This window comes from Scomber japonicus, chromosome 19 (genome assembly GCF_027409825.1).
Source record: "Scomber japonicus isolate fScoJap1 chromosome 19, fScoJap1.pri, whole genome shotgun sequence".
NCBI lineage: Eukaryota > Metazoa > Chordata > Actinopteri > Scombriformes > Scombridae > Scomber > Scomber japonicus.
Window position 1 is genome coordinate 28277392 of NC_070596.1, and position 71251 is coordinate 28348642.

Below are 71251 nucleotides of genomic sequence, written 5' to 3' on the forward strand. Positions count from 1 at the left end.
CCTTCCTTCCTTTCCTTCCTTCATCCCTCCCTCCTTTCTCTCTTTCTTATCTCCCCCCTACCTTCCTTCTTTCCTCTGTCCTTCTTTCCTTCCTTCCTCCCTTCCTTTCTCCCTCCCTCCCTCCTCCCTTCTTTCCTCCCTCCCTTCCTTCTTTCCTTTCTGCCCTTTTTCCTTCCCTTCTTCCTTCCCCCTTCCTTCCTTCCTTCCTTCCTTCCTCCCTCCCTCCCTCCCTTCCTTCTTCCTCCCGTCCTTCCTTCTTCCTCCTCCTCTCTTTCTTTCCTCCCCCTACCTTCCTTCTTTCCTCTGTCCTTCTTTCCTTCCTTCCTCCCTTCCTTCCTCCCTCCCTCCCTCCCTCCCTTCCTTCTTCCTCCCTTCCTTCTTTCTCCCTTCCTTCCTTCCTTCTTCCCTTCCTTCCTTCATTCCTTCCATCCTCCCCTTTTTCCTTCCCTCCTTCCTCCCTCCCTTCCTTCCTTCCTTCTTCCTCTCTTCCTTGACTCGAGGACAACAGGAGGGTTAAGCCAATATTCCATTTTACCATTTTATATCTAGATGAGTTTTTTTTTTTTTTGGCGATCCCATTTCTGCATCAGTTTCCCACACATGAATTCACCAGGGAAACCAAACAGGAAGTCGCCTTTTTAAAACATGACATTAAAGAGTGGTGTTGTGACCTCGGCTCTGTTTGTGCTCACAGGAAGATCTGCGACCCGGGGCTGACTTCGTTTGAGCCGGAGGGGCTCGGTAATCTGGTGGAGGGGATGGACTTCCACAGATTTTACTTTGACAACCGTAAGACGACAATTTAAACGATTTTATTGATTGACTTTCAATTTTAACCCTCCTGTTGTCCTCGAGTCAAGGAAGGAAGGACAGGAGGAAGGAAGGATGGGAGAAAGGAAGGAAGGAAGAAAGCGGGACGGAGGAAAGAAAAGGGAGAGAGGAAAGAAGGAAGGAAGAAGGAAGGAAAGGAGGGAGGACGGAAGGAAGGAAGGAGGAAGGGAAGAAAGAAAGAGAGAAGCGGGAGGGAGGAAAGAAGGAAGGGAGGAAGAGAGGAAGGAAAGGAGGGAGGAAGGAAGGACAGGAGGGAGGAAAGAAGGGAGGAAAGGAAATAAGGAAGGGAGGAAGAAAAGGAAGGAATGAAGGACAGAGGAAAGAAGGAATGGAGGAAGGTAGGGGAAGGAAAGAAAGGGAGAAGGGGGAAGGAAAGGAAGGAAGGAAGAAAGGGGGATGGAGGAAGGAAAGAAGGAAGGGAAGAAGGAAGGAAGGAGGGAGGGACAATTCAATCTACTTTTTAAACTTGTATTCTCTCTCTCTCCCTCTCTCCCTCTCTCTCTCTCTCTCTCTCTCTCTCTCCTCTCTCTCCTCCCTCTCTCTCTCTCTCTCTCTCCCTCTCTCCCTCTCCTCTCTCTCTCTCTCTCTCTCCTCCCTCTCTCCCTCTCTCCCCTCTCTCTCTCTCTCTCTCCCTCCGTCAGTCCCTCTCTAAGAACAGTAAGCCCATCCACACCACCATCCTCAACCCTCACGTGCACATGATCGGAGACGACGCTGCGTGCATCGCCTACATCCGCCTGACGCAGTTCGTGGACGGACAGGGACGCCCTCGCTCCAGCCAATCAGAAGAGACCCGGGTCTGGCACCGCAGGGAGAGCCGGGTGGCAAAACGTTCACTTCCACTGCTCAGGAGCTCCCGCCGCCCCGCTGCAGGGATGAGGTACTAAAGAAACTCCTTATATACTTCTCAGGGTCTAATTTTGACCCAGTTTTATATTTAAGAGAAGAAAAAACACCTTAACCCTCCTCGAGTCAAGGAAGGAAGGGAGGAAGGAAGGAAAGATGGACGGAAGGGAGGAAGGAAGGAAGAGAGGAAGGAAGGAGGGAGGATGGAAGAAGGAAGGAAAGGAGGGAGGAAAGAGGAAGGAAGGACAGGATAGAGGAGAGAAGGGAGGGAGAGAAGGGAGGGAGGAAAGGAAGGAATGAAGGAAGGACAGCAGGGAGGAAAGAAGGGAGGAAGCAAGGGAAGGAGGAAGGAGGGAAAGGAGGATGGAAGGAGGGAAGGAAGGAAGGACAGGAGAGTGTGAGGGAGGGAGGAAGGAAGGAAGGAAGAAGGAAGGAAAGGAGGGAGGAAGGAAGGAAGGAAGGAAGGGAAGGACAGAAGGGAGGAAGGAAAGGAAAGAAGGAAATGGGGAAGGAAAGGAAGGAATGAAGGACAGAGGAAAGAAGGAATGAAGGAAGGAGGGAGAAAGGAAAGAAGGACAGAGAAAAAGAAGGAAGGAGGGAAGGAAAGAAGGAGGGAAGGAAGGAACAGTCAAAACAGACGGGGTCAATTTGACCTGGCGAAGATGACACGAAGATGTCACACTATTATTAGTGGACACAATTAATCAGATTATTAGAGTTGATTGAAAACGTATTAACCAATAATGAAAATGAATATTTGCATTAACTCAGAACACAACACACTCTTACTTTTATTCATATCATTAAAACATCTGTAATCATCTCTTCTTCCTCTCGGCTCCTCCTCTGAGCATCTTTAGCATCTTTAGCACTTTAGCATCTTTAGCATCTTCCAGCTCATTATATATTTGGTTCAGTCTTTAGCATCTTTAGCATCTTTAGCATCTTCCAGCTCATTATATATTTGGTTCAGTCTTTAGCATCTTTAGCATCTTTAGCATCTTTAGCATCTTCCAGCTCATTATATATTTGGTTGAGTCTTTAGCAGCAGCATCATTTCCAGCAGCAGCTCGTTTCAGCTCCCATAATCCCACCGTACACTTCTAATCCAAACTTACATCTCAGCCGGCCGGGTCCATTAACCGACCTGATGTTCTGTTCCTACTTACACAACGTTATATAACACACCGCCACACACACACACACACACACACACACACACACACACACACACACACACACACACACACACACTCACACACACACACACACACACACACACACACACACACACACACACTCACACACACACACACACACACACACACACACTCACACACACACACACACACACACACACACACACACACTGTATTAAACTTATTTAAATATTATTAGGATTAAATATTACATGTCATAACTACATGAACAATTTACTGGATACACGTTGCTCAGTTAATCCTCCTGTTGTCCTCGTGTCAAGGAAGGAAGGAAGGTAGGAAGAAGGAAGGAAAGGAGGGAGGAAGGAAGGGAGGGAAGGAAAGGAGGGAGGAAGATGGAAGGAAGGAAAGGAGGGAAGAAAGAAGGAAAGCAGGTAGGAAAGGAAGCAGGGAGGAAGGAAGGAAGGGGGATGGAGGAAGGAAATGAGGAAAGAAGGAAGGAAGGAAAGCAGGGAGTAAGGAAGGAGGGAGGGAGGGAGGGAGGGAGGGAGGAAGGAAAAAGGAGGGAGGGAGGTAGGAGAGGAAAAAGGAAGGAAAAGGGGAGGAAGGAAGGAAGGAAGGAAGGGAGAAAAGGAAAGAAGGAAGGGAAGTAGGAGAGGAAGGAGGAAGGAAAGGAGGGAGGAAAGAAGGAAGGAAAGAAGGGAAAGAAGGAAGGGAGGAAGGGAGGAAGGAAGGGAGGAAGAAGGAAGGAAAAGAGGGAGGAAGGAACATTTTTGCGGGAGTATCAAACAGGAGTGGGGAGGGAAAATTGACCATGTCTGTTTTGACTGTTCCTTCCTTCCTCCCTCCTTTCCTTCTTTTTCCTTCCTCCCTTCCATCCTTCCTTCTTACCTTCCTTCCTTACTTCGGTCCTCCATCCTTCCTTCCTTCCTTCCCTTCCTCCCTCCTTTCCTTTCCTTCCCTTCCTTCCTTCCTTAACACTTAAAATATCCTTAAATCTGCTTCCAAATGCCTTGTAGTGTTATAAACCATCTTTCCTCTCTTCAGGTCGGTGAGGCTGACGAGGAAGCAGACGAGGAGGCTGACGAGGAAGCAGACGAGGAGGCAGACGAGGAGGCAGACGAGGAAGCAGACAAGGAGGCAGACGAGGAGCGGAGACGGAACAAGCCAATAATCTAAAAGAGAGTAAATGAGCAGTGGGAGAGAGGTACAGGTGGACGGAGCGAAGGGGCGGAGATGATGTGAAGATATTTTGGGATCCCGATGATCGTCCTCCTGCAATCTACACACACACACACACACACACACACACACACACACACACACACACACACACACACACACACACACACACACACACACACACACACACACCTCGCTCTCCTCTCTCTTCTTCTTCTGTGTGTCTCTCTCCAACCTGAACGACAGACGATGAACTCCCGACGCTCCCAACACAGCAAAGAGGGGCTTATTATTATCAGTTATTATTATTAGTATTTTATTTTGAAAAAAAAAAAAGGAAACTGGACTAACTTCCTTTTGCCCCTCGTCACACCTGGACTGCACCTGTCCGCCTTCACCTCCACCTTTACTTCCTGTTTCTTCTTCTTATGGCTGCAGTCTGTCGTTGTGCTCTTTCACCTTTGTACAGTATATTTATTAGTCATTTTAAAAACCCCTCTTTTCTTGCTTCTTTTCTTTTTTTCTTTCTTCTTTCTTCTTGCTTCTTTTCTTTTCTTTTTTTTATGATGAGCATGACTCCTCCTCCTCCTCTTCCTCCTATAACTGTATTCTTATTATTAGCGAGTGGCTTGTTTCTGCACGACCGATTAAAATTTTAATTTAAATTTAAAAAAAAGGCTGAAACATAAAGTTAACCTTTGTGTCGTCCTCCAGGGTCAAATTGACCCGTCCTGTCCTTCCTTCCTTCCTTCCTTTCTTTCCTTCCTCCCTCCTTTCCTTCCTTCCTTCCTTCTTCCCTTTCTTAATTTCTTCTGTCCTTCCTTCCTTCCTTTCCTTACTTCTTCCTCCTTCCTTCCTTCCTGCCTTCTTTCTTCCCTCCCTTCCTTCCCTCCTTCCTTCCTCCCTCCCTCCTTCCCTCCTTTCCTTCCTTCTTCCTTCCTTCCGTTCCTTCCTCCATCCTTTCCTTCTTCCTCCCTACCTCCTTTCCTTCCTTCCTTCCTTCCTCCCTCCCTCCTTCCCTGCCTCCCTTCCTCCTTTCCTTCCTTCCTTCCTCCGTCCTTCCTTCCTTCTTCCTCACTTCCTCCCTTCCTCCATCCTTCCTTCCACACTCCGTTCCTTCCTTTCCTTCCTTCCACACTCGTTTCCTTCCTTCTTCCTCCCTCCTTTCCTTCCTTTCTTGACTCGAGGACAACAGGAAGGTTAAAAGCACCACGTCTCTCTACAGAAAGACAGCGATAGAGAGGAGAGAGAGAGAGAGAGAGAGAGAGAGAGAGAGAGAGAGAGAGAGAGAGAGAGAGAGAGAGAGAGAGAGACTAGTGGGTGTTTATGTAATTATCAGTTTTTCGTCATCCAGTGTTTGTTTTATGTTTTTGTTTGGAGTGTAGTTGAACTTGAACTCTTCCCCCCCGATGAACCGACGCCTCCGTGTTTCCCTCCGGATCCTCTTGAGCCGTGCAAAAAGACAAAAAGACAAAAAAAAAAAAAAAAACCCAACCCCCCCCCGATGCAGCATGCTATAAAAAGACCTTTACTGTTGTTCTTAATTGATTCTCCTTCTGTGTTACTGAACATTGCAAGTTAACTACTGACAATTATAATTATGACAATGGTTTGATTGCATCATACTATCATGCTGTTAATGTAAAAAAAAAAAAAAAAATGTCCAGTTTCATCGTGGTGACTACAATTATGCTGTAGATGGTATTTAATTGCATGATATTCCGAGTTAATACATTTGGTACGTTGGGTGTTATCGTGCGTTTTTATTGATTTTTTGATTTATTGATTTTTCTCTTATTTTTTTGGGACTGAGCTGCTGGTGAAATATAATCTATTGCCTCTTTTTTCCAGGCTTTGTAAGTGCATAATTTTTTTTTTTTTTTTGTGTTAATAATTAATATGATAGTGTAGTATAATGAGGATGCTGTTGAGGATAATGACAGAATATGCCTTTTTTTTTTTTGGGATCCAGATCAGAAAAAAATCCAAAATCCTAATCAATCAGTTTTTATGGGCTTAATTTAGATTATCATTATTTCAAAAGTGCAGCTTTTTTACTTCACACTTCTGAAGGAAAGATACAAAAATGCAATGCTATTTTTTATTTCCCGAAAATAAAAAGTTAATTCAAGGATGTAAGCCAGGTCGTAGATACATTTACATTTTATTTATTCAGTTAATGGTTTCACTTATTCTTTTTACATTTTATCCCCAAATATGAAAGTCTCAGCTTTTCATGAGCTAAAGTCAAATTTGTGCTTTTTCATAATATAATTCAACATCTTTCTTAACCCTCCTGTTGTCCTAGAGTCAAGGAAGGAAGGGAGGAAGATGGAAGGAAGAAGGAAGGAAGGAAAGGAGGGAGGGAGGAAGTAAAGGAGTCAGAAGGAAGGAAAGGAGGAGAGAAGGAAGGAAAGAAAGGGGGAAGGAAGTAAAGGAGGAAAAAGGAAGGAAAGGAGGAGGGAAGGAAGGAAGGAAGAAGGAAGAAAAGGAGGGAGGGAAGAAGGAAGAAAAGGAGGGAGGGAGGAAGGAAGGAAGGAAGGAAGGAAGGAAGGAAGGAAGGAAAGAAGGAAGGAAGTAAAGGAGGAAAAGGAAGGAAAGGAGGAGAGAAGGAAGGAAAGAAAGGGGGAAGGAAGTAAAGGAGGAAAAAGGAAGGAAAGGAGGGAATGAAGGAAGGAAGGAAAGGAGGGAGGGAAGGAAGGAAAGGAGGAAAGGAAAGAAGGATGGAAGGAAAGCAGGAGTGAGGGGGAAGGAAGGACAGAAGGAAGGAAGAAAGGGTCAATTTGACCTGGGAGGACGATGCGAGGGTTAATTGTGTATTTAGCCTAATTAATGAATGAGAGGTATTTCTAAATCCATAAAGGGCTAATCCTTAAATTTATCTGAAAAATGTTAAAATCACCAAATCTGGAAAATCATGGTTTTAATTCTGCATCCAGCTACAAATACAACTCTGGTGTCTGAATAATACAAACATGTTTTATTTATTTAATTATTTATTCATGTAGTTATTTATTGAATGTAAACTCCCTCCTTTCCCCTTAAACCCTTAAACCCTCAGATAGATTCTTAGAAATAACAAATATAGATATTTATTATATAGATTGATATAAAAGATATAACCTCAGTGTCTATGATAATTGGTGTTAAACATCAGGTCAGTAACAATCTGTGCAGTACCACAATCTGTCCTCAAGGGGGCGCCAACATCCAACAACAGAGTCAGTTAAAGGGTTCAAAATGCAAACAATGATCAGTGCTGGTTTCTGCATGGGTGGAGGGGGGGGGGGTATAGGAGGGTGGGGGTGGGGGGAGGAGGAGAGGGAGGGGGAGGTTTTGGGTGGGGGTGAGGGTGGGACCTCCTCAACATGATAAGCAGAGTGTAAGAGGAGACAGATAAAGACAAACCAGGCCTTTGCAGTTACTTCATTTCAATCCACTTTTGCAGTATTTCACTTTTGCTTTGGTTCAGTTTGCAGAACTCTTCAACACAAAATGCTTCACAATGCCTCAAAACATCTGAATTAAATTATATCATAATTATGAATTCAAGTATTGTGCATGTTTATCCATAATGGTACAGTCATTTCTTAACCCTTATGTACTGTCCAGGGTCAAATTTTCTTTTCTTTTTTGTACATTTAAGAGCAGTAAAACCACCTTAACCCTTAAACAGACAACGTGCACCAGGAGATACAGACTCTTTAACCTTCCTGTTGTCCTCCCGGGTCCTTCCTCTGTCCTTCCTTCCTTCCTTCCTTCCTTCCTTCCTTCCTTCCTCTGTCCTTCCTTCCTTCCTCTCTCCTTCCTTCCTTCCTTTCTTCCTTCCTTTATCTGTCCTTCCATCCTTTCCTTCCTTCTTCCCTCCTTTCCTTCCTACTTTCCTTCCTTCCTCTTCTTCCTTATTCCTCCCTTCCTTCCCTTCCTCCCTCCTTTCCTTCCTTATTCCCTCCTTTCCTTCCTTCCTTCCTCCTTCTTCCCTCCTTTCCTTCCTTATTCCCTCCTTTCCTTCCTACCTTCCTTCCTTCCTCCCTCCTTTCATTCCTTCCTTACTTGAGGTGCAAATGACATAACTAGTAAGGTCTGTTTAAGGGTTAAATACTTTTTTCCATTTAGCCTAAAATGATGTAGCATAAAATAATGATTTGATTTGCTTTAAAATCATTATGCAGCTTATGCAGGCTACATATTTTTTTAAATAAATATATATATAAATAATATATATAATATAAATTAACAACTAAGTAATTCCAATACTAAGAGTGCATATAGACAAATACAGAAACCAGCCTGCTGTTACTGATTATTGAGTAATATGAGCGGTCTGTACTCTGTTGTCTGATTCAGTGTTTTGCATTTTGTGATTTAATTATTAAATATCAAGAGTTCTGCTCATTAACCCTTAAACAGACAACGTGCACCAGGAGATACAGACTCTTTAACCTTGTTGTCCTCCCGGGTCCTTCCTCTGTCCTTCCTTCCTTCCTTCCTTCCTTCCTTCCTTCATCTGTCCTTCCTTCCTTCCTTCATCTGTCCTTCCTTCCTTCCTCAGATCTAAGTTCAGCTGTTAGGGTAAATGTTCCCTCCTTCTGTCCTTTCTTCCTTCCTTTCTTCCTTCCTTCCTTCCTTTCTCCCTCCCTCCCTCCCTCCCTCCCTCCCTCCCTCCCTCCTTCCCTCCCTCCCTCATTTCCTTCCTTCTTCCTCCCTCCTTCCTTTCCTTCCTTCTTCCTCCCTTCCTTCCCTTCCTCCCTCCTTTCCTTCCTTCTTCCCTCCTTTCCTTCCTACCTTCCTTCCCTCCTTCCTTCCCTTCCTCCCTCCTTTCCTTCCTTCTTCCCTCCTTTCCTTCCTACCTTCCTTCCCTCCTTCCTTCCCTTCCTTCTTCCTCCCTTGCTTCCCTTCCTTCCTCCTTTCCTTCCTTCTTCCCTCCTTTCCTTCCTTCCTTCTTTCCTTCCTTCCTTCCTTACTTTAGGTGCAAATGACATAACTAGTAAGGTCTGTTTAAGGGTTAAAACTGAACCAAAGCAGTCGTCAAATATCACAAGTCACCTGTTTTTCTTCTATAAAAGGAACCGGTTCTTTGGTCACATCCATAAACATGAGCAAATGGATTATTATCAGACTCACACTCTGCAGGTTGTGTTTGGTGTTTTCTTTTCTTTTCTTTTTTTTTAATACCTTACATGCCATGACTGAATCTCCTGTATGGGCATGAAGCCAGCAGTGCTCCTTCCTGTCCTCATTCAAACACTAAAAGAAGTATCAGTACTTTAAATAGGATTACTGATACTAATAGAGTCATTGTCCCATTTGGCAACCGCTCCACGTCTAGTTAATATTAGCATGTGGCAGAATAAGTGTGTAAGGACGTAGGCTGCAACTCCTTTTAACTGCGATTAGAAGATTAGAAGAGCCTCTTTTTCCCTCAGTTTGATCAGGAGATGACAGACGATGATGCTACTGCGTGTGAAACAATGCATTTCTCATTCTGATTTCTTTTATATTAATATTATACTGACGATGATGATGACGATGATGATGATTTCTCTGGTGTGCATTCCAAGTCTTATCAATATAAAAAAAAAAAAAAAAAAGATGTGATCAGATGTAATCAGTGTGTGAACCAATAAAATGAGCAATGCAGAGAGCACTTTACTCCTCCCTCACTCTCTCTTATCTTGGCTGATGTCCACACACAGAACGTAGTGTGAGTTATTTGTTTTCGTGGTTGGGTATCAGTCTCTGCGTGTAATGATTTTATTGGTTATTTAATGCACATGTTGATCCTCGTCGAGCTGCAATCAGGCTGTAAGAATTAACCAAAGGGCAGAGTTTAACCCTTAAACAGACCTTACTAGTTATGTCATTTGCACCTAAAGTAAGGAAGGAAGGAAGGAAAGAAGGGAGGAAGGAAAGGAGGGAAGAAGGAAGGAAAGGAGGAAGGAAGGGAAGCAAGGGAGGAAGAAGGAAGGGAAGGAAGGAGGGAAGGAAGGTAGGAAGGAAAGGAGGGAAGAAGGAAGGAAAGGAAGGAAGGAGGAAGGGAAGGAAGGGAGGAAGAAGGAAGGAAAGGAAGGAGGGAGGAAGAAGGAAGGAAATGAGGGAGGGAGGGAGGGAGGGAGGGAGGGAGGGAGGAAGGAAGGAAGGAAGGAAGGAAGGAAGAAAGAAAGGAAGGACAGATGAAGGAAGGAAGAAAGGACAGAAGGAGGGAACATTTACCCTAACAGCTGAACTTAGATCTGAGGAAGGAAGGAAGGACAGATGAAGGAAGGAAGGAAGGAAGGAAGGAAGGACAGAGGAAGGACCCGGGAGGACAACAAGGTTAAAGAGTCTGTATCTCCTGGTGCACGTTGTCTGTTTAAGGGTTAACCAGAGGGAGTAGAAACAGCTGAAGCAAGCTCAGAAACAAGGAGCGGGGGAGGAGCACAGGAATCGATATAATTCTGGGTTTTAGATCCCAGTGCTGGTAAAACTGGTTATCGACTGAAGCGAAGGAGCCACACAGCTGTTTGATCACCTGGAAAAAAAACACTTGAAAAAGGTTTGATAGTGATGAAAGAGGAAGTTTGTTCATTTACTCTTTACATAAGCAGTCACAGGGCAAAGGTCGATATATATATTGCTTTGTTTGAAGTGGTGCATGAAGTACATCTGGCACTGAACCAGAGTGTATAAATGTACCTGTTGTATAAGTGCACAAATCCTTCTTTGACTGCATGTGTGTGTTAGCATTTTTAAAGACAAGGGGCAGCTAGAAAAACTTTATTAGAATTAGAAGGCCTTAAACCAGAGGAGTCAAACTCATTTTCATTCAAGGGCCACATACAGACCAATTTGATCTCATGTGGGCCGGATCATTAAAAAGATGGAGGGAAAGAAGGAAGGAAGGAAGGAAGGAAATAAGAAGGAAGAAAGGGAGGAAGGACAGATGGAAGGAAGGACAGAAGGAAGAAAGGTAGGAAGGAGAGATGGAAGGAAGGACAGAAGGAAGAAAGGTAGGAAGGACAGATGGAAGGAAGGGAGGGAGGAAGGAAGGGCAGAAGGAAGAAAGGGAGGAAGGACAGATGGATGGTAGTACAGAAGGAAGAAAGGTAGGAAGGACAGATGGATGGTAGTACAGAAGGAAGAAAGGTAGGAAGGAGAGATGGATGGAAGGACAGAAGGAAGAAAGGTAGGAAGGACAGATGGAAGGAAGGGAGGGAGGAAGGACAGATGGAAGGAAGGACAGAAGGAAGAAAGGGAGGAAGGACAGATGGAAAGAAGGACAGAAGGAAGAAAGGGAGGAAAGACAGAAGGAAGGAAGGAAAGATAGGCAAAAGGAAGGAGGGAAGAAAGGTAGGAAGGACAGAAGGAAGAAAGGGAGGAAGGACAGATGGAAGGAAGGAAGGAAGGAAGGACAGATGGAAGGAAGGACAGAAGGAAGAAAGGGAGGAAGGACAGAAGGAAGAAAGGGAGGAAGGACAGATGGAAGGAAGGAAGGAAGGGACGAAGGAAAGACAGAAGGAAGAAAGGGAGGAAGGACAGATGGAAGGAAGGACAGAAGGAAGAAAGGGAGGAAAGACAGAAGGAAGGAAGGACAGAAGGAAGAAAGGGAGGAAGGACAGATGGAAGGAAGGACAGAAGGAAGAAAGGAAGGAAGGAAGGAAGGAAGGTAGGAAGGACAGATGGAAGAAAGGTAGGAAGGACAGATGGAAGGAAGGACAGAAGGAAGAAAGGTAGGAAGGACAGATGGAAGGAAGGACAGAAGGAAGAAAGGTAAGAAGGAGAAATGGATAGAAGGACAGATGGAAGGAAGGAAGGAAGGAAGGGAGGGAGGAAGGACAGAATGAAGAAAGGGAGGAAGGATAGATGGAGGGAAGGACAGAAGGAAGAAAGGAAGGAAGGATAGATGGATGGAAGGACAGAAGGAAGAAAGGGAGGAAGGAAGGACAGAAGGAAGAAAGGGAGGAAGGACAGATGGAAGGAAGGACATAAGGAAAAAAGGGAGGAAGGACAGGTGGAAGGAAGGAAGGAACGAAGAAAAGAAAATAGTAAAGATAAGAAGGACAGATGGAAGCAAGAAAAAGAACACAGGAGGGAAAGTGGGCCGGAGTGCACCCCTCGGCGGGCCGGTTCTGGCCCACGGGCCGCATGTTTGACACCCCTGCCTTAAACAGTAGCCTATAAACACTACAGTGGTTAGCTAAACTGACTTAATAGGTAGTGTCATATGGATGCCAAGGCAGCAGTCTAACCAGTATCACTGTTTAACTGGTTTAACTAGGCTTCACAAGAGGGGAAGGAGAGGAGGGAGAGGAAGGAGAGGAGAGAGGAAGGGGAGGAGAGAGGAAGGAGAGGAGAGAGAGAGGAAGAGGAGGAGAGAGGATAGAGAGGAAGGAGAGGAGAGAGAGAGAGGAAGGAGAGGAAGGAGAGGAGAGAGAGGAAGAGGAGGAGAGAGGAAGGAGAGGAGAGAGAGGAAGGAGAGGAGAGAGAGGGAGGAGAGGAGAGAGAGGAAGGAGAGGAGAGAGAGGAAGAGGAGGAGAGAGGAAGGAGAGGAGAGAGAGGAAGGAGAAGAGAGAGGAAGGAGAGGAGAGAGAGGGAGGAGAGGAGAGAGAGAGGAAGGAGAGGAGAGAGAGGAAGAGGAGGAGAGAGAGAGGAAAGAGAGGAGAGAGAGGAAGGAGAGGAGAGAGAGAGAGGAAGGAGAGGAGAGAGAGGAAGAGAAGGAGAGGAGAGAGAGGAAGGAGAGGAGAGAGAGGAAGAGGGGGAGAGAGAGGAAGGAGAGGAGAGAGGAAGAGGAGAGAGAGGAAGGAGAGGAGAGAGAGGAAGGAGAGGAGAGAGGAAGGAGAGGAGAGAGAGAGAGAGGAAGGAGAGGAGAGAGAGAGAGAGGAAGAGGAGGAGAGAGGATAGAGAGGAAGGATTGAGAGAGAGAGGAAGAGGAGGAGAGAGGATAAAGAGGAAGGAGAGGAGAGAGAGAGAGGAAGGAGAGGAAGAGGAGGAGAGAGAGGAGAGAGGAAGGAGAGGAGAGAGGAAGGAGAGGAGAGAGGAAGGAAAGGAGAGAGGAAGGAGAGGGGAGAGGAAGGAGAGGAGAGAGAGGAAGAGGAGGAGAGAGAGAGGAAAGAGAGGAGAGAGAGGAAGAGGAGGAGAGAGAGAGGAAGGAGAGGAGAGAGAGAGGAAGGAGAGGAGAGAGAGAGGAAGGAGAGGAGAGAGAGAGAGGAAGGAGAGGAGAGAGAGGAAGGAGAGGAGAGAGAGGAAGGAGAGGAGAGAGAGAGAGGAAGAGAAGGAGAGAGAGAGAGGAAGGAGAGGAGAGAGAGGAAGGAGAGGAGAGAGAGGAAGAGGAGGAGAGAGGATAGAGAGGAAGGATTGAGAGAGAGAGGAAGAGGAGGATAGAGGATAGAGAGGAAGGAGAGGAGAGAGAGAGAGGAAGAGGAGGAGAGAGGATAGAGAGGAAGGATTGAGAGAGAGAGAGGAAGAGGAGGAGAGAGGATAGAGAGGAAGGAGAGGAGAGAGAGAGAGGAAGGAGAGGAGAGAGAGAGAGGAAGGAGAGGAAGAGGAGGAGAGAGAGGAGAGAGGAAGGAGAGGAGAGAGAGGAGAGGGAGGAGAGAGGAAGGAGAGGAGAGAGGAAGGAGAGAGAGAGAGAGAGGAAGAGGAGGAGAGAGAGGAAGGAGAGGAAGAGGAGGAGAGAGGAAGGAGAGGAGAGAGAGGAAGGAGAGGATACTTAATTGTATCCTGATAATACAGTTCCTTTACTTTTAACAGTATGTTTTACAATGTTGTTTTGCTGCCTTCCTCCCCACAGATCTAACTTAACAGGTTTACAGGTCAACGAGGACACAGTGAATGTAAGTAGCTGCCTAAACTGGTGTAAGTGTAAATGTCTTCTTTTTTTTTTATGGCTGTCTTTAGCATCAGAAAGAATTCATTAGCATCACCAACAAAGCTCTGCTGCCAAAAGACAAACTACATTAACACACATCAACATGAAAATAAGTGCCAGCAGGATGTGGGCTTACAGAGTCTAACCTCATCGGGAACAAAGGAATCTAAATGAGCTGCACTCAAGATATAAAAGCAGTCGTCACAGTTACTGAGAGGGAGCACGAAATAAGTACAATTAGGAATGATTTTGAAGTGCTTTTGTTGAGACATGAGAAGAAATTCTACAGCTATATTTTAATCTAGCTGATTTAAATGTAATAAATGTATAAATCTAAAAATATTTCATTATGTGACACATTAATGTATAATTCCAGCAGGGGGCGTTGGTTTTTACTTCTTTATTACAGGTAAAAGTGTAGTATTTATAAGCAGTAGATAAACAGTAGTTGTGAGTAGATATATATAATATGAAGCATGCATACATATATACAATTAATGTTTGATTTCACGGTATAACACAGCTGTAATCATATTTAATTATATATATGATTGATTGATCGGCTGATTGATTGATGAGAGTTATAATTGTTGTTGTTGACAAGTATATTACATAATACTTCAATATAAACTTTTTCTTAATCTTTAATCAATCAATCCATTAATCAAACTTTATTTAAAGAGCACCTTTAATACAGGTTAATGTAGTTCAAAGTTGATTGACAAGCTGATAATGAGACAGAACAAGTGACAACATAAAGAAAAGGAATAAAAACCAAAGAATAAATTAAAAGACTAAAATTGAGACCAATGAGAAAATAAGTATGATAAACAAATCAATATCCCTGAGTGACTGCTTTGACCTGATCTATTAAAATCAGAAAGAAAAGAGAAAGGGTTTATTAAAAGTTAGAGTAAAAACTAGCTTAAATTCAATTAAAACTACTTTACTATGTGTTAAACCTTAAATTAGTTGTTTAAACATGACTTATAAACAGTGAATTAGGACAGTGGTTTAGGGGTAAAGAGCTCTGAGTTCAGGTTTGCAGAGTTTTGCTGATGCAACTGCGCTGACGTCATCCCCGGCGTGACGCAGATCAGCACCAGAGGTGATTAGACAGTGACCGGGCGCGCGACTCAGCTGCTGCTGCCGCTGCCGCTGCTGCTGCACGCGCTGACTTACCACATACACACACACACACATACACACACAAACACACTCACACAGAACACAACGCATCCTGCTCGCGCTCAGGACAGGACGGTCTGCTCCTCGGTGAAGGTTTACCGGAGAGAAAAACCGCAGAAAAGGTAACAACCGGAAAACTAAAGGAAAAGTTTTACTCAGTTAACTTTTAAGAGAAGGATACATGTTTTATCTTTTTTAGTGACCGAAGCACGCGACACTGTTCAGTTTATAACAGTTTGTTGTGCTCGAGCGTGTTGGTATGTGTGTGTGTGTATGTGTGTACGTGTGTTACGGATCATGTGGGGACCTTATGTCATTGTGGGGACTCCTTTTTGGGGGGCTCGGTCCCTATAATGTAACATAAACAAGTTTACAGTTAATTCTTTAAAGTTTAAGGTTAGAAAAAAAAGGTTAAATGTGTGTGTAGTGGTTGTTGTTAAGCTTAACAGGGAATTAATGCAACGTCCCCTTAAGTGTACATTGTGGGGACTCATTTTTATTGTCAATACTTTAAAGTTTAAGGTTAGAAAAGGGTTTAGGATTGGGGGTCACGTGCAGTGGATGTTGTTAAATTTAACAGAGAATGAATGCAAGTCAATGCCACGTTCCCTTAAGTGATAGTGAAGTGTGTGTGTGTTTGTTTTTATGAAGGGTTTGGGTTACTGTACCCAAATTTTATAGATGTTGTGGGGATGTTATAATAACACAGGTACATTATGGGGACTCCTTTTTGGGGGCTCGGTCCTTACAATGTATGTATACATGTTTACAGGTAATACTTTAAGGTTTAAGGTTAGAAATGAAGGGGAATACATGTGTAGTGGTTATTAAGCTTAACATGGAATTAATGCAATGTCCCCTTAAGTTTACATAGTGGGGACTCCTTTTGGGGCTTGGTCCCTACAATGTATGTATACATGTTTACAGTTAATACTTTAAAGTTTAAGGTTAGAAATAAAGGGGAATACATGTATAGTGGTGGTTGTTAAGCTTAACAGAGAATGAATGCAACTCCCCTTGCATGATAGTGATAGTGGAGTGTGTGTGTGTGTGTGTGTGTGTGTGTGTGTGTGTGTGTGTGTGTGTGTGTGTGTGTGAGTGTTTATGGGGGGCGTGGGTTTGGGTTACTCTACCCAAATTTTATGGACCTTCCTTGACTCACTACATGCTATATTTAGGATGTACAGGACTTACTGTACTGAGTTTTATCATCTGACCTGGACATACTGGTAGCAAAGATAAAGTGACAATACAAACTGTGTTCATATCATTTAAGATAAGGTTGTGTTTTATATTTTTATATCTAGTACACATCACAAAATTCAACAACAAATTAATCCAACTAACAAGCATTGTCTGTGTAGCGAACGCTGGCTTATTCCTCTATGCCACAAAGCTTCATTGTGTTCCAAAAACACATCAATGAGTGCACTGGGTGATATGTTTACCATCTTTCATTACTACTATCATAGCCACTGTTATTTATTTAGATTTTATCTGCTGCTGAAAGTACTCCCATAGAGTTAGTCTTTTTTAGAAAGTGAAAGAAGATGAGTTAGTAGGAACCAGCTGAAACAATTATTGAATTAGTTGATTGATAGATAATACATTGTTTTAATAATGGATTAATTGTTTAAAATAGTTTTGGAAAGAGTGCATTCTTGACTTTCTTTTTGTCGATGGAGAAAAAACATCACAATCACATTATATATTGGTCCAGTGTCAAATAATTTCAATTAAATGTGGATAAAGAGTATTTTTGTAAGGTAGTTTTTGAATTTTTTTAAATAAATATGGGTCAAACACTCAACAAAAATGTGTATTAGCTGCACAAAAATGTTGAATTATTTCAATGTTTGTATATTGTGGGTCACATTAGGATAAGCTCATCAAATTTCTGGCTAAATTGACATTTTTAGGGTGTTTTTTTCCTTCTTTTAAATGTAAAACTGGGTCAAATTAGACTCTGAACAATATGTAAGGGTTAAGGAAATTGTAATCAGCATTTTTCACTGTAGAAACAGACGTTACCAAGTAGGAAACAAGTTTTGGGGGATAAGTGGGATTTGTCTTCAGTATTTGCTCACACTGATGAAGTACAGTATTTGTGATTGACAGTACTTACTTTCTGTCTAAACAGCATCCAGACGACAAACAGTGGAAGAGAAGCCGGATTTGTGGGGAATCCAGCCTGACCGGTTCATCCAGACAGGAGGGGACGTTTCTGACAAGCCTGGCGGGTCTTCTTGTCCAGGAAACTTCTGCTGCATTCTTCATCGAGGAAGGGAGGGGGGTGAGGAGCTGTGGCTGATCTGCAGCCATGCATCGCTTAAGGACTACAGTTTCGAGGCTTCGGCCTTTAACGGCTGCACAGACAGCACAGAACCTCTCACAGCCCAGGACATTGGGGGTCGAAGGGGGCTTAAGGACGTTTCAGCCCGCAAGGCGCCAGAGCACATCTGTGGTGGCTGAGCCCTTTCTTAATGGCACCAGCTCAAACTATGTAGAGGAGATGTACTATGCATGGTTGGAGAATCCCAGGAATGTGCACAAGGTACAGATCATCTTCAAATTGCCTTCAGGCCGTCATGCTAATTCACCTAATTAAAGCAGGCTCAGAGCTCCCGCACAATGAATCTTATGTTAATTAATGTGATGTCCTTTCCCAACCCTTTTGTGTCCCTTTACCCTAAGTGCCCCTCAATGTCTTTCTGAGAGCCAGAAAACATAAAAGAAATAGTTCTCAACGGTAGCAGATACTTGTTCAAAATGGAGCAGGGTGAAGGTTGCACAAATAGACACTATTGATACTTTTGTGTGGATTTCGTGTGCGCTTGTTTGAATAGGAGCGCACCTCAGCAGCAGAGAGAAGTAGAGCAAAAAGTGAATGACATATAGCACAGTGAACAGAGGTGGTGCTCATAGCGTTGGGAAGTTCAGTTTCAAAGCTGAAAGTCTCTCCAGACACAGAGCCCCTGCTGCTCGGGATCATCCATACCTGCTCCTGTGTGTTTGTAGCTGTATATTTATCAGCGAGGGGCTCAGTGACGGCTGATAAAGATGCAGACTAATTGCTTTAGAAGAAGGAGAAGGAAAACATTTCATGTATTTTCAGAGTCTCTCTCTATGACCTCCTGCAGCTGATAAATAATACTTATTAATTAAGTCTTACTTAATTACTTACTTAACTTTTTTAAAGTTTTAACCCATGCTGCCCAGTAATTGTTTGGGCCACACTCATTTCTCATAACTTGCAAGAGCTAGCGTTTTGTAATCTTTAACTTTGTGGCCTAAATTCACCTCCAAACAGTAATTCTACTTTAAGTAAGGGCTCTATTTATAAATAGTGAAAGTCCCTAATTAAGCGGTCAGAATAGTGGTTATAAGTTATATACCGCCCTGCTGAGTGGACATCCTCGATTGTTTGCAAACAGGAGACTTATCAATAGGAGTCATTAGGAGTAACAGTAGCAGTAAACTAATCATAAGTTGCAGTCCTATATAAATTACTTGCTCCATTTCAACCCACTACAACAGTAAAATCAGCAAATTTGCATTATTATATGTCTCAGCAATCTTAAAGAGGTGTTAAAAAAGGTTTTAAAGGTCACTGAATGTGTTCTTAAAAATGTGCTGACACCCTGAGGATACCTATCTATTATAGCACTGCTTATTATAGCTTTAACACAGTGCGAACATATATTATTAAGATGTCGTAGCACAAATTTACTACAGTACTTTAGTTGTGTTTACAGCCAAAGTTTGACTCAATACGAGCCACTTTCTCCAACTCAAAAATGACCCAATTCTTTTTTTTATTTTTTTATTTCTTTTGACAGTCAGAACAACACTGAATAGGTCTTTTGAATTCAATCTCGTGATTAAAAAAAACAGCATTTACAAACAAATCACTAGAAAGCCTGATTAAAAGCCAGGTTGCCAAACTTGTCTCGAACTTTAAACTTTGCTTTCGGTAAAGGGCCAAGTGGAACAACGTCAGATTTACTATCAGTAAGCTGATAAACGTCATTAAGTGGATTAACCCGGAAACGTTTGGACACAGGCTTTCACATTTTAGAGCTGTCATAAAAATGTTTAAAAGAAATATTTTTCTTGTAGAAGATCAAAGGTTAGGATGTTGGTAATGATCCAACGCCCGTTTAAAGACTTTATAGTGTTTGTAAGGTTTTTGTCCAGTAGTGTCTTTCGTTATCACAAACCTCCTGCAGTCATTGTTTGCTGCTAACGAGTTGTGTTATAAGTGGCGTTAACAGTGGTGTGGTCAAAGCCTCCTCTGTGTGTTATGTCACATCCCTACCTTCCCTGTAAGCTGATATCCAACTACAGAGGCGGATGTGAGGAGGCTTCGTTTAAGCTGTGACAACACTGATTCAAAAGCTTCTCACCGCTGTAAGCCAATTACTCTTCTCTGCCGTTAGAAACTTAGATGCAAGGTCAAACACGCAGTTATGAGTGTTTGTAGTGACGTGACTGACCTAAGACTGAAATATCTCAACAACTATTGGATGGATTATCATTACATTATTTTTTACAGACATTAATGAACCCCTTAGAATTAATTATATTGACTTTGGTGATGCCATGATTTTTCCTCAAGGGCCACGCTGAGGTTGACATTTTTGTTTTTGAGTGAAATATCTTGACAATTATTAGATGGATTGATATTAAACACATTGAGAGGATAGATTGTAATGACTTTGGTGATCCTCTGATTTTTCAATAGCAGGTCAAAGTTTTCAATTATTGTTTGAAATAGCTTAAAGTCTGTGTAAAGTAAGAATAAATATGTGTTCTGAGTTTGACATACCACAGAAAAGTGTGTTGTTAACCACCCTGCCAAATTTGAATGATTAAAAAAATCGCCAAATATATGAAATTAGGCTTCAAAGTATATGAAATTAGGCTTCACTACCAAGTGTCACCTGTCAATCAAAGTCACCACCTCTACCAGAAACATGGACGCTACGTCTGAGAGCTTTCTGCTAGCTCACCTGCTAGCTCGGTGGCTAACTCGGCAGCTAACTCGGCTAACTGGCTAACTGTAGACTGCAGTAGAAGTAGTGTGTTTTCAGACCCGCCGACTAAATCCTGAACACAGAAATCTTGAAACACAGTTTGTGAAGTCTAGCTCCACAATTCAAATCTAAATGGTTGAAATGCTTTTTACACCTTTTTTAGAAATACATTTATGACCTATTTAATGTGTTTAGGAGAAAATGTCTGAAAATCACAACAAAAGTCATCTTAAGGCACTTTACACATAGAGCAGCAAGACATTCATGGTAACAGATAATTGCCGATGATGAATCCCAATGCTACCATGAGGTCTACATTTTTGTTTTTGTTTTATTAGATGGATTAAATACAATTAGATGGATTGTTATAAAACTTGTTACTACCCTTCAACTTCCCCAAAAGATAAATTCTAATTTTTTTTTTTTTTTCTAACTTTTCATGTTGCCCCCATCATCAGGTCAAAATTTAAGTTTATGACCAAATTCCCTGCAGAAATAATGACCTCCCCATCGGACTCAGAGGTAGTTTGTGTTCAGTGCTAATTAGCAAATGCTAGCATGCTAACACACCAGACTAAGATGGTGAACATGGTAAATAATATGCCATCTTCAGGGTTTCCCACATTAGGAATTTGCATGTGACAACTCTGTAAAGGTTGTATGATAACTGAATTGGTAGTATGATGGTTTAAAATAGTCTGCATGGGCAAAATGATATTATATGCATTGTATTTGGCTTTTATTACATTGAACGATGGACTTTGGCTGACATGAGGCACCCATGTTTGCTCAGTTTTTGAGGCACGTGCGTATTTTCTGTTTTATGTCATTGTCAGATATATTAGAGCTCTCATGTCAAAAAAAGTCAGTTAGGTGTAATTATGACATGAAGGTTGATATAATGACTATTTACAAACTGGAAACTCTTAATTGTAATACCTTTGAGAAGACACAAACAGCATTACACATTCATGGGATTTACCATTTGACTCGGTGTGACCCAGTTTCTCTGCTGGAGCTGAACTACTAAAGCATGATAGTATTTGTTTAAACATGTTGAGTAAGTTGTCTCTTCCCTTTCTCTTCTCCCTTTCAGTCGTGGGATATATTTTTCCGCAATGCTAACGCCGGGGCTCCACCTGGTGCAGCTTACCAGAGCCCTCCACCTCTTAGTGGGACCACTCAGGGACTGGCCAGTGTCCAGGCACTGGTTGGATCTCAGCCCAATGTGGAGAAGCTGGTGGAGGATCATCTTGCAGTCCAGACACTGATACGAGCATACCAGGTAAACTACAAACACTAGGGCTGTGTTCGAAACCGCATACTACATACTCTATACTTCTATACTACATACTTCTATAATACCCACTAAACGACCAGATAGTAAGAAGACCGTTTACACTGTAGTAAACTACACGATAACCCACAATGCATTTGGTTCCTACCCGAGCTGAAATCATCAGGCTGAAGCTGATTTCATTTTAGCTCTAACTCTGTAAATAAACCACTTTATCCACATTTCTAACCTTTTTAGGAAGAAAGTAAAGTAGCCCTTTAGATCCACAATGTGACGCTAATTTGTCCGAATAACACCTGTTTTTTTGTTCCTGAGAATTCGGAGCCACTTAAGTCACTCAGTAACGCACAAAATAAAACACCTGTTACCTTTTATTATTAAGAAAACCATAACAATAGAATTGGTGCTTTTATTTTGAAAACAGGAAGCGAACATACCCCTGCTGTAGCTAACAAAACCACCAAGTTTGCGATCTGTGACGTTTGTATTTTGGGTTTTTTTCAGAAGTTGCGTTGCATCTTGGGTAATGTGAGTGTGAGTAGTAGTGTTGCATCTTGGGTAATGTGAGTGTGAGTAGTCAGCTCTTGATGCATACTCTGCATTTCTGGAGAATCTAGTAAACCATCCAGGAACTTCTCACATACTCTAAATCACAAACTACGCAGTTGAAACACACTACATACTTCAAATGACGTCAGAGTACGAGTAGTAGGAAAGTATGCGGTTTCGAACAGACCCCTTGTGTCTCACAGAAAATGCTTGTTGTGTCATTATTTTAGGGTTAACTTGTATATTTGTGCGGTTCCACACCATCTATACTATTTTCTGACTGTGACATTTTTCAGAGGGACTGTAATGCAACCACCCACTCCCTGACATTTATGTTCAGGCCTCTGCTATCAGCACAAGATAATTGAACCGCTAAATGATAAGGAAGGACAAACAACAACCTGAGAATAGTCTGACTTTGCAGTTTACTGTTGGGAAAAGATTATTCAAGCTTTTTTAGCCTGCACTGGTTGGTCGGGTCAAACTTTACTGAGATAAATATCACAAATATAGTGATTCATGGAAGCATTAGATGACATATATGGAATAAAGTCCAGTGATGAAATTTGATCTTAAGCAATGATTTAGATAGAAGAGTTTTATATGAGTTTTATATGAGTTTGTTCATAGGAAATAGTAACTGGAAACGTGATCTTGGTCTGCTCTGTAACTTCACAATGTACAGTCAAGCCCGAAATTATTCATACCCCTGGCAAATTTTGACTTAAAGTTACTTTTATTCAACCAGCAAGTTGTTTTTTGACCGGAAGTGACACAGGCGTCTCCAAGAAGATAAAAAGACGATGTACAAAAGGCATCATTGTGGTAAAAAAAATATTTCAGTCAGCTTTTATTTACATTTGAACAAAAAGTGGCATGTCCAAAAGGGGTATGAATAATTTTGGGCTTGACTGTAGCTATATAACTATAGTTGTAATTATAGCAACAGACAGATTATTTTCCTATTTAAATATTCCTGTGAAGTACAATTTCTTATTATACTACAAATACTGTGCTTATTATACTTGTAGACATACATAGTAAATTTTGCAGTGTTAAATCAACACTTAAAGAGTTAAATAGTGTTAAATTTAACTCGTTAAGTGTTGATTTAACTCTTTAAGTGTTGATTTAACACTGCAAAATTTACTGTGTACTTTCCACCATTGCTCAGGTTGCCTACAGCTCTCATCAGTTTGTTTACTTAACTTATTGTTTTTTGGACATTGGACTTAAATACAAAACACTAACGGTCCAACAGTGGTTCCTTTTTGGCAGCTTTTGCACAACCTTTGACCTACATGTGTGTCCAGGTTTCGGCTCACATGTGTAGACATATGTTAGGAAATCTTACAGGAAGTGCTCAGCAGTTTCCAATCAACAGACAGACATGAATCTGCTAAAAAAAGAAAAAAAGAAGGTTGACAAAGACTGATGACTGATCTGTTAAAGCAGTCACACAGACACTGAGTTGTATTGCCCTGTGCGTAGGTACGAGGGCATCACATAGCGAAGTTGGACCCACTGGACATCAGCTGTGTAGACTTTGACGATGCACCGTGCACCGTTGGTTTCCAGAACGTTGGTGAGAAATACGATCCTGCTACGTGTCTACTAACGATTTCCTCTCTGTTCCTTTTTTTTTTCGTTTCCTTCCCTCTACGGATCCCTTCCATACTTCCTCCCATCCTTACTTACTCTTTGGTTTGTCCCATTGGTTTTATTTTTTTCTTTCTATTTTATTACTCCCTTGTTGTCTCCCTACGTTTTATTTCCTCTGTCCCTGTGATACACCCAAAAACTCCCACATCATTATCTTGAGTGCCCCCCCCCCCCTCCGCCCCTTCCACCATCGGCCTCCCATCCCTTGCCCCCTGTCCCCATCCCCCCCAAATATACTGTAGGTCCGCGGTCACCACGTGGCTCAGCTGGACCCTCTGGGCATCACGGATGTCGACCTGAAGCCCACACCTACTGATATCATCACTACCCAAACTGAACTGGGTGAGAAGAGTAGGATAGCAGATAGAGAGAGAAATTAGGAGTTATGAGAAAGAATTTCCCTTTAACATCCCATATCTGCTTATTAGGGCTGCACAATTAGTTGAAATAAGATCACAATCATGTCAATATGTGATAGTGTCTGCAGGTATAGTGGGGGGAAAGACATCAGGGTAAATTAGAGGTACAACAATAATGGATTAGTCGATCAAGAGGAAATGAATCAGCAGGTATTGTGATAATTTGTAAGTTTTGAGTCATTTTATAAGAAGAAAAAGAAGAAAAAAGGCCCAAATTGTCTGATTCTTTGGTTACAGATCTTCCAATCTGTAGCTTATCTTTGTTTTATATCTTAAACTGAATCTCTCTAGGTCAAACAAAACAAGACATTTGAAGACGTCACTTTGGGCTTTGAGAAACTGGGATAGATGTTTTTTTTTTTAGGGCTGTCAAACGATTAATTTTTTTAATCGAGATTAATCGCAGAATTTCCATAGTTAATCACGATTAATCGCGTTTTGAATTGCATGTTTAAAATCCTGTTATTTTTCATTTGAAGGCAGTTTTAAGCCCATAATGTAAAGCATTTCTTACCAGAGTGTCTTAACTGGGAATCAATCACGGCTCTGCTGCGACTCCCACACTCCAAAATGGTCCTTTGGTGGAGCTGAGGCTGGCTTGGCTGCACCTGGGTGTTTAGCGTGGAGGTGCTAACTCAAACTCGACGCACTCCATTTGACACAGGTTGCATTTTACTTTTGACTTGTCAACTGAACCATCTTGAAGTTTTTTAAAGTTAAACAAGCCGTTCAAAAGTCCAGTAGCTCTCTTACTTTCCATCAGCGCGGTAGGTTTACTGCAGGAGGCCACTTCAAAGCATAGCGCTACAGCTAGAGGAGCCGTCTACGGGGGAGTAGAAGGGACAAAAAGGCTTGCAAAATTAAAATGCGATTTAAAAAAATTTACGCGTTATGGATTGCATTAATCTAATCGCGATTAACGCGTTAACGCTGACAGCCAAAGTACCATTTTGGAGTGTGGGAGTCGCAGCAGAGCCGTGATTGATTCCCAGTTAAGACACTCTGGTAAGAAATGCTTTACATTATGGGCTTAAAACTGCCTTCAAATGTAAAATAACAGGATTTTAAACATGCAATTAAAAACGCGATTAATTGTGATTAACTATGGAAATTCTGCGATTAATCTCGACTAAAAAAATTAATCGTTTGACAGCCCTAGTATAAAGTCAAGAGGTTGTCATATGTAGCACGACGAGCATTCCTTCAAATGCTCTTCATAATAATAATGAATGAACGTGTCACCCGGTGCAGCTGTGTGGCTCATTGACGTGATTTTAATAGTTTTCAATAGAGTTCTACAGCACAGAGGATTAAGATGTATCAGGCTTTAAATACACACATAATACTTGTAAGTAGATCAGTTCATTGTTGGTTGTTGATCCTGTTACGACTCCTCCTGTTCTCCTCCCGGGTAAAAGTGACCCCATCTCTCTTTTGACTGTTCCTTCCTTCCTTCCTTCCTTCCTTCCTTCCTTCCTCCCGCTTTCTTTAATTTTTCCTTCATTCTTCCCCTCCTTCTATACTTCTTTCCTTCCTTCCTTCCTCCCTCCCTCCTTACTCCTTTCCTTCCTTCCTTCCTTCCTTTCTTCCTTCCTCCCTTACTCCCTACCTTCCTCCCTCCTTTCCTTTTTCCCTCCCTCCTCACTCCTTTCCTTCCCTCCTTCCTTCCGTCCTTCCTTCCTTCCTCCTTTCCTTTCTCCCTCCCTCCTTACTCCTTTCCTTCCTTCCTTCCTTCCTCCCTCCCTCCCTCCTTACTCCTTTCCTTCCTCCCTCCCTCCTTACTCCTTTCCTTCCTTCCTCCCTCCCTCCTTACTCCTTTCCTTCCTCCCTCCCTCCTTACTCCTTTCCTTCCTTCCTCCCTCCCTCCTTACTCCTTTCCTTCCTTCCTCCCTTCCTTCTCTCCTTCCTTCCTTCCTTCCTCCCTCCCTCCTTACTCCTTTCCTTCCTTCCTTGACCTGAGGACAACAGGAGGGTTAAATAAAAGAAAGGCTCTTTAAAGGCTCTGCTGATTTGACCTTTCCTATTCTCTCCCCTGAGGAGCCACTTTGGGTCGTTCTTAACAAATGATTAACACGCAGACATAGAGATAATAATTATAGTGGAAGAACGGTTTGTTAATGATTTACCAACATGTGTAATTTCATATTTTATGGCTTACTTACTAGAAAGCTCTCTGAGGCTTTAGACATCTAGATGAATCAATAAGACACAGCAAGTTATCAGCCAAAATCTAAATTATTAATAAAATACTCATTATAGAGAGAGAGAAAGGAAAAGAGGAAGGAAGAAGGAAGGAAAGGAGGGAGGGAGAAAGGAAGGAAAGGAGGAAGGAAGAAGGAAGGAAAGGAGGGAGGGAGGGAGGGAGGGAGGGAGGAAGGAAAGGAGGGAGGGAGGAAGGAAGGGAGGAAAAGGAAAGGACAGGAAAAGAAGGAAGGTAGTAGGGAGGGAAGGAAGGAATGAAGGGAGGAAAGGAAAGATGGAAGGAAGGAAGGAAGGAAGGAAGAAAGAAAGGATGGAGGAAAGAAGGAAGGGAGGAAGGTAGGGGGATGAAAGAAAGAAAGGAAGGAAGGAAGCTAGGAAGGAATGAAGGAAGGATGGAAGGATCTAAGGAAGGAAGGAATGATGGAAGGAAGGAAGGAAGGAATGATGGAAGGGAGGAGGAAGGAAGGAAGGATGGAAGGGAGGAAAAAGGAAAAGAGGGAGGGAGGAAAGGAAAGAAGGAAGGGAGGGAGTAAAGTAAAGAGGGAAGGTAGGAGGAAGGAAGGAAGGGAGGAAAGTAAAGAGGGAAGGTAGGAGGGAGGGAAGGAAGGAAGGGAGGAAAGTAAAGAGGGAAGGTAGGGAGGAAAGAAGGAACAGTCAAAACACACGGTCGTCAATTTGACCCGGGAGGACGACAGGAAGATTAATGATAAAAACAACTGAATGCTTTATTTGATAAAGAGAGAAGTGATATATTCTTGGTTATTAATATCACACATACTAGTTTCTAAGCTGATTTTTTATCATTTCTATCAAAGTATAAACCTACCACAAGCTTTAATTCTACCAATCTAGTTCAATTCAAGGCCCATACAACCAATCATGTTCCTAACAGGGTGTTAAAGAGTCTGTTAATATGAATGGGCAGCACATCAGTGGAGAAGGAGCAGAGGGTTGGGGGTCTTGTCGTACCTTTAACAGTCAGATTACACAGATTACTACTTTATAATGAGAGCTCTGGTGGCACAGAAACACCCCCACAAACATACACTAGTTAAGAATTGCAGAGCTTCTCACATATTCTTTTAGGCCGCTTATAAAAAAACCCTAAACCCTAAACCCTAAACGGATGGCAGTGACCCACAGTTTGACCCCCGTGACACTCAGCTCCGCGGGGACAAAGCAGAACTCGGTGAAACTACAACAATGCCGCTATTAACTGTGGAAGCATCCTATTACAGCTCATAACAATCACCTGCTTTTGAAGTCAGAGGCCCGTCCTTTTCATTTGGCACAATGACAGTTTGCTACGGGCGTGCATAACAAACCACAGCAAGCACACATGCACACACACACACACACACACACACACACACACACGCGCACACACTCACACACACACACTTTCCAATTCATTACACCTCTTTGCACAATTGTGACAAAACTGACACGTCCATGTTTAGGCGTCAGAGGAGAGGAACGAGGGGAACTGAGTGAACTAGCCTATATGCTGCTGATGTTTCTTAATGACTATAATAATAATTATTTAAAAAATAAAAAACTGACATATCAGTCCAGGGTTATTATAGTTAACGAAAAAAACAAAGACTAATACTAAAACTAGCAATGAAAAAAATAATTTAATTAACTGAAATTAAAATAAAAACTACAATTAACCTTTGTGTCGTCCTCCCGGGTCAAATTGACCCCGTCTGTTTTGACTGTTCCTTCTTTCTTTCTTTCTTTCCTTCCTTCCTTCCTTCCTTCCTTCCTTCCTTCTTTCCGTCCTTCCTCCCTTCCTCTCCTTTCCTCCCTTCCTTTCATCCCGTCCTGCCTCCCTTCCTTCCTTCCTTCCTTCTTTCCATCCTTCCTTCTTCCTCCCTTCCATCCTTCCTTCCTTCTTCCTCCCTTCCATCCTTCCTTTCCTTCCTCCCTCTCATCCTTCCTTGACTCGCGGACAACAGGAGGGTTAAAACCATTTTATACCTTAATAGGGGCAACATATCTGGGAGGAGATACAACTCATAAAAACCCAAAATATACAAAATATTTTTTTTAGCTTTAAAGAGTTTTGGGGTTGGTGTCGTCTCCCAGCCAGCATGTCCATATTGGTCCCATATGGGTACTGAGTGGGCATGGGGCTTGAACTGGGCAGATTTTGCAGGTCCCACATGGTTTTAGTAACAAGGTCTGACTGTATGAGCCTCATAAGGGATGTAAGTGGGCATAAACAGGGAAAATTGTATGGGCCCCATATTGTTTCAGAAACACAGGTCCCACATGTGAAGCCCACATATGTTCTGGCTAAATGGGCCCAATTTAAAGTCCATTCTGATCCCAATTAGATCCCATTTGTAGAGCTGGACGATATGGACAAAATCAAATATCACAATATTTTAGACCAAATACCTCGATATCGATATTACAACGATAATGTAGAGATGACTGTCAATGCCTTCACAACATATTTACACTATGAAATCTTGGATAAATAATCATCAGTAATGTGGATATAATGGAAAAGTGGGTAAAAAGTAAAATAACAGAACAGCTAGAAGAGTCTGGTAAGTTCAGAAAATTACATATTTTACTGTAATGCAGCTTTAAAACCAGGACAAGACAACTTACAATATCCAAAATCTAAGATGATATCTAGTCTCATATTACGATATCGATATAATTTCAATATATTGCCCAGTCCTACCCATTTGGGCAAACATAAAAGGCCTACATGAGTCCCAAACCACCTGAAACCAAGGTTATTATAGTTATGAAATTTTCTTTAGTTTTTAGTTTTATTTAGTTTTTCAGTTTGCTTTTTTATTTCAGTTTAGTTTTAGTGAGTTCAACAAGTGATTTAGTAGTTTTAGTCTTAGTTTTAGTTTTTCAGGTATTAAGAGAAAGCCTTGACTTTCAAATTTGTGGGATTTTTCCCTTTTTAGTTTTATCCCACAAATGTTCCCATCAGTCCTCATCACTATACATTTACTCTTATCTATCAATAGGTCATACTCCAAGTATATTCAGCTTAGTTATAGTTAGTTTTACATTGTTCATTGTAGTTTGTTTTTTTTAATTGTAGTTTTTATTTTAATTTCAGTTAACTAAATTATTTTTTCATTGCTAGTTTTAGTTTTCGTTAACTATAATAACCCTGGACTGAAACCCAATCAGCACCTACTTGAAGCCCAGGTGTGGTCGCCATGGAAACTGTGGACAAATCCACTTGGGACCCATATTTGCAGCCCATATTTAACCCTTATGGGGCCCACATATTGCCAATTTCAGACACTTAACATTGCTGATCATCAATTTAACCCTTAAAAACAGGCAGGAGTGGAAAATGAGATGATGTGAAAAATAAAATCCTAGTCATCTCATGTGCACATAGTAAAGTAAAACATTTAAATAAATACATTTTAAAAATATTTTGTATATTTTTGGGATTTTTAATGAGTTGTATATCCTCCAAGATACGTTTAGTTTAGTTTAGTTTAGTTTATTTGGATCCCCATTAGCTGTTACCTAGGCAACAGCTACTCTTCCTGGGGTCCATGTTAAAATAAATACAACCGTATTGCCGTACGTTGCCCCTATTAAGCTATAAAATGGTTTCAATGGTAAAAAACAACTGAATGCTTTATTTTCCTGGTTATTAATATCACACATACTAGTTTCTAAGCTGATTTTGATCATTTCTATCAAAGTATAAACCTACTACAAGCTTTAATTCTACCAATCTAGTTCAATTAAAGGCCCATACAACCAATCATGTTCCTAACAGAGAGTTAAAGAGTCTGTATCTGCTGGTGCACGCTGCCTGTTTAAGGGTTAACTTAAAAATGATGCACATCTGCTTGAGGAAAACATCCAGGCTGACACTGTGTATTGATTGATAAGCGACCTGCAGGGTGATACTCTACTGTCAGGCTCCTGCTAACCTTTGCTCAGCAGCCGCTCAAACAGTGAGGACTTATCTAGGCTTATCTGAGCCTTCTTCATTATAATGTCACTGTGATTAGATAGTAGAGAGACACTACTTGATTACTGCGGTGTGTGCTCTTTTTACTTTGAACCATCAAAGAAAAACAAGTTCTGTGTTTTTATATGCAGGGCGGGTTCACAAAAGAGGAGGGGTGGGGGGGTAGGGGGGTTGGGAGGGAGGGGGGGGGTGGAAAGTCTAAAGAACCCTTATGTAAGAGAGCTGACTCTGGCATATTGGATTGAAACCCCTCCACCTCTCCACCCCTCCACCTCTGTCCAGAGCACAGCGCCCTGCACTAATTTGCTGACAGAAATTGTACAAACACTGACATGCATGCTGTTCCATTGTCTTATCTCTGTTTGGTGCGACCAGGATGTCACATGACGTCACTTTAGATAAACACAAGCAGCCCTTTAATGTCGACCGCCCCCTCCTCTGAATCCCAAACCCACCGGTTCAGTCCTGTTTGATTGTTTGTTTGCTTTTCAGTCAGAAGCCGGTTCACTTTGTCTCATTGGTGTTTACATGGACACAAAATATTACAATTTAATGCATTTATGCCACAAAAGACGATATTCTGACTAATCAGCAAAAACCAGTGAGGTGAAAAACACTAGTGAGCTGCTGCCTGATATTTATAAGTGATTTTGATATGACCGATATTAATAGTTACATACAGGTCCATGAAATCTTAACAGTTTTTACCCAAGTGCCATTAAGCCGTACATGCTGTTCATATTATATACTCTCACAGTATGTCTAAGATCAATATGATCAATATCAAATATCAAAACAAGTCAAATTTGATATATAATATTCCAATTTATTGCCCTTATGCCAAAAAAAGACAATATTTCGAAGGAAGGAAGGAAGGAAGGAAGCAAGGAAGGAAAGGAAGAGAGGGAGGAAAGGAAAGGAAAGAAAGAAGGAAGGGAGGAAGGAAGGAAGGAAGGAAGGACGGAAGGAAGGTCCCATACGGAGTGTTTTTGGAGTGTGTCTGCAGCATTTTAGGACTGAAACTAATCTTCCAGATCAGAACAGCTGCACCGGATCACAGCTTCCTAGAAATCTTGACCTTCCTCCCTCCCTCTTTTATCTCTAACGGTTATATATGTCAATCTCTTTTTTCCTCCTTCTGTTCGGCCCTATTTTCCCTTCTTTTCTACTCATCCTCACATTGACCTCCTTCCTCCCTCCCTCCTTACTCCTTTCTTTCCTTCCTTCCTTTCTTCCTCCTTTCCTTCCTTCCTTCCTTCCTCTTTTCCTCCTTACTCCTTTCCTTCCTTCCTTCCTTTCTTCTTTACGTCCTTCCTTCCTCCCTTCCTTCTTTCCTTTCTTCCTTCTGTCCTTCCTTCCTTCCATCCTTCCTCTTTACCTCCCCCCCTCCCTCCTTACTCCTTTCCTTCCTTCCTTCTTTCTTTCCTTCCTTCCTTCCTTCCTTACTCCCTTCCTTCCTCCCTCCCTCTTTTATCTGTTATATGTCAATCTCTTTTTCTCCTTCTGTTCTTTCCTCCTTCTGTTCGGCCCTAATTTCCCTTCTTTTCTACTCATCCTCACATTGACCTCCTTCCTCCCTCCCTCCCTCCTTACTCCTTTCCTTCCTTCCTTCCTTTCTTCCTCTTTTCCTTCCTTCCTTCCTTCCTTCCTTCCTTCCTTCCTTCCTTCCTTCCTTCCTCCCTCCCTCCCTCCCTTCGTCCTTCCTTTCTTCCTCTTTTCCTCCTTCCCTCCTTACTGCTTTCCTTCCTTCCTTCCTTTCTTCTTTACACCCTTCCTCCCTTCCTTCCTTTCTTCCTCTTTTCCTCCTTCCCTCCTTACTCCTTTCCTTCCTTCCTCCCTTTCTTCCTTCCTTCTTTCCTCCCTCCCTTCCTTCCTTACTCCCTTCCTTCCTCCCTCCCTCTTTTATCTGTTATATGTCAATCTCTTTTTCTCCTTCTGTTCTTTCCTCCCTTCTTTTCTACTCATCCTCACATTGACCTGCTTTTCATGTCTGTGCTTGTTTTCTGAGTTATGTTTTTTTTTCTTTCTTTCTTTCTTTCTCTCCCCCTCTCTCATGTTAATGTGGTTTCAACAGGTTTATACGGGCTGGCTGAATCAGACCTCGACAAAGTGTTCAGGCTTCCCACCACCACGTTTATCGGCGGGAACGAGAGCGCTCTGCCTCTCAGGGAGATCATACGACGCCTCGAGGTAAAAAAAACTCTCTAAAATAAAATAGGTCAGTGTGTAAAAAACAGGAACAGGAACTTCCCTTTAAAGCAGCAAAATCTAAGTCCAGCTGTTCTTCATGGATACTGACACAGAGAGCTTACTCCTTTCCTTCCTTCCTTCCTTCCTTCCTTCCTTCCTTCCTTCCTTCCTTCCTTCCTTCCTTCCTTCCTTCCTTCCTTCCTTCCTAAGATCTAAGTGCAGCTGTTTTTCATGGATACTGACATGAGTTATAAGGGAGATCATTTCTTATAAAGCAACATTTATCTCCTTCCTTCCTTCCTTTCTTCCTTCTTTCCTTCCTTCCTTCCTTCCTTCCATCCTTCCTCTTTTCCTCCTCCTTTCCTCCTTTCCTTCCTCCCTTACTTCCTTCCTCTTTTCCTCCCTCCATCCTTACTCCTTTCCTTCCTTCCCTCCTTCCTTCCTTCCCTCCTTCCTCCCTTCCTCCCTTGCTTCCTCTTTTCCTCCTTCCCTCCTTACTCCTTTCCTTCCTTCCTTCTTTTCTTCCTTCCTTCCTGTCTTCTTTTCTTCCATCCTTCCTTCCTTCCTCCTTTCCTTCCTTCCTTCCTTCCATCCTTCCTCTTTTCCTCCTCCTTTCCTTCCTCCCTTATTTCTTTCCTCTTCCCCTCCCTCCCTCCCTCCCTCCTTACTCCCTTCCTTCCTTCTTCCTTTCTTTCCTCCCTTCCTTCCTTCCTACATTAATATATTTAATTATTTATATTTTCTCTTTATTTTTATTTCATATAGTAACGTTAATCTTATCTTGAATTATTAAAAATAGGTGTTTGTAAAAGCTTTATTTCTACAGCAGCATGTTCATTGAGGTTAATAAAGTTCAAAGTGCTTCACGGTTGATTGACAAGCTGATAATAAACCAGAACAAGTGACAACATGAAGAAAAGGAATAAAAACGATGAGGGAACGAGTTAAAAGGAAAAAACTGAGTCCTTGCTCCCTTTCTTCTTTCCTTCCAGCTTTCCTTCCTTCTTTCCTTCCATGTGTCCTTGCTCCCTTTCTTCTTTCCTTCCAGCTTTCCTTCCTGTATTCTTTCTTCTCTTTCCTTCCTTCCTTCCTTCCTTCTTGTCTTCTCTTCTCTTCTCTTCCTTCCATCTGTCCTTGCTCGCTTTCTTCCTTCCTTCCTTCCTTCCTTCCTTCCTTCCATCCTTCCTTCCTTCCTTCCTTCCTTCCATCCTTCCTTCCTTCCTTCCCTCCTTCCATCTGTCTTCCCTTCCTTCCTTGCTTCTTTCCTTCCTTCCTTCCTTCTTGTCTTCTCTTCTCTTCCTTCCATCTGTCCTTGCTCCCTTTCTTCTCCTTCCTTCCTTCCTTCCTTCCTTCCTTCCTTCCTTCCTTCTTGTCTTCTCTTCATTCCATCTCTCCTTGCTCCCTCCCTTCCTTCCTTGCTCCCTTTCTTCCTTCCTTCCTTTCTTCTTTCCTTCCAGCTTTCCTTCCTGTATTCTTTCTTCTCCTTCCTTCCTTCCTTCCTTCCATCCTTCCTTCCTTCCTTCCCTCCTTCCATCTGTCTTCCCTTCCTTCCTTGCTTCTTTCCTTCCTTCCTTCCTTCTTGTCTTCTCTTCTCTTCCTTCCATCTGTCCTTGCTCCCTTTCTTCTCCTTCCTTCCTTCCTTCCTTCCTTCCTTCCTTCCTTCCTTCCTTCCTTCCTTCCTTCCTTCCTTCCTTCTTGTCTTCTCTTCATTCCATCTCTCCTTGCTCCCTTCCTTCCTTGCTCCCTTTCTTCCTTCCTTCCTTCCTTCCAGCTTTCCTTCCTGTATTCTCTTTCTTCTCCTTCTTTTCCTTCCTTCCTTCCTTCCTTCCTTCCTTTGGTCTGTATGTGGCCCTTGTATGAAAATGAATTTGACACCTCTGATCGTACACCTCTACAGACTTTAATCTTCTGGTGTTTCTCCTGCAGGCGTCGTACTGTCAGCACATCGGAGTGGAGTTCATGTTCATTAACGACGTGGAGCAGTGCCAGTGGATCCGACAGAAGTTCGAGACGCCTGGAGTCATGCAGTTCAGTCTGGAGGAGAAGAAGACTCTGCTGGCCAGAATGATCCGATCCACCAGGTCTGTCTGAGCTTTCCTCACACATTCCTTTAAACACACCTTCTGTAATTACCTGGAAATAAAAAAAAGCACCTGAGGGAGAATCTGTGAGAGGAGAGGAGAGGAGAGGAGAGGAGAGAGAGAGAGAGAGAGAGAAAGAGGAAGAAAGAAAGAAAGAAAGAAAGAAAGAGAGGGAGAGAGAGGGGGGGGACAGAGAGAGAGAGAGAGACACACAGAGAGAGAGAGAGACAGAGAGAGAGAGAGAGAGAGAGAGAGACAGAGAGAGAGACAGAGAGAGAGAGAGAGAGAGAGAGAGAGAGAGAGAGAGAGAGAGAGAGAGAGAGAGAGAGGAGGGGAATAAATAGCATCTACCTGGAAGTATAGTCTCTTCAGGTATTTGCAAATAAGAGACTATGTAAGAACAAATCTGCGAAATTTTGAGTCTAATCAACTCCCATGTTGATTAGAGCACGTTGAATATACAGTCAAGCCCGAAATTATTCATACCCCTGGCAAATTTTGACTTAAAGTTACTTTTATTCAACCAGCAAGTTGTTTTTTGACCGGAAGTGACACAGGCGTCTCCAAGAAGATAAAAAGACGATGTACAAAAGGCATCATTGTGGTAAAAAAAATATTTCAGTCAGCTTTTATTTACATTTGAACAAAAAGTGGCATGTCCAAAAGGGGTATGAATAATTTCGGGCTTGACTGTAGTTATACATTTCCAGTATACACACATCTGTGTGCATAGAATACAGGTCATAGTGCACTTGTTGTTTTTAACATAATAGATGAACCGATATAAAATGTGAAATGCAAAATACAAAGAAAGAAAAATAGTTAAGAAGAAAACTAAATAAATAAAAAAAAAAGAAAGAAAAAATAAAAATAATAAAAATAAAATAAAATAAATAAATTAAATTAAATAAGAAAATAAATAAAATTCTAATCAATCTAATCAAATAAATAAATTTAAATAAAAAATAAATAAATAAAATAAAATAAATAAATAAATAATAAATGCAAAATACAAAGAAAAATAGTTAAGAAGAAAAATAAATACATTAAAAAATAAATAAATAAATAAATAAAAAATAAATAAATTAAATTAAATAAGAAAATAAATAAAAATCTAATCAATCTAATCAAATAAATAAATTTAAATAAAAAATAAATAAATAAAATTAAATAAATAAATAAATAAAAATCTAATCAAATAAATAGGAATAAGGATACACAAATAGCCCTACCCCGTCTTACTCTTCCGTCTGTTTACTACTTTGTTGATGTGAAGGAGAAACATCAAAATTTCTGATGGGAGGTTTGAGATTTTTTTTATTTATTTTAGTTTTTATTCTTAGTTATTTTTCTTTCTTTGTATTTTTGCATTTCACATTTTCTATCTGTCCTCTCATCTATTATGTTCTAAAAAATAAAAAAGTGCACTATGACCAGATGTGTGTGTATACTGTATAAGAAAACACTTGAGGGTGAGTGTTAGATGATCTGAGGCCTCAATGTGAAGCAACAGCGCCACCGTGTGTTCACAGGTTTGAAGAGTTTCTGCAGAGGAAGTGGTCGTCGGAGAAGCGTTTCGGTCTGGAGGGATGCGAGTCGCTGATCCCGGCGCTCAAAACCATCATCGATAAATCCAGCCAGAGCGGAGTGGAGAGCGTGATCATGGGAATGCCTCACAGGTACGATACCAGGCTGGATTCACACCTGCATTCATGAGAGGGAGGGAGATTATAGCAAAAATAAAAATCATGATTAATTGAACTTTTATTTCCACCCTTGATGAACAATTTCTTTAGTTTAGTGTTTTACTCTGCTGCTATCACACATGAGGATCTTTAGGGAGTGAAAATAATGATGTTCCTTCCTTCCTTCCTTCCTTCCTTCCTTCTTTCCTTTCCTTAATCCCTTCCTCTTTTACTTTCTCCCTCCCTCCTTCCTCCCTTCCTTTCCTTCCTCCCTTCCTTCTTTCCTTTCCTCCCTTCCCTCCGTCCCTCCCTCCCTCCTTTCCTTCCTTCTTCCTTCCTCTCTTCCTTCTTTCCTTTCCTCCCTTCCTTCTTCTCTTTCTTTCCTTCTTCCTCCCTTCCTTCATTCTTCTCTTTCTTTCCTCCCCTTACCTTACTCCCTTCATTCTTTCCTTTCCTTTCCTTCCTTCCTTCCCTCCCTCCTTCTCTGTTTCTTTCCTCCCCCTACCTTCCTCCCTTCCTTCTGTCCTTCCTTCCTCTTTCCCTTTCTCCCTTCCTCCTTTCCTTCCTCCCTCCCTCCCTCCCTTCCCTCCTTCCTCCTGTCAAATGATAATATAAGTGAAATATATATATATACACATATGCTGCAGACTTGAACTGAAGAAAAGACGAAATAATGTACAAATACTGATTTAATGACATATTTGACAGATAATAGAGAGATAAATGAGAACTTTACTCAGGGACACAGGATTACAAGTTGAACAAAGTCATTTTTATGTAACCAGGTCTTAGTAGAAGCATCTTTATTGGTGGGAAATCTCCTTAAATATGCAGGAGTGTCATTGGGTGCAGATTCTGTTCCTTCATTATTAGTCTGAGCTCAACGTTCTCCAACATCTGATGTCTTATCTTTCTCTCTCTCGTCTCTGCAGAGGGAGACTCAATGTGCTCGCTAATGTGATCCGGAAAGACCTGGACCAGATCTTCTGCCAGTTCGACTCTAAACTAGAAGCTGCAGATGAGGTTTGAACATTTAAAGTAAAATAAATGTTGAAAATCATGAAAATGTAATAGCATCTATCTTTGCTATTGATTAATCTGTCAGTGGTTTTATTTTAATCTTCTTCAAATTTCTAGAGCTCTTTAGCTGCTAAATGCTCCACTATGCTCACCAGCTAGTCTGCAGATAACTGTGTCTGATAGCAGGAAGTGTACAGTGGGGTTTTTTACAGCTTCTTCTCTAAAAACGATGCTATGAGAGAGCTGAGAGTGAACCAGAACAGTAAAGTTGCAGCCGGACGGTTAAACAATGAGCTGAAACTCACTATTAGTCTTTTTTGTGGCTTTGTCTTACATAATCAAGATCAACCGGTTCACGATAGCTTATCCGTAAATGTGCTGTTAAGATAGATGGGTGGGTGGGTGGGTGGGTTGGTAGGTAGGTAGGTAGGTAGGTAGGTAGGTAGGTAGGTAGGTAGGTAGGTAGGTAGGTAGATAGATAGATAGATAGATAGATAGATAGATAGATAGTTCACCAATCATAGCAGAGCATCAACATAACAGCAATACATACCTCACCCAGTTTACAAAGTATGCTTTCTAACTGAGGTTGCTTTATTGTCCATATTCAGGGTTCTGGTGATGTGAAATATCACTTGGGGATGTATCACAAGAGGATGAACCGGGTCAGCAACAGGGAGGTCTCCATGTCGCTGATGGCCAACCCGTCCCACCTGGAAGCCGTGGACCCCGTGGTGCAGGGGAAGACCAAAGCTGAGCAGTTCTACTGCGGAGACAACGAGGGAAAGAGAGTACGCTGATTCATCTTTCTAACCCATAGACTGTATAAAAGAAATGGACGTAACATCCGTGACGTCACCCATTGGTTTGTGGACTGCTCGGAAGCCAATAGTTTTGAATCTAGGCAGCGCCATCTTGAAAATTTCACGTGCATGCTGGGAAAAATAAAAACACGGATTCTACTTATATGGGCATGAAGCGGGGCCATGGGCGGAGCGGGGAGGTTGCTATGGTTGCGAGGGCTGGATCTCGAGGACATTGGTCAATCAAACTGTCAATCAGGACGTAGCCACGCCCTAATGCATACCCTGCTTTATCGTCACATATAAAATCAGGGAGGCCAAAATGTCCCAAATGAACATCATACTGCATTGAAGAAGGCTTTAAACTAGCGATTGAGACCATAAACACATTTTGAAAACGTTTACTGAGGTTAGAAATCAAGTGAGAAGTTGGTGAATTCTCCATTGACTTGTATAGAGACGGTCGCCCCCTGGTGGCCTTTTGATAGAATGCAGCTCTAAGTTACTTCCTGGTTGGCTTCATTTCAGAGGACCAGACCAATAAATAAATACATACAGTCATCACAGTTTAACCGCCTACAGCTTGTTTAAAAACCTGATAGCTGATGGAACAAATTTAAGATACCAGTTACACCAACAAAAACTTTGAGCCTAAACTAAAAAACAGTGTTAATGTTAGTATCATACATGTAACCTAATGATTGATTCTCCAGGTGATGTCTGTCCTGATTCACGGCGATGCAGCGTTTGCCGGTCAGGGTATCGTATACGAGACGTTCCACCTGTCCGACCTGCCGTCCTACACCACATACGGCACCATACATGTGGTGGTCAACAACCAGGTACTAACCTCCTGCTATCATCTTCATATGTCTGGAAAACACTCGCTGTGTGTGTCTGACTTCAGCCAGGCAGGAAGCTGTTAAAGCATCTTTGAGAAAATGATATCTGCTGAATAAGAAACAGAGGATCAGACTGTAGGAGACACACAGTTGCATATTATATGAACTTCCATCATTGTAGTGTTTGCTTTTAGACTCATATCAAACTCTCTTTTTATGAAATTTGATCTCAATATCACGTTTATGATTTTGACATGGTTTGAGTTCGGGCTGCTTGATTATGGCAAACCTTCATGTCGTCCTCCCAGGTCAAATTGACCCCGTCTGTTTTGACTGTTCCTTCCTTCCCTCTTCCTCCCTTTCTTCCTTCCTTCCTTCCTTCCTTCCTTCCTTCCTTCTTTCCTCTGTCCTTCTTTCCTTCCTTCCCTCCCTCCTTCCTTCCTTCCTTCCTTCCTTCCTTCCTCCCTTCCTTTCCTTTCTCCCTTCCTTCTTTCCTTTCCTCCCTTCTTTCCTTCCTTACTTCCTTCCCTCCTTCCCTCCTTCCTTCCTTCCTCCCTCCTTCTCTCTTTCTTTCCTTCCTTCCTTCCTTCCTTCCTCCCTCCCTCTCTCCTTCTTCCCTTCCTTTCCTTCCTCCCTTCCTTCTTTCCTTCCTTCCTTCTTTCCTTCTTTCCTCCCTCCCTTCTTCTCTCTTTCTTTTCTCCCCCTACCTTCCTCCTTTCCTTCTTTCCTCTGTCCTTCTTTCCTTCCTTCCTCCCTTCCTCTTTTCCATTCTCCCTCCCTCCTTCCTACCTTCCTTTAAATTATAAATATCAGAGTACTTCCTTTCCTTTGACTGTGAACATGATTCCTCTCATCTATACAGATCGGTTTCACCACTGATCCCAGGATGGCTCGTTCGTCTCCGTATCCCACAGACGTAGCTCGGGTGGTCAACGCTCCCATCTTTCACGTCAACGCCGACGACCCGGAGGCTGTGATGTACGTGTGCAACGTAGCAGCCGAATGGAGGAACACCTTCCATAAAGACGTGGTCGTAGATCTGGTGAGTGTGTAGGAGGTTTTCTCAATAACTCTTTTTATAACTAAAACTGTCACTACTGCGGCTATAGAAGCTACGAGGCTCATCCACTCATTATGGACAAGTGTCAGTGTTAATGATATTTAAATAGTTGATCCATCCATCCATTTTCTGCTGCTTATTTGGGTCCAGATGGCATTCATTTAATCAATATCATAAGAAATTACTGTTCAATACTGTTGGGAAATACTAAAAAAATGTTTTAGTTCTGTTGCTCGGAAGCCAATAGTTTCAAATCTAGGCAGCGCCATCTTGAAAATTTCAGGTGCATGCTGGGAAAAATAAAAACACGGATTCTACTTATATGGGCATGAGGCGGGGCCATGGGCGGAGCGGGGAGGTTGCTATAGTTGCGAGGGCTGGATCTCGAGGACATTGGTCAATCAACCTGTCAATCAGGACGTAGCCACGCCCTAATGCATACCCTGCTTTATCGTCACATATAAAATCAGGGAGTCCAAAATGTCCCAAATGAACATCATACTGCATTGAAGAAGGCTTTAAACTAGCGATTGAGACCATAAACACATTTTGAAAACGTTTACTGAGGTTAGAAATCAAGTGAGAAGTTGGTGAATTCTCCATTGACTTGTATAGAGACGGTCGCCCCCTGGTGGCCTTTTGATAGAATGCAGCTCTAAGTTACTTCGGTGTTGGCCTCATTTCAGAGGACAGGAACTCCCTGTTTGGTAAAACGCTGTAGACACTGTATTTGTGGAAATTTGCAAACTATAGCTCTGCATCCAAGCATTAAAATTCAGAGTGACCTCAATGTTTTACATAATAATGAATATAAATGCAATATCAGCCATGAGGTCAAAGAAATTAAACACAAAAAAAACACATCTTCTTGATTGTGTCAATGAGAGAAAAACATATCTAAACATTTACCTCTCCTCTGTCAGGTGTGTTACAGGAGAAACGGCCACAACGAGATGGACGAGCCCATGTTCACACAGCCGCTGATGTACAAGCAGATCAAGAAGCAGAAAGGAGTCCTGCAGAAGTTTGCAGAAAAAGTCATCGCTGAGGGAGTCGTCACAGCTCAGGACTACGAGGTAAAGCAAACTGCACAACTCTGCATGCTGTGAAGAAGATGCTTAGTGAATGAATAATGAGGACGACAATGAATAGGCCTTCTTTGTCAAGCTGTTATCACATTAATTTGCTTTGTGGTTTAGTTGATTTAGTTCCTGTGATTCCTGTTTGTGCAACTATTTGGTCAACAATGGCTATTAATCTACATCATACAGTATTTAGACATGCAGAGGGGGTAATAAGGAAGGAAGGGAGGAAGGAAGAAAGAAAGAAAGGTAGGAAAGACAGACAGACAGAAGGAAGGACAGACGGAAGGAAGGACAGAAGGAAGGAAAGAAGGAAGTATAGATGGAAGGAAGGAAAAGAACACAGGAAGGAAAGACAGAAGAAAGGGAGGAAGGAAGGACAGAAGGAAGGGAGGAAGGAAGGAAATAAGGGAAGGATGGAAAGAAGGGAAGAAAGAAGGAAAGAAGGAAGGGAGGAAGGAGGTAAGGGAGGAAGGAAGGAAAATAGAAGGGAAGGAAGGAAAGAAGGGAGAAAGGAAGGAAGGAAAGAAGGAAGTATAGATGGAAGGAAGGAAAAGAACACAGGAAGGAAAGACAGAAGAATGGGAGGAAGGAAGGAAAGAAGGAAGGAAGGGAGGAAGGAGGAAAGGGAGGAAGGAAGGAAATCAGAAGGGAAGGACAGAAAGAAGGGAGGAAGGAAGGAAAGAAGGAAGGGAGGAAAGGGAGGAAGGAAGGAAATAAGAAGGGAAGGAAAGAAGGAAAGGAGGAAGAAAGGAAAGAAGGAAGGGAAGGAAGGGAAGACAGACAAAAGGAAGTAGGGAAGAAAGGTAGGAAGGACAGACCTGTTCCATTAGGCTTTTCTCTTCAACACGCCTAACGTACATCTGTGTCTTTTTCAGGAGGAAGTCGCAAGGTACGATAAAATCTGTGAGGAAGCTTACACTCGCTCCAAAGACGAGAAGATCCTTCACATCAAACACTGGCTGGACTCACCGTGGCCTGGTAAGAGCTTCTGTTTCCATCTGTCTGTGTGTTTGATGCCAAGAGGGAAAAAATCAAATCGAAAGTAAAACACGATTTAAAAAAACACATGATGATACTTGATCCTAAGTGAAAAGTATGATATACTTTTTGATACTTTCATCATGCTGATATACTTTGATATTAATTGGAAAAAATTATACTTGATCACAATTGTGAGATATTAAAACAAAATTATGAGAAACTTTGTTGAAATAATAAGATACTATACTAACTTAAAATCGTCATATACCAAGTCAAAATAATGAGATACTTCGTTAAAGTTGTGAGATACTTTGGACAATCTCTTAATTGTTAGTATCATAATTTTCATAGAGTCCAAAGTATAATATATAATACTTTGAAAATTAACATGCTTGATCAAAAATAGTGAGATATTTAAACAAAATGATCAGATACTGAGACAAAATTGAGAAGCTATGTCCAAATTTTGAGATACATTTAGGACAGAGTCAGAGTTTTGATTTACTTATAAAAAATGGTCTCAGTATGTCATAATCCTGACTTTTCATGCATATTTTTACTTAAATTTCACATCACCTGGCAGATATAGGCTTCAATAGTAAAGTTTTTGTTGTGTTTGTATGTTGACAGATTTCTTCACCCTGGAGGGTCAGCCCAAAAGTATGAGCTGCCCTTCTACCGGCATCAGTGAAGAAGAGCTCGGCCATATTGGAAAAATCGCTTCCTCTGTGCCGGTGGAAGACTTCACCATACATGGAGGTACTATCATCTCTCCTCATCTCTTTATTATTATTAATGAATATTCTCTTCAATTTCACATCTGTAAACTTTCCACCTGTGTTCATGTTTTTAGGTTTAAGTCGCATCTTAAAGGGCCGAGCCAAGATGGTGAGCCAGCGAGTGTGTGACTGGGCTCTCGGAGAATATATGGCGTTTGGCTCTCTGCTCAAAGAAGGGATCCACGTTCGCCTCAGTGGACAGGATGTGGAGAGGGGAACCTTCAGGTACGACCAAATACATCCACGTAAAAGTAAACTATAGTGCTGGGCGACACTATTTCAGGCGGGACCCTTTTCAGTGTTGCACTTCCTGCCGCTCAACAAACAGCAGAAGATGTGTGAGCCTGCCAAGCGAGTTACCATGACGATAGTTCACACATCACTTCCTGGTTTTTAATAATTAGTCAGTAAACTCAGCATCGTCTGACGCAGGCTGGAAACTCTGCACTTTTATTTACAGTTAAAACATTTCGCCGTGTGTTTCAGCTTCTGTCAAACTAACGGAGCTGCGGCGGCTTCCTGTCTAAGCTTTTCAAAATAAAGTGCATCATCTGACGCATGCTGGAAACTCTGCACTTTTATTTACAGTTAAAACATTTCGCCGTGTGTTTCAACTTCTGTCAAACTAACGGAGCTGCAGCGGCTTCCTGTCTAAGCTTTCAAAATAAAACCTTTGTTATTGTGCTCTTCTTCAAACAAAGTTGGGGCTGTAAATTACGGGAGACTCCCGAGAGAAAAGACGGGAGAGCGGCGGGTGTGAACAGCCCTTTAAAATACGGGAAAAACGGGAATGTTGGCAGCTCTGATATTACTAATTACAGAGTAGTAGTTCCTCTCTCAGCCAGTAGAAGATGTTGTGAACAGCTGATTATGCATGAAAAAAAAAAATACCGTCATATACCGTGAAACCGCTTTTATTTTGAAAAATACTGTGATACATTTTTCTCATACCACCCAGCACTAGTAAACAAAATACACTTCTTAAGCACTTGTTCACAATCTTCTCTATTTCTGTAATTCGCTTCACAGCCATCGACATCATGTTCTCCACGACCAGAACGTTGATAAGAGGACCTGCATCCCGATGAATCACATGTCCCCAAATCAGGCTCCGTACACTGTCTGCAACAGCTCTCTGTCTGAGTATGGAGTACTAGGTGAGAAGCATGCACGCACAAATAACGTCTTTAAATGATCAGTTTGTTAGATTTTTAGCCATGAAGCTAGTAGTAATTTAAAGAGGATGTATCATGCTCTATATTTATATTCTGTGTCTCTACTGGAATATCTTTACATGATTTCCAGTTAAAAACTCCTTATTTATCTTCTACTGGTCCTTTATGCAGCTCCTCAGTTCAGCATCTGTCTATTAACAGGCTGTTTTAGCTCCTGTCTCTTTAAGGCGAATAATAGTCTTAAGGTCTGTTCTAAACCGCATACTTTCCTACTACTCGTACTAACTCTGACGTCATATGAAGTATGTAGTGTGTTTCAACTGCGTAGTATGTGATTTAGAGTATGTGAGAAGTTCCTGGATGGTTTACTAGATTCTCCAGAAATGCAGAGTATGCATCAAGAGCTGACTACTCATACTCACATTACCCAAGATGCAACACAACTTCTGAAAAAAACAAAAATACAAACGTCACAGGTAGCTACAGCGAGGGTATGTTCGCTTCCTGTTTTCAAAATAAAAGCACCAATTCTATCGTTATGGTTTTCCTAATAATAAAAGGCAACGGGTGTGAAAATGACAGGAAGTGCGTTACTCGCTACGGCTAACTCCGAATTCTCAGGAACAAAACTTTAAACAGGTGTTATTTGGACAGATCAGCGTCACATTGTGGATCTAAAGGGCTACTTTACTTTCTTCCTAAAAAGGTTAGAAATGTGGATAAAGTGGTTTATTTACAGAGTTAGAGCTAAAATGAAATCAGCTTCAGCCTGATGATTTCAGCTCGGGTAGGAACCAAATGCATTGTGGGTAATCGTGTAGTTTACTACAGTGAAAACGGTCTGCTTACTATCTGGTCCTTTAGTGTGTAGTATAGAAGTATGTAGTATAGAAGTATGTAGTATAGAAGTATGTAGTATAGAAGTATGCGGTTTTGAACACAGCCTTAGTCATTTCTGGAGCTAAAATGCCCCAAAATGTGATGGTTACAGCTCCTCAAATGTCAGGATTTGCTGCTTTTCTCTGTCATAAATGATAGTAAACTGAATATTTTTGGATTTGGACTGTTGATCTTTTGAAGACGTCATCAGGATTTTATAGACACACCATACAACAGTGAAAAAACAGAGTATTTTTGTTTCTTAATGTCTAGTCTTTCTCTTGTGTGTGCAGGTTTTGAGTTAGGCTTTGCCATGGCGAGCCCCAACGCTCTGATTCTGTGGGAAGCCCAGTTCGGAGACTTTAACAACACGGCTCAGTGCATCATCGACCAGTTCATCAGCTCAGGCCAGGCCAAGTGGGTCCGCCAGAACGGGATCGTGCTGCTGCTTCCTCACGGCATGGAGGGAATGGTAGGAACTGAGAAACCTTGTCTGCCATTTTCTGTATTTATCTTTGTCTCTGATGCTGATGCTTTAATGGTAGCTTGTTGTTAGTGGTTAAATAATATTAAAATAGACCTTTTTAGTTATAGAGCACATTTTATAACAGCAGGCTTTGACTGATGGAAGCTTTAGACCTGGACTAGAGAGAAGTAAATGATTGGAGGATACGATGGGTCTAATATCAACTGACATGCTGCTGAATTAGTGATGTTGGGTTGGTCAGAATAAATAACTGAGTATTCACTAAATAGATAATGCGTCAAAAACTAACTTTCAATATTCATAACAAACAACAAGCTTTAACTGCACAGACTTGTATTTATTTAAATGATAATCAGCCTTCATTTCTATACTGAAACACACAAAAAAAAAATCTTCCAGGTTTACAGACCTCTAAAAATATAACAGCATGGATTTTTTTTCTCCTCATCATAAACAACACTGAAAAGATCCTTTACAATCATGTTAGCAATGAGAGACGTAACGTTAGTTTTCTCACACTTTCGAGGAGCTGTTTCAAACGTTGATGTACTAGATTGGTGATTAGTTCAGCAGACAGCAGTTTTTTATCCACGTGAAACCGCGATAGCTCAACTCTGCTCCACGTATTTCACACCTGACAACATTTATCCTTTACTTTCGGGAAGCTTTTAAACCACGCTGGTCTTTTGTGTGGTTTCGTCTGCATCATGTTTCCTTCAGTCAGCTAGCTAGCAGGATAACTTACTAGCTAGCAGGCTAGCTAACAGCTACTACCGAGTCAAAGTAGCCGAGGGCAGCAGTAAAAATTCACTCTCTACTTCTGCACAAGGTGGAGGTGGTTTACAGAAGCTTGGAGCTCCTCCTAGTGGCTGAAAGTGAGAATTGCTCTCCACTAGCTGTTAATGAAGCCTTAATATTAGACTACACAGCTCCTCTTGGTTAAAAAAAACCAAACAAACAAGAAAACGACCACAACACAAGGGTCAAAGTTAGTCCCTGCAAACAAATCCTAAAATATATTTCACTGGAAGCATGTGAAGGGAGGCCAGTACAGCAGTTATGTGGTCTTTATTCATGGTACCAGTGGGTAGTCTTGCTGCTGCATGTGAGAGGCACCAGGTCTTCAAAAGAAAAGGTTTAATTTTTGCTTTCGGCCTTATGTGAAAAAAAGCTACTGCCTTTGACAGAATTAGTTTAACTGTCAACTTTTAACAGAGTCAAAGATGACACCCAGATCTTTAAAGCTAAATTAAGTGAGTGTGGGATGAGATTATTAAATATAGTCGATTCTTGATTGCTTTTCCATTTTCTCTCCTTCCCTCAGGGTCCAGAGCACTCGTCTGCCCGCCCTGAAAGGTTCCTGCAGATGTGCAACGACGACCCCGATGTTTTCCCTGTGAGTTGATGTCAGAAACAGTGAATCCATGTTTCTGCTTAAGGGATGTACGATAAGATTGGGATTAGCATTTGCAATTGGTGTCCAAGTGGTTCAGTCAAATTTATCTTGCATCCCTTGTCTTCGTTCTTTTGAATGATTACCTGCTAATGTGATATTATACACAAAGAAGTATTTTCTTACTTTCCTCTAATTTTTCTTTGTCAGAAAATGTCAGAGGACTTTGCGATGCGTCAGCTGTACGACTGTAACTGGATCGTCGTCAACTGCTCGACTCCTGCAAACTACTACCACGTTCTCCGCAGACAGATCCAGCAGCCCTTCAGGAAGCCAGTGAGTGACACACATGAACTCACAACACAACACACACACACATAATAATTACAGGTTCAAATCACTGAACTTGCTTTTTTCATTCTGTTTATCTCCAGCTGATAGTTTTTACTCCCAAGTCACTGTTGCGCCACCCTGAGGCCAAGTCCAGCTTTGATGAAATGCTGCCAGGTGAGTAATGGCAGAAAAAACTAACAGAGCAGTAAATTCAGGATGAAAAGAGTAAAAACTCAAAAAAGTAAATCTCTCCTCTTCTCTTCTTCTCCTGCAGGAACTCACTTCAAGCGTATAATCCCAGACGACGGTCCTCCAGCCGCCAACCCAGAGAAGGTGAAGAGAATCGTTTTCTGCTCCGGCAAAATCTACTACGAGCTTACCCGCGAACGCAAGAACAGAGGCATGGATGAAACCGTAGCTGTGGTCCGCATCGAACAGGTAATGTCAGAGTCAAGTTTTGACCTGGGAGATAACAGGTGTTAACTAAAAGATGAGGCATACTTTTGATGCAGTAGGACAAAAGTTGCACGATTGGTAGGAAGACAAACAAGAGGGTTAAAACAAACGAGCCCAAATATGGAATAAACATCTGAAAGTATATGTCAAAATATGGAGTAAAATCATAGACTGTATAAAAGAAATGGACGTAACATCCGTGACGTCATCCATTGGTTTGTGGACTGCTGCTCGGAAGCCAATAGTTTCTAATCTAGGCAGCGGCATCTTGAAAATTTCAGGTGCATGCTGGGAAAAATAAAAACACGGATTCTACTTATATGGGCATGAGGCGGAGCCATGGGCGGAGCGGGGAGGTTGCTATGGTTGCGAGGGCTGGATCTCAAGGACATTGGTCAATCAACCTGTCAATCAGGACGTAGCCACGCCCCCTAATGCATACCCTGCTTTATCGTCACATATAAAATCAGGGAGGCCAAAATGTCCCAAATGAACATCATACTGCATTGAAGAAGGCTTTAAACTAGCGATTGAGACCATAAACACATTTTGAAAACGTTTACTGAGGTTAGAAATCAAGTGAGAAGTTGGTGAATTCTCCATTGACTTGTATAGAGACGGTCGCCCCCTGGTGGCCTTTTGATAGAATGCAGCTCTAAGTTACTTCCTGGTTGGCCTCATTTCAGAGGACCAGAACTCCCCGCCTGGGTAAAATGTAGGTCCTATTGTCACATGTTGGGTTCCAGTTTTAAGTCTTAACAGCAGCTCACTCTCTCTTTTGTAGTTGTCGCCGTTCCCCTTTGACCTGGTGAAAGCAGAGACGGAGCGTTATTCGAATGCGGATCTGGTGTGGTGTCAGGAAGAGCACAAGAACCAGGGCTACTACGACTACGTCAAGCCTCGCATCCGCACCACCATCAACCACTCCCAGCCAGTTTGGTGAGTTGTTCTGGTGAATGGGAAGTTTAGCAATATGAGCAATTCAAAAATATCTTTAAAAATAGTTTTAAAAGAAGCATCAGGCTGAATAATATACACATTTAGTATTTTTGTTGGTTTTATATAATTTGAAATGACATTTGCACCATTTTTTACCAGAAGTAAGACTGAATACTCCTGAAAATGTCAAATGGTGTAACCACAAAATATTTTATCCACCTACAGTGTATTTAAGTGTATTTATACAAGTAATAACTTCATTTAAACATTTTTTAGAGTATTCCTTCATTTAAAATGTTAAGCATTTTGTCAGTATTGAATATTTTTTTCTATGTGAGTTGTGACAAATAATGTAAAATTAGCTTTTTTTTAAACTGTTGTGCTGCAAAAGTGGATTATATTTATTCTACATTTTAGTTCACATTTATTTTCCTGTATATAATCAGATTTTTATCGAAAAATACTGGTTACACCAATTGGACACTGGGTTGCATCACGTCATTGACTCATATACTAATTTGTGTGTTTGTGTGTGTGTGTGTGTGTTTCTGTGTTTCTGTGTGTGTTTCTGTGTGTGTCTGTGTGTGTGTGTGTGTGTGTTTCTCTGTCTGTGTGTGTGTGTGTGTGTGTGTGTGTGTGTGTGTGTTTCTGTGTGTTTCTCTGTCTGTGTCTGTGTGTGTGTGTGTGTCTGTGTGTGTGTGTGTGTTTCTCTGTCTGTGTGTGTGTGTGTGTGTGTTTCTCTCTCTGTGTGTTTCTCTGTGTGTGTGTGTTTCTCTGTCTGTGTGTGTGTGTGTGTGTGTGTGTGTGTGTGTGTGTTTCTCTGTGTGTGTGTGTGTGTGTGTGTGTGTGTGTGTGTGTGTGTGCAGGTACGCTGGCCGTGAGCCTGCCTCAGCTCCAGCCACTGGGAACAAACAGACTCACCTCACGGAGCTGCAGCGTTTACTGGACAACGCATTCGGTCTGGACGCGTTCTCAGGAAAACTCTAACAAGTCTTCTTCTGCTCCTCCATCCTCTCATCACACACACACACACACACACACACACACACACACACACACACACACACACACACACACGCAGCGAGACATCAGTGCAGCAAACAGCCCCCCCCCCCCCCCCCCCCCCCGTTTGCCTACAACCTTTTTGCATTGACGTGTTTTTAACCTCCACATATCAGGCCTGTTAACAGGTGAAATACGCACAATGACTTCCGACTCTGTTAGCATGTAGACCTCAAGTTCAATTAGTTACGAATAAAATATGTATTAAAAAAAATGCATTGAATGTATGAATTTATATGAAAGTAATTTTTTAATACAAAGAGTTTTAGCTTTTAGGTTTAATTTGCTTTTTAGACAGTAAGTTGCTTTACTCTGAAAATCCAGATTACTAATAAAATACTGTATGCAATCACTTTGATAATTACAATTAAACACCTACAAGCACCTCTGAAGTTCACTAATTAGCATGTTAGTTAGCATGTTGCGTTCAAGGACCTCGTTCATCTGACAACTCAGGAAGGCTAAATGATAACTGAGTAAGTCGTATGAGGGTTTGAAATACTGTGGATTGAGAAAAATGATATGATAAGCATTGAAGCTGGAGTACAGCACATTGTTCTCCCCCTAGTGGCAATGACAGTAATTACACAAACAGTCAGTCTGATGTCATTTGGAAAGTCTAGATGAGATTAACCTTCCTGCCATCCTCCCGGGTCAAATTGACCCCCGTCTGTTTTGACTGTTCCTTCTTTCCTCCCTCCTTCCTCATTTCCTTCCTTTCCTTCCTTCATTCCTTCCTTCCTTCTTCCGTTTTGGCTAAAATAGGGATAAGTGCCCTGACAGTACTGATTCTGGTTTTCTCATTGACATGTTGCATCCTTCCTCCCTGGACTGGACATGACTTTGTTTGACCTGACAAGTTTATTGTTGCTTAGTCTTCAGGCACTTTAATTTTGTTAAGTGCCGACTCGAATATATCAGAGCTTTTAGGATAATCACAGTTTCCCAGCTGCAGTTATGACTTGAATATTGACGTGGACGCTGTTTAGAAATGAGAAACTCTTCCTATATGACAGGACTGTGGTTTTAAATCTTAGAGAAAAAAAAGTCATATGTGACTTTATACTGAGTCCCCGAAGTTTAATGTCTTAGGTCTTTACTTTAGTGGGCTGTAGAGGTGCTGGTAGGATGATTGTTAAAAGTAAATATAGGCAGAGCTAGGCTAGCTGCTTCCTTCATGCTTCTGGTCTTTATGCTAAGCTAACCATGCTATTCTCATTTAATTCAGATAGGTATCTTTCCAAAAATGTCACTTTTCTTTTAAAACTGGTTTTGAATGTTTATATCAAACAAAATTTCTTAAAATAGTGATATTGACCACATAATATAATATAATCAGCAACCTGCAAAGCATTATAACCTAAGGCTGCTCGATTATGGAAAAAAATCATAATCACGATTATTTGGGTCAAAATTGAAATCACGATTATTAAAACTATTTTTTAAACTTTAGAAACATGCTGCATTGATTGGACATTCAGCTTAATTAATTAATTTTCTCTCCCAGCAGCAGCCTTTTATCTGCCGCTTAACGCAACACACAGCAGAAAATGTGCGAGCTGAGCTGTGAAAATATTAGAGCTGAGCTGGTTACCATGACGACAGTTCACACATCACTTCCTGGTTTTTGATAACTTGTCAGTAAACTCAGCATCATCTGACGCAGGCTGGAAACTCTGCACTTTTATTTACAGTTAAAACATTTTGCTGTGTGTTTCAGCTTCTGTCAAAGTAACGCAACTGCAGCCACTTCCTGTCTAAGCTTTTCAAAATAAAACCTTTGTTATTGAGCGCTATCTCATTATTTTTAAAAATCGTTTCCCCTCGATTTTATTACTTTTGAGATTGTTTGGCCCCTAAATCATAATCACAAATTAAATTAATTAATTGAGCAGCCTTATCATAACCTGATATTGATGAGAGGAAGAAAAAAAATCTCATTTAATTTTAAATATTTGGTTTGAGTTAAAATCGCTGAGTGGTTGAAATTAGGAATAGTATGGATATTTTAAAGCTCTTTTTTAATATTCTTAGTGACAATAAAAATTCAATAAAAAACCAGATCAACATATTTCTACACTTTTTTTTTTTTTTTTAATCAACAGTCGCGTTAAAGTGACCCGGAGTTGTTATCTACACGTATTCAGAGAGAGAGAGACCAACCGTTTCAGACCTTCACACACACACAGACTCACACTCACGCACCGTCCTGCTGCATCTACGTCCACGTCTCAGTTTGTGCCAAATGTGTAACAGATTACTTGAAATTAAAATGAAATCACACCATGCAGTGGTCGTTACTTATGTAAAGACGTGATGATGATGATGATGATGACGATGATGATGATGAAGATGAAGATGATGAGATTCCTCAGCTCCTCAGAATTGGAAGAATGTATTTATTTTCATATAGTGTTGTATTGTTTTATTGTTTACAGAAAATAAAGATTATAGTTCCTGTTGCACATGATGATGATGCTGGAGTTTTTAATTTTATCTAATAACACATCTGATAAAGTTGTTAATGATTATTATTAGGGCTGTCAGCGTTAATGCGTTAATCGCGATTAGATTAATGCAATCCATAACGCGTACATTTTTTAAAATCGCATTTTAATGTTGCAAGCCTTTTTGTCCCTTCTACTCACCCGTAGACGGCTCCTCTAGCTACTGGACTTTTGAACGGCTTGTTTAACTTTAAAACACTTCTCGTTTAACTACCACCGGAGTATGTGGAGTTTGAGTTAGCACCTCCACGCTAAACACCCAGGTGCAGCCAAGCGAGCCTCAGCTCCACCAAAGGACCATTTTGGAGTGTGGGAGTTGCAGCAGAGCCGTGATTGATTCCCAGTTAAGACACTCTGGTAAGAAATGCTTTACGTACGTACGTTCATGACTCCGCCTCATGCCCATATAAGTAGAATCCGTGTTCATTTTTTCCCAGAATGCACCTGAAATTTTCAAGATGGCGCTGCCTAGATTAGAAACTATTGGCTTCCGAGCAGCAGTCCACAAACCAATGGGTGACGTCACGGATGTTATGTCCATTTCTTTTATACAGCCAATGCTTTTAACCCTTTACTGCTCTTAAACGGAAACATGTTGTATCAAAGGTCAGGAGTCAAAAAAAGAAGAAATAATCCAGTATGATGTACCACAAGGATCCATATTAGGACATTTACTAATAGAAATATATAAATTATCTCACTCTATGCAGACGACACCAACCTTTCCATCTCAAATAGAGATTCACATTAACCCTCCTGTTGTCCTTGAGTCAGGAAGGGGGGAAGAAGGAAGGAAAGGAGAAAAGGAATGAAGGAGGAGAGGAAGGAAGGGAGGAAAGGAAAGATTGAAGGGAGGAAGGAAAGGAAGAAAGGAAGGAAGAATGGATGGGAGGAGGCAAGGAGGAAGGATGGGAGGAGAGAAGGAAGAAAGAAAGGAAGGAAAGGAGGGAGGAAGAAAGGGAGGAAAGGAAAGAAGGAAGGGAGGAAGGAAAGGAGAGAGGAAGGAAGGGAGGAAAGGAAAGGAAAGAAGAAAGGAAGGAAGGCAAGAAGGAAGGAAGGAAGGAAGGAAGGAACTGTCAAAACAGATTGGGTCAGTTTAACCCGGGAGGACGACAGGAGGGTTAAAGAACTAAATCAGGATCTTCTGAATTATTTAATAGTTTCAAACAAATAATTGGCATTAAATGGCAAAAAGAGTCTAATTTCATGTTATTTGCAAAAAAATAAGAAAGAATGGTGACAGTGGGTCCATTTTACTTCATATTGATAATGAAGGAATAACGTTTCATCAACATGATTTTAAGGCATTCTGATTTATGAGAGACTGAGACTTATAGTTGTATTTATTTTTAACATATTGTAATATTATATGGACATGTACTTGCTACAGATTTATTTATTTATTAGATTAGCAATTTTTTGAAAGCTATTGTATGAAGTGCACCTCTTTTTTAACTGCAGTTTATTCATTGTTCACATCTGTACATGAGACATAAGAATGAATATTTGCCTTACAGTTTTAGATGTTATTGTTTAATCATCATCCTCTGTAAAACATCACAGGCTCATACTTCTATCAAATATTGTGGAGATATCTATTAAAAATATACATTTAATTATCCAAAAGAAAATAGACATAGAAATGCTCTGCTGTAAAAAAAAACAAAAAACATTTGACTTGGAACAATAATCATCATTACTCTTTATAACTTTACAGTGTCATTTTTGTACATTTGCATTTCACCTTTTTGTCTTATTGATGTGCTTTTTTTTTCATATAAGCCATATAAGTTTCCTTCAAGTATTTATAATAATCATAAAAAAAGAGCAGGAAGTGTGTTTTTTGTGTGTATTTTTTAGATAAGTGAAGATATTTCTACAACTGAACATCAATCAAAGATGAGGCATAAACGATAGAAATACAATATTATCCATTATTACAATTACAGGTCAGAAAAAGTGCATTAAAGGTGAATTCTACTGATTTTACACATCAAAGTGTTTTTCCAGATCTCCTCAAAACACAAATCAAAACCAAAAAAAAAAGTTACAGTACTTAATATTTTAACCAAAAAGCCTCAATTTTGATTTAACAGAAGGAAGAGGCAAACAGAAAAGCCTTTATTTAACCCTTATATACTGCTCATAGTCATAGTCATTTCACAATATCCTCCTTATATCTCTATATATAATAGAGCAGAAAGAGTGTATTCTTCATCACAATCATATCATATATTGGTCCAACATTATATCATTTCAATTAATTATATAAAAATGTGAATAAACAGTATTTTTGGGTCAAACACTCAACAAAAATGTTGAATTATTTCCTTTTTTGCATATTCTGGGTCACATTAGGTCATCACATTTCTGGCAAACAGTATGTAAGGGTTAAAAAGGAGGAATGATTAGAGAGAGGAGGAAAGCCTCTGTCAGTGTTTATATGGAAACCTGATTGCTGGTTGAAGATAAGACTTAAAAAAACATAGTGAACCTCTCCTTTAATCCCAGCTGTGAACATTTGTCCCGCTCCCTGTATAGAATAAGACGATTAAGCAGCTTCTTCTTCATTTCTGTGATTTAAACATTCCTATGTTTCATTTCATGGACCTTTTTCGGTCCTCACAGTTGACTCTTTGAATGTCCCAAAGTGTTCCTGATGAACTCAAACAGATCCGTGCCTGATCCACCGGAGGCCTTCTGAACGGCACAGAAGTCCTCCAGAAGTCCGTACAGCTTCCCTGTGAAGGAAGTTTGAATATCAATCAATCAATCTTTATTTATAAAGCATCAAATCACAACAAAAGTTATCTTTAACCTTCCTGTCGTCTTTTGACTGTTCCTTCCTTCCTTCCTTCCTCTTTCGTTGCTCCCTCCTCTTTCCATACTTCTTTCCTCACTTCCTTCCTTCCTTCCTTCTTTCCTCCCTCCCTCCCTCCTCCCTCCCTCCTTACTCCTTTCCCTCCCTCCTCCCTCCTTACTTCTTTCCTTCCTCCCTCCCTGCCTCCTTACTCCTTTCCTTTCTTTCCTTCCTTCCTTTCTCTTTTCCTCCTTTCCTGCCTTCCTTCTCTCCTTACTTCCTTCCTCTTTTCCTCCTTTCTTTCCTTCCTTCCTTCTTCCTCCTTCTTCCTTTCCTCCCTCCCTCCCTCCTTTCCTTCCTTCCTTCCTTCCTTCCTCCCTCCCTCCTTACTCCTTCCTTCCTTCCTCCCTCCCGCCTTACTCCTTCCTTCCTTCCTCCCTCCCTCCCTCCTTACTCCTTTCCTTCCTTCCTTCCTTCTTTCCTCCCTCCCTTCCCAATTGAATTCAAAGAGACCCAACATGAGCAAGCACTTGGTGACAGCAGCGAGGTAAAAAGGTAAAAGTCTCTTTAATCAAACCAAAGTTGTCCTGTTTCGTTTCTGTTTGATACTCACCGACCGTCGTCTTCTCTTTGACCAGCAGGTGGTGGATCTGCTTCAGGCCTTGCTCCAGGTGTTCATCCCCAAACGTAAAGAAGGCCATTCCTCTGTTGGCCTTTGCTGCTGCCATCAGCTGGATCACGGCTGCACAGGTAAAAAAAAAGTAAAGTGTTGCTTAGATTATTAAATAATAGATTATTTCTCCTTCGGTGGTGTTTCAGTGACGTAGATGAACAGATGTATGGAAGAAGAAGAAGAAGAAGAAGAGTTAAACCTTTGAGATGTGGGTCTCCATTGAAGGCTCCACAGCCCCATTTCCCTGTGGCGATGTCCGGCTCGTTGGGTCCACTACTTTTAAATCCACAGTATGCCTTCAAGCACACAATAACATCATGTAAAAACAACCATTTCATTTAATTGCACTCACAAAACAATACTAGGACTGCAAAGATCAATTATTTCATTACAGTTTAACCTGATGATTAATTCCTTGATTATGTGATTGTTGTATGTATATGACCATCAATGTTTCCCCAAAACCCAAAAAAGTGTTTTGTTTTGTCCAATTATTTCTTAGAAAATGACTCAAAATGAAAAACTCAAAATCACAATTGCTGCTTGTAAATTTTCTGTCTATTGACTAATCAATTCACACAATCACATTATAGCAGAAAATACTCCAGACGTTCTGCATGAGTTGAATATATGCTCTGATGCAATATATTCAGTCATGCAGAATGAATAATATACAATAAAAAGTTAAAGCTGAGAAATTGCATATGATTTTGAATGTGTATATTAGGTTTGTAGTGAGTATTTGCTACTTTTGCTATTTTCAATAAATGTCCCAGATTTGCAGATGATTTGTTGTAGAAAGTATAAAAGATCACCAAAGTTCGTGTTTTATTTTGAAAGGATATTCTCTCCTTGTGTATTTTGTTAGTGTTACTTCCTGTGTTTCTCCTGCCTTGGTTGATTGCCTCATGTGTTTCACCTGTCTTGTTTCACTCACCTGTGTCCTGTTTAGTTATTACCTCATCATGTCTATATAGGTTTTGGTTTTCAGTTCAGTCTTGGTCTGAGTCTCTGTGTTATTGTGCCTGTGTTCATTCACCATGTGGTTATTTCTGAGTTTCTAAAATGCATTATCCAGACTCTGTCAGCCTGCAGTCTGCATTTGGGTCCACCTGCTCCACAAACCGTGACAGAAGACTCGGAACAACTATGGACCCATGATTTTGAATTTTTAGTATTTGCAACTTGTGCTATTTTCAATAAATGTCCCAGATGTGCAGATTGTTAATTTGCAGATGATTTGTTGTATAAAGTATAAAAGCTCACCGACAGTTTAGATGAAATAAGATATAAACACCAGTCTGTGGAGTATTTAAACACTTCACCATTACTACCTCCAAATAAGGTCACTCATCTCTGCTTCTAGTGACTATTATAAACTATGTAGTAGACAGTTTTTACTAGATGTCATAAAGTACATAAAGTACATAAACCACATAAACCAACCAACGCTGCTAAACCCTCTCTGACCTCCTAACAAATTAGACACAGTCAATTACAACTACTACCAAGTGTCTTTTCTGAGTTAATAGTCACAGTCCCCAGTCTTCACCAGAGCCTCAGCACATCAAAACAAAACACTTCTAACAACCATAACCACGCCGCTATGCTGATTAAAGTTAACTGAAGTCATGTAGTCTGCACACGGGTCACTTGATATCTACTCTAAGAGGAAACCAGTCTGACTGTCTGCACAAAGCACCTCATATCTCCACCTGACCTCGGTTAACTCAGGATGCAGCCAATCTTATCAAGACGGCTGCTAACACGAGCCGACCCCAGGATAGAAACAGGACCAGAGAATGATTCACATTTCCCACATTTCCTTTTTATATGTTCATTTAATACACATAAAATGCATTTTCAAAACTGTCTTATTTCTTAAGCTTTTTACATTTTACTTTATTATAACAAACTTGATAAAATTGAGAATTATTGTAGAAGAAACACACAAAGAAGATCCTCACCTTGTTCAGCTCCCGTGTAACGTTGATCATTTTAAACTGCTCTCTTCTGTTTTTGTAGTGTTGAGCGTCGATGGCGAGGATCTGCCGCTGCAGCCGAGCCCAGTCATCCCTGAAAGGACCCAAATCACAAATCACATCTCCGAGAACCACAATACATAACTTCAATCATAAAATACACGCATATAAAGAGCATATGCGTACCTTTGGAGTTTGTCTTCATGAGGGCCGGTCCACTCAAAGCTGTCACCATAGCCGCTGTAACTGCTGTACTGCTGAGAGCCTGAAAGACAGAGATATTACACAGTAAAGCTGCTGTCTTTTTATATTCTTCTTAAGAATAGTAAACCCCATAAAAAGACCAAAACCAACCATTTTCTGACATCCTTACTCTGTGTCTCTCAACTCCAATCCCAATGATTCCCACAGCTGGTTGTTTTACTCAAAAAAGGGAAAATAGTGTATTTTTTGGGGACTATTTTCAGCGGCGGATGAATCCACATTTGGTGCTCTAGTGAGTATTTCTGGCAGCAGGATTGTGTGTGTGTGATTGAGTCAAAATAAACTATAGTCAGTCTGTGTGTTCATGGTGATGAAGGAGCATCATCATCATCAGGACTCATTTGCCGTGTTTTTAATAGTTTTTGGACAATAACGGAGGGTTACGGCACATCGGATATTTCTTCTTAATGAATAACTTAATTTTGGTTAATTAAGCAGTTATGTAAAGTCTGTGTAAAGTAAGAATAAATATGTGTTCTGAGTTTGACATACCACAGAAAAGTGTGTTGTTAACCACCCTGCCAAATTTGAATGATTAAAAAAATCGCCAAATATATGAAATTAGGCTTCAAAGTTGTGTAAAAATCAGCCTCTTTCTCTGCTCCCAAACACTGTGGGCATGGCCACCGAGTTCGCTGAAGCCCCGTCCCCTACCAATTGTCACCTGTCAATCAAAGTCACCACCTCTACCAGAAACATGGACGTCTGGGAGCTTTCTATTGCTAACTCAGCTGCTAGCTTGGTGGCTAACTCGGCTAACTGGCTAACTATAGGCTGTAGTAGTAGTAGTGTGTGCTGAATGTATTTATACCTCTACAGCAGCAGGGGCGGGTTTATGCTAATCACTAAATCCTGAACACAGAAATGTTGAAACACAGTTTGTGAAGCCTAGCTCCACAATTCAAATCTAAATGGTTGAAATGTTTTTTAGAAATACATTTATGACCTATTTAATGTGTTTAGAAGAAAATGTCTGAATTCACTTTACACGGTCTTTAAACATTCAATGCATTGACTTATCCATTAATCAATCATTTCATCTCAACCTGTAATGATCAGACACTCTCTGTCTCCGAGTTTCTCAGTGAAGAGGCGAGAAACGATCAGCTCAGGGTTTATGAGGAAGAGGATTTCTTCCTGCACCAGACCGGAGCCCAGCACACCTCCACCGATCCAGCTGGAGGCAAAATCCACCTGCACACACAAGAAGAGTCAGAAGTCCCAAACTCTGGACTGAAGCAGCTGATCATCGTAGCTTCGGCTCAGTTCTTACCTGTAACATGCCCGTTCCATCGGTCTCGATGTCGCCTTTCGATGACACGTAAAGTTTACGCATCGTCTCTTCACTGCTACAATACGCACACAACAACAGAAAAGATTCAGAGGAGAGTCATTCACACTATTCTTTTTTTAGTGCCGGGGTTTAATTAATATCGCAGTATAAAGAAGAACTCATGCTCCTGTCAAGATGAACTGTAATCATCCTTTCATTTTTCATCAGCACCATCTAATCAAACTTTAAATTGTCCAGTACTTTAGTGTATGACCATATCTGCAAAACTAATGACATTCACATCAGCTGTACTTCCTCAGGTCGGGCTGTCCTGGCTTTATGATTGTTTGTTGCCATAGAGACAGTGCTAAAGTAAACAGTCTTATAGCAATGTTTTGGCGAGGGACAAGGTGCTGCCTGAATAACTTCTCCTTCAGACTCCTGTATCTCCTGGAGTTTCTGAGTTGAGAAGTTCAAAATTTCTGTCAATTTCTGTGCTTAACAAAACCATGTTAGCCTTCGTCATTTTGACATGATATTGGAAACATCATCAGGTTAGATGATATATATATATATATATATATATATATGTGTATGTGTGTGTGTATATGGTTATAACTTTTACAGTAACAAGCCAAAGGCGGGGGGGGGGGGGGGCATGGGGAGAGACGGGACAATTCCCGGTAGGCCGGCCGATGACGTTTTGAATACTCTGCAGACCGGCCGTCACAAGCGAGTGTGCGTCCCTCCCTCTACTATCATGAGCCGGTCAATATTCAATCATGCAATGTACACGGGTGACAATGATGTAATCCATGATGTATTTATATTGCTTTCTTGCTGTGTATTTCTCAGTCATAGTCACTCTTGTGGTCCAGTTCTTTCTTATCACTTCCAATTTTGCAACTTAGTGCGCTTTTGCACCAACTACACAATCCATTCGGACCAAAAGCTCTTAGTTCGGTTCATTTTCGTTGGTGTGAAAGCATCAATCTTCTTCTGAATCAAGCGGACCGAGACCTCCAAAAAGAGGAGGTCTCGGCCCGCTAGACTCCACACCAAATGCCGCCCTACCGGAAGATGAGGGAACGTCAATCGGACCAATCTTGATTCGTTTGCAGGTGTGAACCCGGACCACACTGTAGCCTGTATGCTACATACTAACAATATTACTGCCTGGTGTGGACCAAATAATCAAACTAGTATTATGAAAGCACCCCAAAATCGACCCCTATTTTAGTATTCTACAACTTCCATGGTTGTATATTTAAAAATGATTTTATTAGTTTGTTCTTACAATGTGCAATGGAGCACGGCCTGCTGGGAAAGGGAGAAAAGGGCTCATACAATGAATCTACTGCAGCTAATATTGTTTCTGGAAGTGAGCACTATATAACTGCGACTTAAAAATCTCCAGTAATATGTTGGTTGTATATTTGTGACTTTGTGACGAATCTGCTGACAGAAGCGCAACACAGCTGTAGCTGTTCGGTAAGGAAACCGGTTAAATTGGAAACCAGTTGGGACATAACACCGGGGTCATTATTACCTTCTCCAGTCAGGTATGTCTGTGTCACTCAGGCATCTCCTCTCAAACGTCACCAGTCCTCCTTTTGGTTTAGTTTCTGCAACGATATCGACCACAGTCACAGATTTACACTGATGCAACCAAATCACAGGAAAGAGAGGAGAGGGTTAGCAGTGACTTACTCTCATCTGTTACCACTTTGAAGTAATGCATGATGGCCCTCAGCTTCTCCTTCTTCCTGTCTGACCAGCTCCAGAACAGACTGCATGCAGAACGACAATCAGAATTAAACTCACATCCAAGAGCACACGATGCAGAGAGTATTAACGGGTTGTAATCTGTCGCCCAAACCTGCTGAAGTTAATGGTGGGGTAGTTGTGGTACTCTGATTTGGGAGTGGAGGTGTTGCGGTGAGGGAAGGTGCAGAAAAAGGCGTTAGCTAGCAGACACGCTATCTGAAGTTGAGACAGAGTGATGGATGCAGTTTGTCCTCCTTGAAGCAGCGGGATGACCTGAGAACGTAGAAACGATATGAGGGTCAGTGATAAATAAGGGTTGGCAAGATTCAAAAATATGTTAAAAATATCTTTAAAAGCAGCATCAGGTTTGTTAAAATGTACATTTAGTATTTTTGTTGGTTTTATATCATTTGAAATGACATTTGCACCATTTTTTACCAAAAGTAAGACTGAATGCTCCTGAAAATGTCAAATGGTGTAACCACAAAAGAATGATACATATTAAATATTTTATCACCTACAGTGTATTTAAGTGGACTTATACTAATAATGACTAAATGTTTCCTGATCTCCATGGTTACCCAGATGAAATGTAATATTTAGAACAATAGTATTCCATTAGCTTTATTTAAAGGTAGAATATGTAGAATGAGCAGAACAACGCCATCTAATGTCTCGAGATCGTAGTCGCAACAACCAAAAAGTAATTCCAGCAGTCGGGTTGCCAGGTCCGGTGCCGGATTTTATTTTAGCTCTAACTCTGTAAATATACCACTTTATCCACATGTCTAACCTTTGTAGGCGAGAAAGTAAAGTAGCCCTTTAGATCCACAATGTGACGCTAATTTGTCCAAATAACATCTGCTTAAAGTTTTCTTCCTGCGAATTCGGAGCCACTCAAGTTAGCTGTAGCGAGTAACGCACTTCCGGTCATTTTCACAAAATAAAACACCCGTTGCCTTTTATTATTAAGAAAACCATAACGATAGAGTTGGTGCTTTTATTTTGAAAACAGGAAGCGAACATACCCTCGCTGTAACTGACTTGAAACCACCGAGGTACATTACATTATAACGCCAGTGGGAGTAGCAGCAATGTCTCTGCATGTACTGCCTAATCCTAAACACCGATTGGCTTGTGTGTGGTGTCGTCAGAAGCAGGAGAGGCTCGCGGTCGTAAACATCTAGTCACAAAAAAAAAAAAAAAAAAAAAAAGTAAACATCTAGTCACGTGTACTCTGAGATGGACGCGCAGGTCAGGAAATGACGTAAACGGACCGTATATGGTTTGTTATTTGTGTTATTACATTGCGTGTTGGACTAAATACATGTTGACATATTGAGGAAAGTATTCCGGTTTTATGGAAACGGATTTCATATTTCACAAGAATGGATACTTGGCGAGCTGTACAGAAAGTCCTGAGTCATAAGATGATCGTTGTGGATAAAGGGAAGACTTTGAAGGTATGTAGCATTATAGCTTTTCTTACTTAGCTCAGGGGCTAGCCGAGCTAATCGCTAATACTATTACGGCTGTGAGCAACCATATAAGTTGTGAGTGGTCTTGAATGAATCAGGACAATCTAAGCTTTCCAACGATGTACGGCATGAGTATATATGTTTCAGGGTTGGTGTTTAAAACATTCAGAAGAACGTGTGGCTACCTCCTAACATCCGTCCCGTCCCGTGAACGGAACAGCGTGCGTTAAGAGGTTAATGATCAAATATCAAAATCCGAATAGCGTCAGAAAGTCAACCCACTCTCCACATTTCCATTGCTACCGTTTTGATACTTCATGGTACACAAACAAATAGCATCTCATATGAAAGCTAAGACCCTGGCGAGTTCAACAGTACCACTATTATTGCGCTAAAAACTCAGTGAACCAGCAGCCAAAGAATACAAAGGTAAACAACCACTTATTTACAGCGACTAACAGATATTCTGTTTTACCTTCGAAGTTTTGTGATGAAAAGTTGTACTTGAGAGCAAAAAACGCTGGTTTTAGTGAGTCCAACACGGCTCTGCTTGTTTACAACTATATATAAGTTATAATGTAAGATCATGCCAAACTAGTTGATATGATGTTTTATTGACTATTTACTGTCTTTAAGCAAGTTGAATTATTGGGTACAAAGTTACACCACTTAGACATGTTTGCCATAATCCTGTAATACATTCTCTCAAAATGGATTAAAAGCAGAAATTTGATGCTGGGTCCACAAAAAAGAATGTGTGCAAGTTATTCATACGTTTTTCATATTTTAACCCTTTAAATTTAAACTAAACTACATAGACACAAAAACTCCTCATTGACCCATGAATAAACGCTATGTTCACTCGCTCCAATAAGTTTCATACCTTCCTCAGAATGTGCGGCAGCTTCAGGGCCAAATCTATGATCTTAGGGAACAGCCTGGGGTAGTAGTTTTCTGTTTTCGGGACAACCTGGAAAGGATTATAAATAAATAAATAAATAAATAAATTACTAGAAGGCATCACAATGCTGAAGATTCAATTATTTAAATGAACACTGACCTTAACAAAAGAGTAGAGGGCATCAAAAGTCCACTTGTCTTTATACTTCTGGTTATATTTGATGATAGCTTCCTAGTGAAAGGGAGTGTTTGAAAGAGTAATGTTGAATATTTCACATTTCTTAGAGGCAGATTAGACAACAACACAGATTAATAATGTATAAATGAGATATTATCCATAGGTGTTAACATACTGCCACATCGTCCACGTCCAATGATGCTTTCTTGGCCAGAGGACCCAGATGATAGCCGATCACTTGCCACCTCTGCACTAGGGAGGATTGCTACCACAGGAGAAAATTCATTCAGTAAAAATCTTCTCAGTCACTTTAAATCTGCAATGACGTTTTTTGGCCACTTGGGGGCAGTAGAAATAAAAAGTGAACACTGACACAACAAATTTAAAAGCTAAATTGGTATGTTGAACTTATTTCTACATCCAACAGTTACTGATCAACATTATTATTCATTAGGAGTCATGTTTCTGTCCATCTGCTGAATGTTAAGTCCGATATTCACTCTCTTTTAGCTCTGTTTTCATTATTTACAGTTACTGATGAAAATGTTCATGATTATAAAGAAGGTTACATCTGAAGTCAGACCTTTAAGATTTTACTCAGGAGGGTTTTTTCCTCATTTTTTAATATTTAACATGTTACTGAATACATATATTACTGTTTTTAATTCTATAGCAACCATAGAACACAACCTGTATCTATAGCAACCATAGAACACAACCTGTATCCATAGCAACCATAGAACACAACCTGTATCTATAGCAACCATAGAACACAATCTGATCTGATAGACCTTTAAGATTTTACTCAGGAGGGTTTTTTCCTCATGTTTTAATATTTAACATGTTACTGAATACATATATTACTGTTTTTAATTCTTTGAAATCAATATTTTTTATTATATTTAGTAAATAAATCATGATGTGGGCTTAAATGGAGTCACAGTACCAATTAAACCCACTTTATTCATCAAATATCTTTATTTTATATTCTAAAATCTACATGAACTAATGAATACATTTTACAATGAGAGATAAATGTTGCTTTATAAGAAATGATCTCCCTTATAAATCATGTCAGTATCCATGACAACACAGCTGAGCTTAGATTTTGGTGCTTAATGGGAACACTTACCCTAACAGCTAAAAACACTGGTTAGAAAATTTGAAAAGTAATCAAATGTAATAAGTTACATTACTTTCTAACTATCTATCCTGTAAAAGGAATATTTGTACATGGCCTCAAACACACCTGGAAGAATCCACCCTTGGCCGTCATCAGACTGTGAGAGGAATCTGGCATCTTCACGAGGTTACTGTTCCAAATGTCTCTCCCCGTCTGGGCCAGAACTTTTTTGTCACGGTTAAAATTAGGCACCTGGGTAAAAAATAAATAAATCAATAGTTATATTCAACAACTGCTTTTTTACAATTATGTAATGTCTGTGTAGGTTAAAAGTACCAACACCTTCATTTAAAAATACTCCATTACAAGTGGTGTACAGAGTGATGTAGTATGCAGTATTACAGTAATAGTACTGCAGTATTATGAGTGATGTAGTATGCAGTATTACAGTAAAAGTACTGCAGTATTATGAGTGATGTAGTATGCAGTATTACAGTAAAAGTACTGCAGTATTATAGTGATGTAGTATGCAGTATTACAGTAAAAGTACTGCAGTATTATGAGTGATGTAGTATACAGTATTACAGTAAAAGTACTGCAGTATTATAGTGATGTAGTATGCAGTATTACAGTAAAAGTACTGCAGTATTATGAGTGATGTAGTATGCAGTATTACAGTAAAAGTACTGTAGTATTATGAGTGATGTAGTATACAGTATTACAGTAAAAGTACTGCAGTATTATAGTGATGTAGTATGCAGTATTACAGTAAAAGTACTGCAGTATTATGAGTGATGTAGTATGCAGTATTACAGTAAAAGTACTGCAGTATTATAGTGATGTAGTATGCAGTATTACAGTAAAAGTACTGCAGTATTATGAGTGATGTAGTATGCAGTATTACAGTAAAAGTACTGCAGTATTATAGTGATGTAGTATGCAGTATTACAGTAAAAGTACTGCAGTATTATGAGTGATGTAGTATGCAGTATTACAGTAACAGTACTGCAGTATTATGAGTGATGTAGTATGCAGTATTACAGTACTGCAGTATTATGAGTGATGTAGTATGCAGTATTACAGATATTATAGACTAAACAACTAATTAATAAGTATTTAGCATTACATTTACTTGTAATGGAGCATTTTTACATTATTGTATCGGTACTTTTATCTAGATGAAGAGTACTTCTCCCACCTCTATTATACCTCTCAGATGAATGTGGTTGAGTAGAAGCATTAAATAGCATCTAATGGAAATACTTAAGTAAGGTACAACAAGTACTTTAAAATGGTACTTGAGCACAGTACTTGAGTACAGACAGAACTGGAAAGGACAGATTCTTACATCTATGAGGACAGTGTGTGTCTTGCTGTAGGTCAGTGGACCCAGCTTGGTGTGAAACTGCCGAAATCGCTTCAGATCTTTCAGCTCACAACATGATGATGATGATGACGACGATGATGACGACGATGATGACGATGATGATGAAGAAGCACCGTCCTGCTCCTGTGATGGCCCTGGTTCGTCCCGTTCTCCAGGTGAACCCTTCACATCCCCGTTACCAGAAGGTTTGGAGGAGGAAGAGGAGGAAGAGGAGGAGGAGGAGCAGGTGGCTTCTCTTGTGTTTTCTTTGCTGTTGTTGTCTTTCTCATCCTTTTTGATTTCCTTTTTACCGTTTTCGGAGGCATCATCAAATTGCATAAGGTCTCTCATCTGATCACTGTTGTTGTGACGTGAGCCGGCCATCTCTGGAGGATTCAGAGACAGAGCATTAAAGGACAAGTTCACAGTATTTCAAGCGTGACCAGCAGTCAAGTGTCTGTACGAACAGTGAAAGATGTTTTTATTCCTCCGGTTCATACTGACTATTAAAAGATCTTTAACATGGGGCGGCTGTGACTCAGGAGGTAGAGTGGTCTAGTCGTCCACCAATTGGAAGACTGGCGGTTCGATTCCAGAGCCAGGGCAAGATACTTAACCCCAATTTGCTGCGCCAACTGTGTATGAATGGTTAGTCTCCTCCTGTGTGGTAGCTCCTACCATCAGTGTGTGAAAAGGTCAATGAGTGCTGTGAGTGGTCATAAAGACTAGAAAAGTGCTAAATAACTACTGTCCATTTACCATCTCCTTCATATGTGCTTTCAATGTAAAGTGATGGAGGACAAAATCCACAATGTTTCCACACAGTCATTTAAAATTCAGCTTCAGCAGTGTGAGTTAGTCATATCAAGTGATATCTGACACATTTACAGTCTTTTTAGCATCAGATTCCCTCTTAGTGTTTCCTGTTGAGCTGTGGTGGAAGTATAGTAACAAAAAGACTTTGCTACTAAAAACACTAACGTTGAAACATAGAAGATGAAGATTTGATTCATTTGGACGCTGAAGCTTCATATTAGCTTCACATCAACTTTTAAATACATTATTACACAGAAGGAGGACTGTGGATTTAGTCCTCATTCACTTCCATTGTAAATACATTATGAAGGGATCTTCTAATGGTCAGTATGAACAGAAGGAATCATTACAGTAAGAAAAACAGGTTTAACGTTCATTTTCGGCTCCTTGACTGGTATGGTTGTTACTTTCAGGTGATTACACACTGGTCCTTTAAGAGAACAGGTTGAATACAAACCAAGATCCTTTACCCCGAGCCCCAAATCACTACATCCGCCCCTGAGTAAAGGATCGACGTATTCTTTCCGCCATTGCCAAGCTGTTCTTTGTCCAACTTTGCAAAACAGCGAGTATTTAAGAGCAACAAGTCAAGAGTTTAACACTTTAAACCGCTCAGGATAGACTTTGGTATCGATGTTTTGGCCTAGCTAACCTTCGCCTTACAGTAAAAACACACATTACAATCAGCCCGCGTAATGAAACTCAAGAGTTAAACACATGAACTGTAAATACTCACCTTTCACTGAAGACCTCTGTGATGCCGGCTGGTTTCAGATTTAACGGGATTATCGTGAATTACGACGCTCATCGAAGAAAACGCAGCTGAGACGCCAAAACACTAAGACTGAAGTTTACTTTCACTTTTAGAAGAAAGTGAAACTTAAAAGAGTGAAGCGGGTTCAGTGGTTTCAAAAAACAACATTTATAGAGATTTAACCCTCCTACCTGCTGATAGCCTATGAAAACTGATAAGCTACCTCATCGATAGTTTATCCCTTTTTTAAATACGTCTATGTCGATACTTTACTATATTCATTTACTTACTTCAGGTTCATAACCTTTAATTCATCGTGTTTTAACAGCTGTACGTACACTATTATTACTATACTACTACTTCCTGCTTTGCTTGAGTGCAGGTCCTGGATACTTCTACATCATTTTTAAATCCAGGTTAAAAACTCTTCTCTTCTCCTGTGCTTATGATTGAGCTCTTTTAAAGCACTTTACATTTTAATCTTTCATTTCCACTCTATGTCCTTTTAATGATTTTAAAGTAAATCATTATTTTATGCTGTAATTTTATATTTAATGCTCTATTCTAGCAGTTTATTTATGTCTTTCTGCTTTTGCCATTGTGTATGAAATGCGCTATATAAATAAAACTGCCTTGCCTTGCTTTGCCTATTATTATATTATTATCGTCAGTTTTAGAAGAAATACTCACATCCTTTACTTTGACACACTCTCCAGATATATGTACATGAAATAGTCTATTTTGAATGAGCAATTGTATCTAAAAAGGTTAAATTATCTTGTTAAAATCCTTAAAATCACACCTCAGTGAACTGTAATTACATTTAAAGTACAGTAAATGTACTTAGTTATAATCCACCACTGATTGGAGTACAATAATGAGGAACAATGATTGTAATAAAATAGAAAAGGTACAGTTAAAAAAGATCTTTATAACAGTCTTTGGTGTCCTTGAAGTCCCCAACAAACACAAAACACACAGTTCAATAATGAGAACAGCTGACCAGACCAAATCTACATCCTAATGTAAAAAATTATAAGCCTTAAAAAATGCTATCAAGTGAATTATTTAATAACACTGAGACATAATAACTTTGAAATGTGTTCACATGCAGCAGAAAGTCTCATAAAAGTCTTTATAATAGAGATAAAACAATCAATAAATCAAAATTACACTTTGATCCTTGACTTAGTTTATAGAGAGACCCAGCAAATACTAAAACTGAATTTATATAGGTTATACATAAAACTGACTTTCGGATTTTTAAACACAAGATGGCAGCAGTGAGCAAGAAATAATTCATATCTACAAAACCACCACAGCTCAAAACCTCTGTTCCTCCTCACATTGTGATAGTTGTTCTGGATGATAAACATGAATAATAGCCTAATAATAAATATGAAGACTAATGAATGAGAATGAACCACCTGATCTGTGTATTATTATATATGACATCATCATGACAAACCTTTTACTTACAAGTACCAACACCTTAATTTAAAAATATTTCATCACAAGTAGAAGTCCTGCATTTCAACTTACACTTAAGTAAAAGTACTGCAGTATTATGAGTGATGTAGTATGCAGTATTACAGTAAAAGTACTGCAGTATTATGAGTGGTGTAGTATGCAGTATTACAGTAAAAGTACTGCAGTATTATGAGTGATGTAGTATGCAGTATTACAGTAAAAGTAGTGATATAGTATTATATATGACATCATTAGATTATTAATAGTGAAGCATCAGTGTTAGAGCAGCATGTTACTGTTGTAGTGCTGGAGGTGGAGCTAGTTTATACTACTTTATATACAGTTAGCTAGTTTATACTACTTTATATACAGTTAGCTAGTTTACACTACTTTATATACAGTTAGCTAGTTTATACTACTTTATATACAGTTAGCTAGTTTACACTACTTTATATACAGTTAGCTAGTTTATACTACTTTATATACGGTTAGCTAGTTTATACTACTTTATATACAGTTAGCTAGTTTATACTACTTTATGTACAGTTAGCTAGTTTATACTACTTTATATACAGTTAGCTAGTTTACACTACTTTATATACAGTTAGCTAGTTTATACTACTTTATATACAGTTAGCTAGTTTACACTACTTTATATACAGTTAGCTAGTTTATACTACTTTATATACGGTTAGCTAGTTTATACTACTTTATATACAGTTAGCTAGTTTACACTACTTTATATACAGTTAGCTAGTTTATACTACTTTATACACAGTTAGCTAGTTTACACTACTTTATATACAGTTAGCTAGTTTATACCACTTTATACACAGTTAGCTAGTTTACACTACTTTATATACAGTTAGCTAGTTTATACTACTTTATATACAGTTAGCCAGTTTAGTCCAGTGGTTCCCAACCTAGGGGTGGGGCCCCTCCAAATGGTCAGCAGATAAATGTGATTCAATTCAATTCAAATGTATTTGTGTAGCAGCATCTCATACAAAAGTACTTTACATTAAAACCAACAAACCGAACAAATATGGTGTGTTCATTCCAGAAAATACTAAAGTTGAGTTTCATTTTGAGAGTCTAAGTTAAACAGGCAAACGCTGTATCGCCAGACTTTGAAAGTGCTTTTGGCACACGGAGCAGATTTCCACCTTGTGACCGGAGAGACCTGCTGCGGTCATAGACTGACAGCATGTCTGGGATGTTCTGTGGAGCCAGACCAACAAGTGCTTTGTAAACCAAAATAGGGGATTTTGAATTTTTGGAAACAAACAGGAAGCCAGTGAAGGTTTCAGAGGACTGGAATGACGTTGCCTGATCTTTTTGTCCTGTTGGAACTTGACAGGCTGAGTTATGGATAAATTATAATCTGTGGTTTTCTTTGGAAGGCCAACAGACAGACTTGCAGTAATCCAGTCTGCTCATGACAAATACATGTATGAGTTTCTGTGAGTCACATTTAGAAAGAAAGCCACTGATACTGGGAATCTTCCTGAGTTGGAAAACCTTGGTGATGCTATTAATATGATCCTTAAAGCTGGTTACACCATTCGTGGTCACACCTGGGTTTTTAATTAGTGATCTGGACTCCAGGTACTCGCTTTTCTGGGCTTTAGCACCTAAAACCAAAACCTCAGTTTTCTCCTTGTTCCACTGGAGGAAGTTTGCTGCCAACCAACCAGTGATTGATTTAATGATGATTAATGGGAGAGGGAGGAAGAAAAAACAAAGTCCTGCTACACACATTAGTTGCCCTGTTTGGGACTTTTCTCTAATCTTTACTTTTTGGGTGGAATATTGGCTCGTTTAACCTCGTTGGGCCTTAAATGTGATAAAGGCCTCAGACTTGGCACTGATTTTGTGTACACTGTAAAAATTATCGTTGTAATTTCACAGTAAATTACTGGCTTATAATTGCAGTAAATCCACAGTGGTATACTTGCGTTTCTACAGCAAACCAGACACAATATTACCATGAAAATACAGTATTTTAATGTAAAATGTACAATACAAGACTATAATTGTTACCTGGGATTACTGTAAATTCACAAAAATCACAATAATATCACAGCAACATATTGTGTTTTCATGTTAACCACAAAAATACTGTAAAGCTACAACATTTTATGGCTAAAGTACTGTATGGTGCTCTACCCTAATCACAGTAATTACATGTAATTACTGTAAAATTCAGAATAATTACAAACCATGCAGTGCAAAAGTGTAATTATAGTTGATTATTGTGGTCAAATCTTCAAAAAAGGCATTGTATTTTATAATCTTAAGTTGTGTTTTTCATGTAAAATCTTCTTCTGAAAGGTACATTATAGCTTCTAATAAATATAGTAGAGTAAAAAGTATAATATTTCACTCTGAAATGTAGTAAAGTGGATGTATAAAGTTGTAGACAATGAAAATGCTCAAGAAATGTATGTTT

The 71251-nt window shown here is 40.5% G+C and overlaps 3 protein-coding genes across 4 annotated transcripts in view; 2 read left to right on the forward strand and 1 right to left on the reverse strand.

Moving 5' to 3' along the window:
• Positions 1 to 1710, forward strand: part of LOC128379904 (calcium/calmodulin-dependent protein kinase type II subunit beta) — a 49871-nt gene extending 48161 nt beyond the window's left edge. Inside the window, 3 exon segments of the mRNA XM_053339542.1 lie at positions 695 to 788; positions 1473 to 1652; positions 1654 to 1710. Of these exon segments, the coding sequence (XP_053195517.1) occupies positions 695 to 788; positions 1473 to 1652; positions 1654 to 1710 (331 nt within the window).
• Positions 1711 to 15129: 13419 nt separating this feature from the next.
• On the forward strand, positions 15130 to 49456 carry ogdhb (oxoglutarate dehydrogenase b). 2 transcript variants are annotated; one of them, XM_053339816.1, is made up of 23 exons: positions 15130 to 15176; positions 17195 to 17608; positions 21187 to 21375; positions 23428 to 23521; positions 32273 to 32388; positions 34315 to 34469; positions 36002 to 36148; positions 37087 to 37177; positions 37786 to 37965; positions 38691 to 38819; positions 39682 to 39861; positions 40803 to 40955; positions 41840 to 41942; positions 42576 to 42704; positions 42799 to 42949; positions 43754 to 43881; positions 45072 to 45250; positions 46590 to 46661; positions 46869 to 46994; positions 47093 to 47165; positions 47266 to 47429; positions 48232 to 48386; positions 49253 to 49456. In XM_053339816.1, the coding sequence occupies exons 2-23, from the start codon at positions 17375 to 17377 to the stop codon at positions 49371 to 49373; spliced, it is 3069 nt and encodes a 1022-aa protein (XP_053195791.1). In that variant the 5' UTR covers positions 15130 to 15176; positions 17195 to 17374; the 3' UTR covers positions 49374 to 49456. The 2 variants fall into 2 exon arrangements, with proteins under 2 accessions (XP_053195791.1, XP_053195792.1); XM_053339817.1 differs by lacking the exon at positions 23428 to 23521 and adding an exon at positions 23841 to 23940.
• Positions 49457 to 54559: 5103 nt separating this feature from the next.
• Positions 54560 to 67436, reverse strand: pargl (poly (ADP-ribose) glycohydrolase, like). The gene is made up of 16 exons (XM_053339819.1): positions 67312 to 67436; positions 65742 to 66145; positions 64520 to 64645; positions 63446 to 63535; positions 63253 to 63324; positions 63076 to 63162; positions 60827 to 60987; positions 60658 to 60737; positions 60497 to 60572; positions 58948 to 59023; positions 58721 to 58868; positions 57597 to 57675; positions 57396 to 57504; positions 55628 to 55724; positions 55369 to 55497; positions 54560 to 54696 (listed from the first exon to the last, which is right to left on the reverse strand). The coding sequence occupies exons 2-16, from the start codon at positions 66141 to 66143 to the stop codon at positions 54578 to 54580; spliced, it is 1851 nt and encodes a 616-aa protein (XP_053195794.1). The 5' UTR covers positions 66144 to 66145; positions 67312 to 67436; the 3' UTR covers positions 54560 to 54577.
• Between the last annotated feature and the right edge of the window lie 3815 nt (positions 67437 to 71251).

Excerpts from the sequence above, each read along its gene's own strand:
- ogdhb (XM_053339817.1), top strand. The coding sequence starts at position 17,375 with ATGCATCGCTTAAGGACTACAGTTTCGAGGCTTCGGCCTTTAACGGCT. Across the intron at positions 32,389-34,314 it reads AGATCATACGACGCCTCGAG|GCGTCGTACTGTCAGCACAT; the intron begins GTAAAAAAAACT and ends TTTCTCCTGCAG. Across the intron at positions 46,662-46,868 it reads ACGACCCCGATGTTTTCCCT|AAAATGTCAGAGGACTTTGC; the intron begins GTGAGTTGATGT and ends TTTCTTTGTCAG.
- pargl (XM_053339819.1), bottom strand. The coding sequence starts at position 66,143 with ATGGCCGGCTCACGTCACAACAACAGTGATCAGATGAGAGACCTTATG. Across the intron at positions 60,738-60,826 it reads CCCACCATTAACTTCAGCAG|TCTGTTCTGGAGCTGGTCAG; the intron begins GTTTGGGCGACA and ends TTCTGCATGCAG. Across the intron at positions 58,869-58,947 it reads ATGGAACGGGCATGTTACAG|GTGGATTTTGCCTCCAGCTG; the intron begins GTAAGAACTGAG and ends TTGTGTGTGCAG.